We start from the raw sequence: 72,089 nt of genomic DNA, 5'->3' as shown, positions 1-72,089 counted from the left end.
AGCGTGATAAGGTAATATCTTGTTAATTCTTAGCAACAGTAACAATGAACCTAAATGCTACGTCCACCAAGAAATACCAAGCACTTTAAATCAAAAGAACAAGCACTCAATTAACGCAAGTAATCCTAGTTCTAGCACAAGCAATGGTTACCCCTTCACGGTAACCCCAAAACCTAACATTCACCCCACACGATGATCTTGCTATTGCTGAATTTAAATGGATTAAGCCAATTTACCAGAGCGGACCTATCTGAGTCCGTAGAGTGGAGAAAAACGAGCTTGCTGTTCAATTTCAGTCGGCGTCGCACCGGGGCAAAATTGGCCAACTTTTTCTGTGTAACCTGAAACACAAAACAAAGTATATCAGCGCGATCAGGAGATCGAAACAAGCAAGTTACCTGAAGACAGCTTCGTCGGACTGTCGCCCACGCGCCGCCTCACCGGGGGCGCCTCGACCTGCTGGTAATGGGTATGGCCTCCGTTTGTCCAACCGAGCTTTGGTTTGTGAGTAATTGAATAATTTCAGATTCGGGTTCTATGTTGAATGTCCGAAAATCAGCCGATTTTGAGCCCTTTTTTGCTACCCAAGCTCTGATACCAGATGTTAGGATCTTCCTCTAGCTACTCAAGGTGATTTCCGGGCTCAATTAACCATTAAACATCGAATTCAACACCAAGAAATTGGAGAAGGACCGACCGCCGGGTTGCTTGTCTTCCTATGGTTGCTATTGCTCTTTTGCTTGTTGTTTCTTCCACTCACTTAGGATGGATACCACACAGGTAAGAGTCACAAAGCCTCAAGCAATAGGCAGAGAAAATCAATCAACAGGATGCACAAGAAAGAAGAAGGAAAACTGCCTCTCTCTCTCGGGTTCTCTCACGCGCGGCATATTGGAGAAGAAGAGAATTACCAATATATATATTAGTCCAATGACCACTTAAGGTAAGTTATAATATGGTAAGTAGGCTCGACTAGGGTTAAGTCCCAATAGCACATCAACAAGCCACAAAGGTTATTAGCCATCCAATAGGTAAAGCAACGCTAGGTCGGTTCATCCATTATTGGGTGTTGATTTATCGTTCAGTCATTCATGTCAACTGATAAAATTGGTTTTCATCATCGCCCGGGAGGTCGTTTGACAACATGATGTCTAACAGAAAAGTTCGACTTTAATTAAATTTTGCCTGCTCTGGACAAAATTCCTGACTCCGCCCCTGCTTAAAAAGGGAAATCATCGACTGGGATAGAGTGGAAAACAATGTAGCTTCTTCAAGTACTTGTTTAGGTACTTTGTTTAAGAATTTGGAAGATAGGAAAATAATTTCTTTATGTTTAAGAAAATGTGAAGTTGAACATGTGAAATGACTTGCACATTTGTCATTATCCTAAACATCCTAGCTACTAAGAACTTGAAAAATTAAATTTTAAGTGACTGTTTTCCATCGAAATGAAGCTGATTCAAATTTATGAGTTAGTTTCTTATAGATATACGTATTCCTAAAGTAATTTTTAATTTTCATTAGTTAAATTTTTAACTACCAAATTTTTGCTACTGACCAAAAAAATAAATAAATAAATATATATATATATATATATATATATATATATATATATATGTGTGTGTGTGTGTGTGTGTGTGTGTTTTAGTTTGTTGATAAATTTTTATTTTCTTTACTAATTTATTGTGTATGTGTATGTGTACATATATGTGTGAACAAACACTGTTTACTGTTTTGACATATTGTTTTTGTCAAAGGCCACGTCTATTTGTGGTTTGCAATATTATTTTAGAATAACATATGTATAGGCAGGCACTCATTTTTTTTTATTAAAAAAATAAAAAAAAATGTACTTATGTTATTTCAATAGTGAAACTTGAGTGTAATTGGAGTTGTCTATGAATTGCATTTTTTGTATGAATGGTACTTCATATTCCGATGGCTGAAGACTATTCAACCTCTACAACAAAGAGATCCAACATAATTGTGCAGAAATAGTGCAAACAGGGTTGCTAACTCAGTCTTGAAAAAGCCTTTAATATTTAGTACTCCACGATCTGATTCTCATGAAATTTGGATAACTAGTTCAAAAAATATTTTTCTGAAATCGAACCTATTAGATAATGATCCAATTGTTCATTCACGAGAAACTGCTATCTCAACGGTGCCCAATTTTGGTGACATTTTTACAAGAAGGTAAAATATATAGTTGTTCGTCATATCTGCAATCTAATTGTTTAAAACTTGTGATCTAACATTTTCTATTTTAGCAAATAAATTTTCTACCCCATAAATATGGAGAATTCTATTCAAGTGTTGTAGAGCATACAAGAGATTCAAGACAAAGATTTACTGGGAAAACTTTTGCCATAAATGCTAGCCAGAATGGCTTAAGAACGTGGGGGCATTCATAAGGTAATTCTTCGAGTTATAAGAATGCCAAGATGACGAAAAGCAATTGAGTATTGCTTGGACATGCACCATGTTGTCTTGGAAGTCCAAAGAAAATTAACTTACGTATCTTTTAAAGGAGAAATATTTCGGTAGGGCAGTCTCCCCGCCACGTGGTGCAACCACCCAACGTCGAGGCACCACCTGGCGGGTGCCACACACCGTGGGAGTGTGTGGTGGGCCACCCACCGAGGTGGCCCTCCCTTATGGGACGGTCACACCACGTGTTTCTCCTTTCAGATACATTATAATGACTTGTATCACACTTAAAATTTAGTTCTAAATGTTGCTCCTTTTTTTAACTAACTCTTGTATTGTTTCTTTATTTTTATTGGTACTGCATTATAATTTCTTCACCAAGTGGATAATGACAGAGTGCCACTAATTTAGTTGATTTAGTATGGTGTCTCCCATGTGATTGAATTTTGGATGCCAGTTGCAATTATTTTGAGGTTTTATTTCTATATTTATTTTTCAATATTTCCAAGTTCTTTTAAATTTTATTGTTCGTTGCCGATAATCTCATCTGTCTATAACAAATAGATCCCAGAGAACCGTGCACAAATTGTGCAAGCATTACAGGCAGCGCAGTCATGAATAAACCTTAATATTTAATTCCCCCAAGCCCTATCCTCGCAAAATTCGGATATCGAGTTCAAAACATATTATTCTTAAATCCAACCTACTAGATGGAGATCCAACAGTTCATTTGTGATGAGCAGCTATCTCAACAACGTCGAACTTTGGTCAGATTTTTATCTTCATCATTAGTTTTATATAGTATTCCAAGAATATTATTCTTGGGATAGTTACGTTAGAGCAATTTCAAAATTTAATTTGTCAAGACTTGCATAGTTGTTATTCTTATTCATTCGGAAATATTAGATTTAATCTCTCTTAATTCAAATGTTGTGGGTATCGGTCATTTATCAGTGTATGATAATTTATATTTGCTTAATTTGGTTGCTTCTTAATGAAACCTTACATATGAATTCATGAGGTATTGAATGTAAATTAATCAATGAATTCCGCTTTGTTATGGTACAAGCATTTAGATAGATCATATGAATTGAACGGGAGGGGACAAGTCCTCTCCTCTTCCTTTTTGGAGAAGGCTGCAATCACAAGCAAATTATTTAATGAGTGGGAACCCAAAAACACATGTACTACGATAAGCAAGTCGTTCAGGAGATAATCAAAAAATGGGTCCAATCTAGAAAAATAATCTCAACAAAAAAACGAAGCTAGAACTAATCAAGATCAGTTTGAAGCTAGGAATCTATTGACAAAGTTCATGTCAAGAAGATCTTTATAGAAGGGCTGTTTTGTTGATGCATTCATCTTGAGAAAGTCCCATTTTTTTTAGTTCTCCAACTTCAGATGAGTTTGAGGCCTTCAATGCCTTTTTTGAATACCATTTTTGTTGGTTGCACCCCTATCTGTAACTTTAAAAGGCGAGGGTGGCGGCTTTCTTGTGGTAATAATTGTGAACTCATTCCATTTCTTTTTTGAGGATTCGTTCCCTAATCTTGCGACTAAGCTTGATTTTGAAAGTGGAATTTACTGCACTATTCCACCCAGACAAGAAGAGTTTGATTTTTTCCTACTTTTTAACCATACATTCTCTATTTGACACTTTATTTTTATCGATTAATGACCGTCAAATGGGGGCTTAATCTAGAAAAAAGTCATTACCCCCTTAATATATTAATAAATAATTAAGGCTTGCTTAAAACTGACAGAATTGAATTGCCCGATCCTATCTTTCTTTGAAGTCAATTTGTAACGGAAAGACTTGCCAAAAAGAGTGTGAAGAAGTTTTTTTCATTTGATTGAAAGGATTCTTACATAATCATATCTCATCATATTTTGCATGTAAATCATTATGCAAACCTTTATATATACATGTATCACAACAGATTATTTAATTATTTAAGTAGAAAATACTTCCAAATTTTATATATGGAAGAAATCATAAATTTTCTCTTGAGTGATGAGATTATTTAAAGTCCTTGCCTAATTTAAAAATATCATTGTTTTCATGAGATTTTTTTAGAAAGAGTTTCTCATGAGATTTAAATAACATTTTTTGTTCAGAAAGTTACTTATTATGAAAATAAGCAATTTATTTTTAACTTCTATTGATAATTATGTACCTTAGAACTTATTTACTTACAAGTAACTTTTAAAACTTAACCAAACATGCTATAGGTGCAAAAATGTGATTGCATTTTTAACATGCTTCATATGTCAAATCAAGCCCATGTTTGAGCCTCATTATCTACAACTCATTTTTCCTAAAATTAATTTTTATTTATACGTTCTAATAAAAACATTTTGCACATAAACTAAGTCCTTGTTTGAGCCCCATTCTTCAGGAAAAAAAATGTATTTTTCTACTGTGTTTTGACATTATTTCTATCACACATTCTTTAATAAAATAATATTACACGCAAATCCAAAATTTTCCCTTATTTTTTAACCACACATTTTCCATCAAGACATTATTCAAAAATTCATGTTTCCCCAAAAATGGGGCTCAAACAAGGGCTAAAATTTTTCTTTATTTTTTAACCACATATTCTCTAAAAAAATATTTTTTTACAAAATATATTCTAAAACAATGGACTCAAACCGAGGCTCAATATGATTTGAACTTGAAATCCTTAAATGTTACTTTATTTGCAACAAAAATATAGATTTTACAGTAGGTAGAAGTCTTATTGCAACTTGCTATAAAAATTTGAGGACATTCATAAGTCTAATATACAAATTTTAATAGAAATCATTTAAATGTCACTGTTTATAATTTAACCCATTGAAGCTATATTTTCAGTCAAATTACCTAGTCTAAAAACACTACTGATAAAATGAAGAGATATATTTATGTATTCTTATACTTTCAATACACCCTCTATTCTGTAGTCATATTCATTCTTTGATCAAAGACTCGTAATCAAGTGATGGTAAAACTTGCCATTTCCAAGAGCTGACAATTAGCAAATGAAAATGAAGGATTCAACAGAATTACTTTAATTACATACCAAACAATTCCAAAGACAATATCCAGTCTTCCCCAATAATCATTCCATATCAACAATTCAAAGCATCAGCTTCATTTGTTCAGCCGGAAACAATTGAAGCTTGATTCTATATTTGTTCTCAAAAGCAGACAGAAAAGACATCATTTTTACATTAAGAAAGCACTCACTGCAAATGACACTATCCCATTGCATACTTCTGAGTCCAGCTCCGTGCAGTTTGCTCGTACTTGGCCTTGTCTGTCTTGTACATGTGAGCAATTTCTGGCACGAGGGGGTCATCTGGGTTTGGATCCGTCAGAAGCGAACAAATCGAAAGCAACACCTACAAGAACCACAGAACTTAGAAAAAGGACAAAATAAAATTTTGCACAGTAGAAAATCTGTTTTCAGTTTCTATGAAATTCCACTAGAATTGGGGAGTTCAAACCGTTGGACTGTAGAGCCTAATCGTATCGACTTTCCTTTTTTTTTTTCCTTTTTTTTTTTTTATGTGTGGGTGGGTTTTTTGGGGTTGGGGGGACACAAAGCAGGTGTGTCAATAGCTTCTAATACAACATAGTAACTGAAGTACCGAAATAAAATAAACACATACAAACCTCAAATGGCAAAAAGACAATAATATCTGCTCCAATGTTAATCTAAAATCTATAGCTTGTCCATTAGATAACAAGGAAGATAAAAAAATGAAGAAAAGAAAAATAACCTTCGAAATTGTTAAGGCAGGGCTCCACTGCTCCTTCAAGATGTCAAGGCAAATACTGCCATTGCTGTTTATATTTGGGTGAAAAACTTTAGTCCGGAATGCAACCTGAAAATTTTCCAGCAAAAAAACGCAGTAATAAGTTAGACAGCATCATGAGCATAAAAAATGTACAATAATCTTTGATAATTGCACTGCAACTTCAGTAATCCCCAAGTACGTATCATACACTAAGTAAACGGTTTCAGGAAAATTTTAACTCGTCACATCGGTAATCACCCAAATCTGAACCCTTAAATCTGATTCTGAAGTTGTCATACCATGTTGACCAGAAGTTGACATTGATTTACTGCTGCACCTCATAGATGGATTTCTAGCTCGACGAAAAATAAAATAAAAAAAGAGCTGTGAAATGTGATTACATCAATTTCCAGTGTTTTGAATTGCATTGGGCATAGCATAGCATAGCAAAAATAATATCCATGTATAAACTATGTATCCTCTACTTGAACAAGTATCCGAGCCCAACAGATTTGCTCATTTACTGAGCTGCTGAAGCAAGAAATGCCAATGATTTCTCTCACTGTTTATTCCAAAGACAGATCCTTAATGCTGCTTCTTTTATCCCCATAAAATTGAGAAGGATATCTTTGGCTAACAAATGCTCAAGAAGACATTTTAGCTCAAACCAATAACCCAACCAACCCATACCTGCAGATCTAGACTTCTGCACTCTTACTGTTTAAAAATATTTGACAGGAGTTCATGTATATCCAAGGGTGTAGCTAAGGGGGTCAGATCTGGGCTATATCCAAGACCTACCCCAGCACAGTTTTGAGATGGATAGCAAAAGAGAAAAAATATTATGTTCAAATTTAGTTCAAAAATCTACTTTAGCTCAGTGAACTTGAGTCCAGCGCAAGCCCATTGTGTAATTATCGAAATTCAATGAAAAGACTGCACAATTTTACATGTTCATTTCATTCACATTTGACAAAGTTTAAAAGTTCACTTATAATTAGAAAAGCATATTTATAATAAATAAACTCTATTAGTTAAACCTAAAAATGAATTACTAATTTTAACTGCAAGGGATGCACATGTTTGGCTAAGCTTAAAAGTATTTAAATTTTTGTTTCTATGTGTGTTTCCATTTATTACTTATTCTTATTTATAAGTAAAAATTTACTTATTTTGACCACGAAATAATTATTATTATCAAATAAGTAACTTGCTCATATTTAATTATGTCGATAAAAAGAATATTCGTTAAAAACTTATTTACTTATAGATTATTGTGATTAAGCCCTTGTTTGATAAAAATTAAAATCTAAATTTTAATATAAGCCAAAGTCAATGATTAATATTAACTACATATTTCATGAGATCCACAACATTTCCGCAACACATTTCATCAACTTTTATCAAAATTTATTAAAAATCTAATTTTAATCTCCACCAAACTGGGACTAATGATATGTTATTGAAGTGAGCCAAACAAGGATGTAAAATAAATCCAATTTCTTCGGCACTCTATATTTTTTGTCGATTTTCCCCCTTTCAAGTGAATTAGAATGTGCAGATAATGAAAGAGTGTTGTCAACATCAGATTTTATTTTGAGAACAGTGATGTACAATCATGTAGCCCCTGTTTGGTACAAATTAAAATTCAGATTTAATCCAAGTCAAAATTAATCAAATTTTGATTTTAATCTTCATCAAACAGGGGCTTACAACTTGAATTTGCAGGTGAAATTTCTTGAGTTAGAGCAGTAATTATTTCTTGTATCAAGATAACTTTTGGTTTACAATTTATTCCTAGTGCCAACAAAAGAAAAATTGCATGCAGGAAAGATAAAATAAAATTGATGATAAACAATATGGGCAACCAAAAATAAAACACATATGAAAGAAGTGCCAACAGAGCACATGTCAAACCCATTGTTGATAGAAAAAATCCCGACAAATTTGACTTGACAACAACACCGCAACTCATAAAAAAAACTCTACAATAGACAAACTCAATTAATTTCAAAATAATAAAACAAATGACTGACCTGCTTATCCAACAAATTATGTTTCAAATAAATAATCCAAAAAACAAAAACAAAAACAAAAATGTATGTCACAGAGGAAAAAAATCTGGAAGGCACTTTTTTCATAAAATATAAGAGGAAATAAACTATTCCAAAGATTATTTGACTTAACACATACCTTTGGAGGTTTGAATGGGTAATCAGGGGGAAAATGAATGGTAACCAAAAATACTCCCCCTGCATAAGGACTATCTTGAGGTCCCATTAACGTTGCTTGCCAGTGAAACATGTCCTCACCAACAGGGCCTGCAAATATAAACATCAGAAAAGAGTATTACATTTTCATCTTACAGTGAGAAAGAACATACTAAGTAGATAATACAAAAATGGCATAGCATAGAATACAAGTGATAATGCCAACTCATAGTTGCCATAGATAAGAAACTGCAAGATTATGAGTTCTAATGATCTACCAGTTCAGGTGGCAATAAAAATTATAGCAATGATGCAAAATATGAAGTTAGCAGACGTAATTAGTTCATTTTCAGGGAAAACCATGAAAATAATACAGAATTCTCTTCTAATTTTTCCATAAATTCAACAGAGAAAAGAATTGAGAGCTTTCTTTCCTTTGAATTTAATGATTCCCTACTGGGTTTTTACTTGGGGGCATATATTAAAACTAGGCCAATTGAAGTAAAACTAGAAAGAACAATAACGTTGCCAAAAGAAGAGTATTTACATTGTGAAACTAATATGAAAGTAAATGACTTCAATCCATGGCTTATATCACAGGTTACAACACAGGGAAGATAACAACAATGTCATTAAAACAAGGTTAACTAAATTAATTTAGCCTCCATTTAGGAACAATTTATAAACAATTTAATATATAAATAGATAAAAATGAGGGGTGAATAAATAGATAGTTCTTGTGGATCCATTGGAACTAGGACTTGATTTAGCAGCTCTTTTCATAAGACATGCAAATAAAAAACATCCCCGGATATGTTCATGACCCGGGAGTACCCTTAAAAAAGAGGAGCCAATTTTTTTTCTCCTGTAAGATGCTGTATTTATTTTACAGAACGGTGAGCTACTGTAAGTTTTTCCTATCATGGAGGTAAATAAATGATCGACACTTGCACATCAGAATATATCAACGCAAAGCATAGATCCTCAAAGGCGACTTTGATAAGCTTAACCGGTCTTTCCCATCAGACTTCTGATAAAAGGCCCAGAAAATCTACGACTATCCCACCAACACTTTACATAATGCAGAGTTTTTCATCCATTTTCTTCAGCGTTCAGCATAGAAAGCGCACATACAAACAAAGCTTTTTACACGCAACATGGTCAAAATTACAAAAGTGCAGATGCCCACGTGTTAGAATATTGGTATAAATATCCAATCATCACAGATCAAACCTCAAAACAACCCATTAGCACGTAAAATCAAAGATAAAAACATATACACCTAAAAACAATATATACAAAAGCCAAAAAATTAAAGGGTCAAAAGGGGTACCGGCACTGCAAGAAGTAGGGGGATCTTTCTGGAGATCCTTGAGCTCTTTCAAGATCCGTTTCGAAGCCATCAAAACAAATCACCCCAAAGAGCAGATCTGTCAATTTTTTTCAAATAAAATGAACACGAAAGGATACCCGAAACAGATTATTAAAAAAGTGAGACAACAATAAATGCGTGTGTCTATATAAAAAACGTACATCCTGACGAGAGATTTGAACGAGAAAGTCTTTGCTGATCTTCTTCCTTGTGGTTGAGCTGCTGCTACTGCCGCTGCTGTTTCTTGACGTTATTTGACGACTTTGGGGACCCCAAGGAAAATGAGAACATAGTGGGACATTTTGGAGTTATACCACCAAATTTTGACCATGTCACACCTTACACATTAAACTTTCAAACTTCTCATTAGTCGTTGAATTTTAATCAGTTATTGCCCATTACTCACCGGCTAAAATCTATTAATTGACATATCCACATGACCGACGAAAAGTCAAGCAGACTGTTAACCCCCATTTGAGCTCAATTAATTCTAGATTATAATGAGATGAATAGTATTTTTTTTAAAAATGAATAGGAATGTGTGCGGATCGGTTCAGTTCGGTTTAAAGAGAACCGAATCGAACCAAAATTTTCGGGTATTTAATAAATGGAATCGTAGGGTCCAAATGTAATTATGCAACCGTTCGAGTTCGGTTCTGTACTATATTTAAATTTTTTAACATTTATAACAATATTATATAAATACAACTAATAACACATTCAATGGTTTTGAAATGTCAGAGACTAGTAGATTACCTTGTTCAAATAATCGTTACGGTCAAAATTTCGATTGGCGGAGGTCATAGCTTCGATTGGAGGTCACAGAGTCGGTCGACGATTGTATAGGTTTTGAAATATCTGCGAGAGTCGAGACAGCGTTACGCACTTTAGTGTAGATGTTTAGGGTTATTTAGTGGATTGGATCTTGTTGGGATAAGAAATAAGACAATAAAATAGGTAATTTGGCCAAAAATTAAAAAATTAGAAATGAAACGAATTATTGGGCCAAAAATTTGGATTTAAAAACTGTTAATTTGTTTATAAAAAATTAAAATTAAAATAATTTGATTTATTCAATATAAAAAAAAATTAGAAAGATTCGGTTTTTCGTTTCTTGGTCTAGAATCGAGAATCGGATCGTACCCGTCGATTCTCAATTCAGATACCCGTTCGGATATTTAATTTGACAAGAACCGTTGGGTTCGGTTCGATTCGGTTCGATCGGTTCGGGAGATTTGCCCAGCCCATTTTAAATGAGTAGTTGAAAAGTTTTTGATTTATGTGTAATATTATTTTATTGAAAATTATGTAATTAAAAATAAGAGAGAAAAAATTTTAATTTAATGTAATGAAAAATAATGAGCATCAAATGGGGCAAGTCCTTCTGAGTGTTAAATGTTTTGCCAAATCAACATTTACATCAACCAAATACAAACACGATATTGCCAATTTAATGAACAACTTTTACAAAATTAAAACCCAACTTTTATTCTCTCCATAAACGAACCAGATTGCTGAGAAGTAAAGAAGGAAAATCCCTAAATCGAATTAAACTCTACATTTGAAACCTTAAGCCCCAAATCAAAACAATATATTACCCAATAATGCGTTGACAACTAAACGAGCAAAATCAAATCGTTTCGAAGTAGCACCCACTTCATTGCAGTACTTCAATGGCGGACTCATTGGTGTGCTCATGGATGGATAACACGAAGGTAATACCCTTTTTTATTTTTTGTAGGTGTATGAAGAAAAAGTGCTGAAGATTCCCATATCAGGAAGTTTCCTAGTTGCTTCTACAAGTATTTTCATTTTTGCCATTTGCACCTAAACCATCTTCATCTTGTTCCCAATTTGTTGATCCTTTTTTTCTTATCATTCTGTCTCGAATCATATGTTTCTTTAATTAATTAGATACAATTGTAATGCTTATCCTGACTGAACTTGTTTTTCCATTCTTATTTCTGAGGTGACATAAATACATGAAATGATTTCCTTGCAGTGTGTAGTATAGTGATATTAGTTACAGTGTTAAAGGAAAATATGTAAAAACAATGCTAAAGTGTCAATCTCATATATTGGCTTAATGCTGGTTGAGATCTTGAACATTTGAATGTATTGTTTTGTAATGTGGTTTAATTGTATTACAGATTGTAAGCAAGATCCGGATATCAAAGAATCCAACCACAATTTTTGGTTCAAAGGAGATGACATCGAATATGATAGAAATGTAAGTGATGCCGTGATGGGATTGAAATTGGATCGGATGACTGTCAAGATGAAGTTCAGGATGAACAGGAAGAGAATAAATGATATCAAATTGGATGAATTGGAACTTCCGTCGTCAGATAAACTGCTCTCCAATGTTCGTTCGAAGAGGATGGCAGATATCATTTTCCTGAATTCTCCTTTGATCGAGACATGATGAATCTATAGTTCGGTTTGTAAAATATTCAGTTTCACATCAGAGTTCCAAGAGGTAGTGAAAAATTACGGAGCATTGAATGGGTATAATGTAAAGTTTGAGGCAAACAATGAGAGAAAAGTGCAACGAGTTTGCAAACTGGACAGCAAATGGAGAGTATGAGAATCGAAAGTGGATGCATCTAAAAGGTTTCTGGTAAAATCTTGCATTTCGGAACATACTTATAGTCGAGGACTAAATGCAACTACATTTTTTTAACACATCGGTATATTGAGCAATTTAAGGCAGATATAAATGAAAGGCCAAGCTTATTTTGGCAACAGTAAAAATGGATCCCTGCATAGATATTAGCATAAATGTAGCATGAAAGATGTGGGGATATGCTGAAGAAATGTTAGTAGAGACTTTGCGAGAGCAGTTTAGGCAGCTGCGATCTTATACAGCCAAGGTACTACGTACAAATATTAGCTCGACAGTCATTAGTGCATTACAGAAGCAAATTTTTTCAGAGGATTCACATATGCTTTATTTGTTGTAAGAAAGGTTTTTGGGATGCTTGTAGGACAGTGAAAGGTGTTGACAGGGTATCACTTAAGGAGTTGTTTCAAAGGGATAATGTTAAATGCAATTGGTCTTAACCATAATGACCACATATATCCCATTGCATATGCAGTCATTCAAAAAGAAAATGCTGCAGCTTGGCGACGGTTCTTGACCTATCTTTCAAAAAAGATCAGGATTGGAGATGAGAGAGGTTGGACTCTGATGACAGACAAGTAAAAGGGTCTACAAAATGTGATAGACGAGTTGTTCTCTAAGGCCGAGCATAGATTTTGTGTAGAATATATGTACATGAACTTCTTTAAGTTGCTATTGTTAGGCATAGAATTATGCTCTTCCTCTTGTATAAATTAACCATTGTACACATCAATTCAAATTATATAATATATAGTATTCTTCTCGAATTCTCTTTTCCTTCTTTACGTTTTTCACATTTCCTACCATAAAAATTTTTTTAAATGGCATCAGAGCTTTGAAATCTCAATAGCCCACTCAACTCTAAACCTCCAATCTTTTCAGTTTCCATGGCAAAGAATGATAAAACTTCAGAGGCTACTAAGATTTCTACACACGTACGACGATCCAAGCGATCCCTTTTATCTACACCATTTTGATCAATCAAGTTTGGTTCTCGTGACTCAAGTTTCCTTGCTTATGGCTCTCATCACCAAGAACAAGGATAGTTTTGTGGACGGGTCCATCATGAAACCATCAGAAACACCCACCAGAGAACACAAACAATGGACTCACTCAATCTCCTTGTCAATGGATGGATCCTTGACACAAATTTCGCCAAAAATTACTCAAAGAGTGATGTACAATTACAGTGCCTTCAAGATCTAGCGGGAATTGGAAGAACGTTTCCATCATGCGAATAATGTGTACCTTCTTCATGTTGAACAAGATATTCATGAACGCATTCAAGGAGATATGAACATTGGTGACTACTGCACAAAACTAAGAAGGTTGTGGGATGCCCGTGATGCTCTATGTCCGCTTCCACCTTGTAATGGTGACATGGCAAAGAAATTGTAGGAATACCAACAAACATAACGTACTATTCGATTCCTCGTAAGACTCAACCTCTTTTATGTTGGAGCTCGAGGGCAGATATCACTCATTGATCCTCTTTACAGCCTGTGAACAAGGTACTTTTCCTTATTATTCAAGATAAAAAACAACGATACATCTCTTCACAGGTGATTGCAAAAACACTTGATAGCCGCCTTTATTGTAAAAAAAAAATGGACCACCAAATTCCAATAGAAACTATTCACCAACAAATTCACTCCTCAAATGTGATCGTTGAAACCTTGTTGGGCATACCATTGAAAACTGTCATCAACATCTTCAATTATGATCATTGTGGCTACAAGGGTTATACCATCGACGTCTGCCGCAAACTCAAGCAAGCAAATGTTTAAGGAGATAAAAGAGGTCCCTCAAACTCTTTTTCTAGAACTCATCAATGTGGATTTCAAATCTAACAAAGCTTAAATGACCCCTTCCTCCTACAATCTCACTGCTGATTAATATTGTTAGTGTTGCCAATCAAGTGTTAACAGTGAGCAGTCTTTCAGGTATTTATCTTAGCTCTTCCATTGTGGTAAAGGTATTCAATGAATCTTTGACGCATAAGCCACTGATCACATGGTTTGTTCATCTCAATTTTTCACCACTAGCATACCTGTGACCAATGGTCATGTCCATTTCCCCAAATCATGCCCTTGTTCAAGTAACACATATATGGACAATCCATTTTTCCTATAAATTGGTTCTTTATATTGTGCTTTGTGTTCCTTCCTTTAAACTCAATTTAATATCTGTAGCCAAATTGATTCTAACCTCTTCATGTTGTGTAATTTTTATCAGCATCCTTTAGTTTGTGCAAGACCAACATTCAAGAAAGACGATTGGGATGGAAATTGAGAAAACTGAACTCTTCTACTTGGATACTTTTTTTTTTTTTTTTTTGACAAGGGAACCCGCAGCCGCTACCCGAAGATGCGCACTAGGTAAACCCCGCCTTGTGATCCTAGCCGGCAAAGGACCACAAGGAGGTAAACCAGCCTAGGTTACCCATAGCTGACCGGCTCAAACCAAGAAGGCCAATAGGCAGCTCCAACGGGAATCGAACTAGCAACCTCACGATTGCTAGTCCAACTGCCCGACCAACTTGGCTGGGGTTGCCCCCTCTTCTACTTGGATACTTCGAAGTATGTTAGGTGTCGTGTCTTCGTTGTGACTGCCACTTACACCAAACCTCATCTTTGGCACTACTGTCGATTTTTATATCGACAAGTGCACAAATCGTAACGAGTAATAAAGTGGATTTATGAGTTCGGATATCGTTCTCATGAGAACTAATATCTCAAAATTGATTCAATTATACCAAACTTCAATTTGATCGAAAACAAATAAAGTAGTTATTTTTTCTTTTTATGATTTTCTATATTAAATATACTAAAAAAAGTAAATATGATTTTTTAATATGATGGTTAAAGTGTTAGGATTCATGAGTTCACCATATTTATCCCCTAAATCTCAATCACCAAGTTTTATACAATTTATTATGTTTATCCAATCGAGTTCTTCAAATGTATTCAATTTACATTTCTCGATTTCTCATTGAGTCTATTTAACTAATTCAATTTTATGTCTCTATATTAATAAATATTAGTTAAACGCACTTAAGTTCCGCGTTTTATATTAATTACCAACTTTTATTGCGTGGTCTAACCGAATAATATGCATATCTATGTAATTATTGATGACAAAATCATTGAAATAATAGCCAATTAATCCAAGCATTAAGATTGAAAGTAAAAAACAATTCACAAAATCAATTGGAGATTTATAACCTTTTAGGTTCAAAATTAGGTTACAACCATTCATCTTAACTAAATATTTAATTATGTATCATAGGAAAACAAAAATATAAGAAGAAATTAAAGTATATCACCGGGTATTAAGAAAAAGGGAGATAAAGATAAAGATCTTACACCAAGAATCCATCACTTCTCATGAAATCCTTGAAATCATAGCTCCTTAATTGATTTCTTGATTTTTCCCTTCTTTTGGCTTGAATAATGTATGTACAATGAACCTCCATGCCTTGGCTTGCATTTATGGGTCTAATGAAATCCTACTGACCCCTTTAAATTGTTAGACTAGGGTATATATTTATAGAACAAAATTTAGGTAAAATCCTTGTTCAATTTGATTTCTACATAAAAGTTCAAATTAGTTTCTATCAAAGAGTTTAAAAAATAAAAGGAAACAATTTTTATTTTTTTATTTTTCATTTAACTCCATTTCTCATATGACTTTAGTCCATTTTATTCTGCAAGTAAGTCCTCTTCATTTCAAAGTCATAATAGTTGACCCGAGACAAATTTTGAAGTTTGCATTTTAGTCTTTTAACTTTTCAATTGTTGAATTTAACTTCCAAAACTTATGAATTTTTACTGAATGCTCCAGTATTATTTCTAATTGATCTTTTACAATCTGGTTAATCTTTAGTTGCTTCAAATCAACTCCAAATAAGCTCTAAATAACCTATTTTCACACAAATTGTATCCAAGTTGGGATTTTTCCTACAATTAACATAATTTATACAAATTAAGTAGATAATTGCTCAATTTATATATAATTAAATAAGAATAGAAGCTCAAATAAGAATAAAATGCATTTATCAAATGCCCTCAAGCTTAAACCCTTTTTTCGTCCCGAACAAGGCATTTAATAAACACACAAACAAACAATGATATAAATGCATTAGATAAATTTGCCGAACTCGCATCAATTTTTGAAATCGTTTGATACTTCACAAAAAGTTCATAAGTAATGCAACTAAAATTAATTCTTTACTTACTCCATGCTTGATCAATGTGTGTGTGCACATAGTCAATCAAATTACCGTAAATTTTAAAATTAATAGTCAAATATTTTCTATTTCTCTTGGGATGTACACCCCATACTTGTTTTTCAATCACACAACACTCTTTTCCTTTCCCGTTCAAATTTAGTTGGATTTCACTAATTAAAATCACTATTTCAATATTCCATGATTCTCCTTAAGTTTGAATGTTTCAACCTTCGAACTTCAACTAGGATAATAACTCTTACCAAAAATCTAAATTTCAAATTAAGTATACAAGACTTAGCCAGACACGAACAGTGCTTATAGTTGTTTTCTCATTGCCTCAGCACACTTTGGTGTTTTTTTCATTGTATCCCTTCTTTTGCTTGGGAATCTTTTCTTTGATTTTCGAAGGTAGTTTTCACTCTACATTGCAGACGGCCTTATTTCCTGGTAGATTGTCTCCAAAACATTGGTGATAAATAGGGTCATATTACTTAATACTAGCTTTACACAACAATGTAGGTAACTTTTTCCTACGTGCCACAGCTAGTACAATGCCAATTTTTTGAATAAGTAATTGAAATCAAATCTATAGTAAATGGTTACCACCTAGTCCCTATTTGTTAGCCAAAAAAATTCAATACAATTATTCAACTTGCACAAAATCAGCATATAGCTAAATAGCTCCCAACAACGGATCAACCACCCTCAAACTATTCTTTTCAAGCAATTAAGTAGTTGTGTTTTTAATCATGATCTTGGTCTATGAAAACCTAAGTTCATCCAACATATACTATCAATATAACCAATCCAAAATACATGATAATAATCATGACTATTGTGCTTAATGTACGACCTAAAATGAACAAATATTGAATTTGCAAAAATAAATGCATCACATATTCACAATTTATGAAACATAAACAATTTTAAATAATTTTGATTAGTCGACAAGACTATCCAACTCACGCAAACACATAAAATAAGAAAAAAATTCAACTTTTTCACTTTTTTTTTTTTCAAAAATATCACACAAATAGGCAAATAAAACTAACTAATTAATCTACATCCCCAAACTTAAAATACACAGTCCTCAGTGTGTGTACAAAAGAGGCTTAAAGAAGAGTTAGCAATACTCACCATGTATATGTTATTTATTGTTTAGCACTTGGTCTTTGATCTTCCTTCAACATCCTTTGCTTGCTCCTTTTGTGACATATGTCCATTATGCTTGAAAACAAGAAAAATTAATTATCAATAAATTCACTTGCTAGTTTATGCTAATTTAATTAGGAATGATGATTGTAAGGTAGTTTTGGCCAAAAAAAAATTAATAAAAATAAGATTTAAAAAAAATAAAGAGAAGAAAGAAGGAAAAAGAAAAAGAAAAAAATATTATTATCATTATTATTATTTAAGGAAAAGAGAAAAAAATTCAAGTAAAAAAATAAAAATAATGGAAAGAAAGAAAGAAAAGAAAAAGAAGGGAAAAAATTATATATGTAATGAGGAGTGGGGTGGGGTGGCACAGGGCGCTTGGGTTGTGACCTCCCGCGCCCACTATCTAAAGTTTCCTTTTATTTTTTTCCCTTCAAATGTGTCAAATGAAAAACCTAAAAATAATGAAAAAAACTTAAAACTAAAAATTTTTCATCTAAAAAATATTCAAACGTGCTTATATACTAAATGCAACCGTAATAACCAAAATTAAAGAGTTAAGGATTAGACAAATGGGTTACTTCCCACTAGTTCTTGATTTATAGTCTCGAACTCGACTTTGGACAATGATTTTTCATAAAATTTTGAATAGAGCTTAGGAGGTCTTGCTTAACTTGCATAGATTCTCCTTCCACCACGTTTCATACGTTGCCCTCTTGAGTATGGTATGACTTACCTAAATTACCTAATTCGAATTCAACTACGAATACTTCGATCTTCTCATCTTCTTTACTCATAAAATCAATGAAGTTGAAGGTTTGCATGCTAATTCCATCTTGTTTGAATACCACTAATTCGTTTAGCTCCTTCTTGATTAATTCATTTGTTTCTACATGTTCTTCTCTTGGGTATACTAATGAAGAAATCATCCATAATTATGTTACTTGACTCATTAGAAATTATTTGATTTTCAATCCTTTTATATTTTTGTATGATAATGTCTCTCATAAATATTTCACCTTAACCCTCTTGTTTTTCATATGGATCATCGAAAATAGTTTTCCTCATTCCCTCTAGAGTTGCCAATAACAAGCAATTTTTTGTATAATGTAATGCAACACAATATTCTCATGTCGGTCTAATATCTTCATAACCAATAGATTTGATATTTAATTCCTTTGGGAGACCATCTAAATCAAATACAATAAGTTGACTATTTCATCACTTTTTAAGTTATTGTTTGAATAGAAATTCTCCAAGGAGCATGTCACCATTATCGAAGTTAGGATCAATTATTGTAAGTTTTTTACCTCTTCATTCTTTTCGTTTCTCGAAATATAATTTGGAACGATTTCTATTAATGCACAAAATTTATCGTACAAATTTCTTGGCACATCCAATGAGACTTTCTTGTTCTCTCATCTTCTAATCTTAGAGTCCTCAAATTTCAACCACTACATCAATGATGACAAGCGAAAAGAAGAAGCTAACCATGACTCATATTGAAGAGACACTTGTTGAATTGTTCCATCCGACCAAAGCCCAAACAAAAATTGGGAAAACTCAACAAAGATAAAATGAAAATTGCTCTCAAAAAAGCCAAACTCTAGTTCAACATAAAATACTAAGAGTTCGACGAAAAGCACTCGTTCTAACTCCATGTCTAGTGGCAGATCCTTGTCTAGATCATCTCATATCACTTTTGTGCAAAAGTTGGAAGATGATACTTTATCTGAAGAATTACTCGAGCTAGTGATGGTTACAGAAGCGACATTAGGCTTAGATGACCAAATCCAATAAATGGCTTTAGCCATTGAAAAACTAATAAAATCACTGAAGACAAAGATGTATAAATTGTCACACTCATGCACAGACTAGAGTTGCAAAATTCGTTGGTTGAAGAAATAAAGAAAATTGAGGATCTTTCAAAGCTAAAGATCTAGAAGTCCAAGACCACCAATAGAAGCAAGATATGTATGATCGGACAGGTGTTCAAAATGTGTTGCATGACACCACTCAACTCTCCGTTGGCTCTCTATCCAACCAACTTGAAAATATAATTGTGGACACCATTCGTGCCCAGTGTAGTGATTCATTTCTATCTTCATTGGTGTATGCTAGGCCCTATAGTTGTCAAATCATGAAATAAAGATGTCACTTGATTATCAACCTCTAAAATTCCAATTTTTGATGCAAAGGGAAACCCAAAGCAATATGTTGCTTATTTTATTGTAACAGTGCAGGAACTTACAATGACACTCTAGTAAAGCAGTTTGTACACCCTCTCAAAGATACTGCATTTAAATGGTATATAAATTTACCAGTTGGGTCAATTGATAGTTGGGATTAGCTTGAGCGATAAGTCCTAACATGCTTATATAGCACTAGGTGCATTGTCAACCTTCTAGAGCTTGCTGAAAGAAAGCAAAGCAACGAAGATCCCATTGTAGAGTACATCAAACGTTGGAGGAACCTCATGTTTAATTGCAAAGAACGAATCAGCGAAGCATCTTCCATCGATATGTGTGTATATAAGATATGCATTGGAGATTACTCTATAATTTCCAAGCAAATATACCCCACTCCTTTGATGGGTTGGCAACACGTGCTCATAACCCAGAACTCCAAATTGCAAGGCATATGAGTTACTTACCAAATGATTCACGTGACAAGAAAGACCCTAAGAAAGAAATAAAGAAGTAGTCAAGGTAGGGAATTCCAAAGAAGCTATGACTATCTCCACTTCCAGGTAAAGATAGTCTTTCAAAGGTCGAGTTCAAGCCAAAAACCAAAACCAGAGTTTAGATATAACAAAGGACAAGTCCAAAGCAGAAGTCATGTGACTCAGAAAGAATTTAAAGAGAATGAGTATCCATTCTCAGATTCTGAAGTTTCTAAGTATCGCAAATTTCATAGTATCGCAAAAAATAACTTTGAACAAAAAATAATCGAACTTTCTACACCAAAGAGACCTGAGAAAGTTGATAAGATTGATCATCCTAAGTATTGCAATTTCATAGTATCATCAATCACACAGTAGAAAAATATTTTGTCTTGAAAGATCTTATCATTCGCTTGGACAAAGAAAATAAAATCAAACCTTGAAAATGGAGAAAATCCAAAAGTAGCCTACTTGATGGTTACATTTGGATCGTTTGATCCAATTCTCATTACAAATAAAGAACAGACATTTTTCTCGTACATACAATGTCAGTAAATCCTCGGTTGAGAAGTTTGGACCTCAACTTCCAGAAGGAGCCATCCCAATGAAATTTGAGGTAGACGAGAAAATCACCATCAATTATGTCTATCTTGGATAGACCACGTGCACCCAATCGTCCAATCTTCTATGAAATTATGACAGATGACTTGGATGTTTAGGATTATGATTCAGAGTCTGAAGAAGAGATCAATAATGGTTGGTCCACCTTCATAATCAAAAAGGAGAAATACCGAATGTCAGACGAAATAGGTAAAATATCACATTCTATACCTTTTGCAGAACCAAAATTGGAGACATTGGGTATGGAAGTCCAACCCAATAAAGAGTAACACTAGAAGAAAATCAGAGCCATGGACTTTTGTAAAAAGACATCATCGAAAAGCTCCACGATTCCCAAGTTCTATTATTTATATCGAGAAGTAGAGATAAGTAGGAGACAAAGAAACAACCAAATGAGAAGGTCTAAAGTCAAATCAAGAATATCTACTAAATCAATTGAAGCGAAACTGGCTTCACGCGCTCCTTCTGGATTATCAACCTTGGTGATTATTTTCCCAAGTGTTTTTTTGATAATGAATGTTTTATCTCCAATGTTATCAATGTAGAGAAGAAAAATGAAATGAATAACTTATCAGATAGAGTTCGAAGTAGAATACAACTATCTCATGACTAAAAAATATTTATTCGAATAGGAGTTTAACAGAGTCTCTTAGTCTTCCTTTCGATGATCGAATGGTTTTGGTTACGACATTGATCGATCAGGAAGAATACGAAGGCAAAGTCTTAGAACATATCAGATCCACAATCCGACAAGACTGTGTGGCCATGATCACATTTAAAAATGAAGATTTACAACTGGGTTCTCGTTTACATATTAGATCATTGTATGTTAGTAGTTGTATTCGAGAATGCAGGATAAATAGCATAATGATAGATTGTAGATCTGTTGTAAACATTATGCTGATAAAAACGATAAAGAAAATCAAAATTAATGTTGGTGATCTATCTAGAAGCAAGATCATGATTCAAGGATTCAACTAGAAAGGTACTGCCATTGACATTATTTGTCTGAAGCTGCAAATAGTGAAGTTAATTTTTTTAGCTCACTTCCATATCATTGATGCTAAAACGTCCTATGAGTTACCCTTTAAATGTGTTTAGCTGCATGAAATTGGAGTGGTACCTTTGACTTGGCGGCAATGCTTCAAATATAGTCGAGATGGAGAAATCACGTATGTGTTAGCTGAGTCCAAACAATTCTTCGAAGAAGGATCTAATTTTGCTGATGCCAAATTTTATATGAAAGATGAAGAATATAATTCTGCGGAATTGACCATATTCGGATTCAAAATTAAAAGAGATGTAGACGATGATAATACATACATCTGGTGTTGCTCCACCACATCAACTTATCAAAGGTAAATCAAACTTACATCTGAAGGATTCTCTAGAGGTAAAAAAATCTCAAATAGAACCAACTAATGTTGAGGTATTGAGAAAAGAGTTAACCCTTTCAATACCCAGTATTCCAAAATTATTTCTGCCCTACCAATTCATTGCAGCCTTAGGAGAATATAAATCTACATCGAAAACTTCGACATCTATTCTAAATATATCAAAGCTCTCATTTCTAGCTCGTCCAAACAAGACATGTCGAGTACTAAAGGAGCCAATGAATTAAAACAGACTTTCAAAGGATGTTATAATCCTTAAGTCAAAAAGTTGCTCGAGAACGCCGGGTTTGGAAAAGGAGAGCCTCACAAATTGGGGATCTTGATGCTGTCCTTTTAGGTGGACGTATCTTTTCTGATTCTGATAGATCCCTCATGTTGCATCACACCTAAGTATGGTTTAGAATATGGTCCAAATCCTCCGAGAAAGATAAAAGGTAAGAAAGTTTCCTCAAACCCAATCATAGTTCAAATATATGAAGTTACAAAAGAGAAATCAAAAGAGTAGAAACCTTCAATGTTCTATCGAATTGAAAATGAGAATGCTAGAGTTTTGGTATTTAAAAGGCTAAAAGGGAAACCATCCACAATAGTTTACATAAAAGGTAAAGATTCTGTCTTCCAAAGATTAAGCGAAAAACCTTCTTCATCTACTCAAATTTATAGGACAGTGCGAGTTCCTCCAAAGTCATCTCGAAGACAATTTGCATTCTCTCAACTTGGAATTAAAATTTCTAATCCAAGTCCGAAACCTCAACGATCAAGAAGAAAATGAAAACATCAAAAATTTTACCCATTCCTAAAATTAATGAAGATAAAGAAGAAGTCTACGTCAATAACATAACTTTTGATTGCCCAAATATTTCTCCACCTTCCTTGGATGTATTCTCCTTGTGCAAAAAAAAAAAAAAAAATAATAATAATAATAATAATAATAATAATAATAATAAATAAATAAATAAATAAAAGTAGTTTTATGGTGCAATTGTAATTGATGTTTAGGTTTAGATAACTAGTGGATTTTAATTACTTATTATAAGCTTGATTGTGGAAGCACTCATCAATGGAGAATCATGACAAGGCTAGATGTTAAGATTGTCGGTTAACCAAACTAAAATAAAGTATTAAAAGAAAAGAGTGATTGAGAGCAACCTTAGATCTACACCTTGAGAAATAAAGAAATATATATTTTAGTGTGTGAATTTCACTTGTGAAAAAGGTAATATTTGACCACTAAAGATCGGATTCGAACTAATTTGAAATTTTTTCCATCTTGACAACTTTTTCCTAATTTAGATTATGATTGAAAGTGACTATACACACACATCGATCGAACATTGGATAAACTTAAATTATTTTTGCTAGTTGGCAAACTATCTAATTTATTGATCATTATCACATTTACTTGATTGTGGTGTAGATAATCTTGCTCAGGATGAGTAAAAACTTAAGATTCGGAATATTTAATAAGTGTATTTTTGCACACTTATTTAATATCTAAATGTGCTTATTATTGATGAAAAGAGTGAGTATCAACTTACAATTGGTATTTTTGGGTTTTTAGGTCATAAACCGCAAATGGAAAGAGAATAAGGCAAAATGGAGTGAAAATATATATTTAAAAAAAACGTAGATATGATGTTGTGGACCAAAATGCATAAGTGTAGAAAGTTGAAAGATATTTGATGAAATTTATATAGGGCGTAACTGAAAGAAAAGTCAAATTTTGAGGATCAAATTGTAAAAAATCATAGTTGAGAGACCTAGCATGCAAAAATCGAAGGACCTAAGTTGCAAATTATTGAAAAAGGGGATACCGCCTAGGCTTCATTGTAGCAACACCTGGGAGCCCAATAGGGCCGGACCTGTGCTTCGTGGGGCCTGAGGCGAGTTTCAAAATTTGGGCCCCCAGTTCACAGCAAACGATGCATTTTATTTATTTATTTTTTAAATAAGAGTTTTGAGGAACTAAATTTTTAACATAAAATCAATAATAAAGCAATAAATAGATATTTATTCAAAATAAGCTACAGGAATCCAAAGCAATCCATAAATGATATCCTAACAAAAGTCACGGAACAGAGGTAAAATGTAAATGATGACATCTGTACTTTCTTAACTCTTAAAATAACAACAATTACATCCAATCCAAAAATCCAATTGCAAAATCCTAGAATAATAGAAATATATCAAATTCCAAAATGAGAAGTACAACAAGATAAAGATGAAGAACAAAGCATATCCAATCCATAACAACAATTACATGATACATCCAATCCAAAAATCCAATTGCAAAATCCAAGAATAATAGAAATATATCCAATTCCAAAATCCTAGAATAAAGTCGAGAAAAGAGAAAAAATGAAGATGAAGGACAGAGCACATCCAATTCCAATAATCAGTTGTTGAATCCCGAAATAACAACAATTACATCCAATTCCAAAAATCCAATTGCAAAATCCTGGAATAATAGACATATATCCAATTCCAAAATCCTATAATAAAGTCAAGAGAAAAGAGAAAAACTGAAATACTAGTATATGTGATTCAAATCTCTCACTTTTGACAAGCCCAGAAAATGAAATCAATACATTCCACAAAACCACGTCTCTCAGAGACAATTCCTCGAACGCCTTACTCAAACTCTGCACATATCCCAAACCTGAAACCCCTATACATGTCCATAACAGAATTACAAACATAACAATCAAATAACACCCACTTTTATAACAATTAACAAACCCATGAATCCTTTGCCTCTCCCCTCGATCCAGCTCCCCCAACCCTTTAACAGCCTTAAACACGAAAGGGTATGTGTAATTATCAGGCCACAACCTAGTGAACCCACGCACGCGCAATTCATCAAAGAAGAAAATTGCTCTCTTATAATCTCATTACAACCCTTTTTCACATAACATTATAAATGAATAAGTAATGTCAATATGTGGTATTGTGCTTGCTGCAAGAAAGTGAACGACGGGGGAAAATTTAGAATTTAATATTTACAGCCTGTTTGATACTCATTCTTGCCAAATTTTTTCGGATTAAGCTATGCGTACACATGGTTTCTTACAGGGGTCTTACAGAATTTCAAAAAGATGACACGTGTCATCGTGTGGTGGAAGGAAAAAGGAAAGGTGCTGGCGGAAAAGGAAAAGACCAATAAATTCATTATAATTTCTCATGTGTTTGTCTTAATTTTCGGACTCATTATGGGATATCATATGACGTCGAAATATCACAATCTTAATATCATTTTGAAGTACTCATCGCTTAGTATTTTACGTCGTTAACGGTGCGCAAAATGGACAACCGTAGTAAATGTTACGACGCGTCAAAGTAGTCGTTCCAAACTACAATTTCTAGATTTTCGATAAGATGCCAACTTTAAAAATTCGTTGATAATTGTACGCTGATCGAATACTTAAATCTTCTATATCATCTTGAAGCTCATTTCGAGAACTATATCGTAGACATATCGAATGATCGAAACGAATATCGAAAATGGGTAAACGTAAGTCAAACGTATGTGTCAAAAAGAACGTATAACTCGTCTTTTTTTTAAAAAAGAAATCAATTATTTTATTAATGTTTATTAATTTTGTGCGACAAATTTTTCGATATAATTTACATCATTTTATTAGAAGATTTTATACGTGGTATGTGTCAAAAAATTTTATTTTTTGGATGTACAAATTCCTGATAAAATTTTGAGGAAATTTCATTAGGTAACAAAAATTGAGTTTGCTTTATCAAAATTGTCACCTTTTAAATTTGCTATCAAAAATATCAATTTATGACAGTTTTGCCCCTCTAAAATATTAGAATACCAAACATGTGTTAATTGTATTGTGTCAGTATCTCAAATGGCGGCAGACGAGACCAAAATGCAAACCTAATTTCTCCAATTTTAACTTCTCCATTTCCCTCTCGTCTCTGCGTTTCACACTCCGACGCCCGCCGCTCTGTCTCAGTCGCCGGCTCTTTTATTGTCTAGCCAAATCGCAGTCATCGATCGTCGGGGAGATCGGTTGTCGTTGTTGCGTTGAGGTACCGGCTTTGAAGATTTTGGAAATCTGCGTTTCGGTTATATCTTGCCGCCGACGGTCACCCACAACCTCTTCGGTCTCTGGCACTGGCCCACTGCACCATGTTTGTGACAACAAACTCCGTGAGTCCGTGAATCGTGAGCCTCCTGCCTCTCTCTCTGTCTCTCTATTTTCTGCAAAAATGGTTAAGTTCGTGAGCTCCTTCCTCGCATGTGAAGTTGTTTATTCTCTTTTAGTTTCGTGCTTCCTATGGTATTGTCATTATTAATTGTGAATACTGTCATTTCGTTTCTGTATTATTATCTTGTTTAAGTGGATGCTTCTGTAGTTGTTAGGAGAGTGCTTCTTCTGGAGATAAGTGCGTTTCTGTACAAACTTTGTGCTAACATTAGTATAGTGTTTATTCAGTCCAGCCTGCTTGTAGCATTTTACCATTCTCATTGTGATTTTACTTGGATATGGCTTTGCTGTTATTGAGAAAAAATGAAGATGAATGTTTAAGGAGAAAAACTGGATTGCTGGGCTTATGTATTCTGTGGTTATTGTTTGTCTAACATTTGTCTACTTAAAGTCATTATAATTAGAGTAGTAATACTCTCAACGTACTTTGTCATAATGCTATGGTGGTTGAAATTTTTTAATTTAGTGTTATTGTCAAATCTGGACATTTCTACATACTGTTGTACAAATGAACAGCTTGATTCGAACATTTTAACTGATATTCTTTTTATTCAATCCAGCTAGGAGGGAGTATTAGAACAAAATAATAGTGCGTTTCTATTGCTTTCATGTTATCACACTTACAGTATGGCACATTAATACAACATGCAAATCTTCAGGATTTGTTGCTTTCTTCATGGAAAAGTTCTTAACTTACATGCTGAGAACCATAACGTTATGTCTTCTAACAATTTATTTAAGCAAATGTGTTGAAGGCTAGCTGCTTGGGGAATAATTCTGAGCTTCCTTTGAAACTATATTCAACAGGGTGTTTAAGTTTTTCTCTTAGAATGATAAAATTAGTCTACTGCACTACAGAATGAAGAAATATTGACTACATTGCACATTTGAAAAACTAATAAGGCCTCTAGATTGGTTATATGCATGTAGACCTTAGGTTCATTCTTGTAGAGATATAGTAGCCTCACATCTATTTATGAAGCTCTTGTTTGGTAGGGATTAAAATCAGATTTTTAATAGATTTTAATAAAAGTTGATAAAATGTGTGGTTGAAAAGTTGTGGGTCCTACAAAATGTATGGTTAATATTAGTTGTTGATTTTGACTTAGATTAAAAATCTGAATTTTAATTTCTACCAAATAGGGACTAAATATGACATTAGCTTATGATGTGAGTCAATATGTTTTTGCGTTAATATGACTGTGGTTTCTGTAGAATGTTCTATTTTGTTGTCCCAGATGATTTATATTATTACTTAATGTCTTAATAGTTATTTCCTAATTGAACTTTATCTTCTCAGGTTGTATTGGACTTGTCTGTCCTTGCTTCCTATTTGCGAAAAATGCTGAGTTTTTGGGGTTTGGAACTCTATTTGGGTCATGCATGACACGTCGATATTAGAAATATTTTGCTTACTACAGTTTTCTCGTCAATTGCTAGTCTTAGTCAGAGTAGGTGTTTTGGATTAGCATATTTGCACGTTGTTGTCTTCAATTGATATTGTCTTCAATTGCTATTGTCTAAGTCAGAGCTGGTGTTTTGTAGTCTGGATATGGCCGTTGAGGTGTACTTATCGTATTTGCACATCGAGAACTGTATCATGCACTACTTCGAAAATGTACACAATGTTTTACACTATCACTCTCCATGCACTAACATGAAGTGTTAAATGACTTACCACCGAAATGTCGCTCCCGACAATTCACAACAGAAATTCTCGACAGATGAACTGTCGTTCCCGACAGTTAGGCTCAGTAATTCTCGACAGATGAGCCTCTCCACCGATGAACTGTCGGGAATGAGAGTTCATTTCTTCCGTAGTTATGCAAGTTGAATTTTGGTTCCGACAGTGCACGTAAGTTTCACATTAAAAATACTGTTTTGCTATGATGTCACGATTTTGTTCATTGATCCGTCGTTGCAACATTGTACGTGTGTTTCGCATTACTATTACTCAAACGTATGATCTCACGATTTGTATAGTGGTGCCAACATTGCATGTGTGCTTTTGCATTAACATAATTGCAATGTTATGATCCGGACATTTGTTGATTGATTATTCAATGCACCTTGTTCGTTGAAATGTGGTTCTATTATTTCCCTGTAGTGTGCCTTCAAATACTACCATCTGACGTATTAAATTTATGTTCAACTGCAGGAGGGTGAATGGATTTTGAATATCTGGTTCCAAAGAATGCACGGCTGAGGGCCCACATCTCACAGCGAACAATCTACGGTACGTGAAGACAGTCCTGGAGCATTTTGATGAGCGGCAGCGTACGAACTTCCGTAACTCATGCCTAGGGTTCTTATCCGAGGTTCGAGATCTCCAATTCTCAGCCCAACTAATCCAGCAACTTGTTTTCCGCTGCATACGAACTAAAAAGGCCAGGAAATATGGTTTAAAGTGCAAGGCCACTTAGCCAGGTTTGGTCTGCAAGAGTATGCTCTTGTCACGGGTTTAATGTGTGGTCCTCTTCCAGATGACGCCGCGATGGATCGAGTTCTACAAAAGAAGAGGTTGAAGGATAAATACTTCAAATCAACGGAGAGGATTTCGTGTGGCGAACTTGAGAAAGCATTTCTCCGACCGTCGACTCCCCGAGCTGATCGGTACAAGCTCGGGCTTGCTCTAATCATCGAAGGAGTGTTCAATGCTTCGGATAGCCATGTCGGTATTGAACTTCTGACGCTGTCGATCGTGGACGATCTGGACATGTTCTATTCCTACCCTTGGGGTAGAGTATCGTACATTCGTCTAATAAGGGGCTTCCGACGCAGATTGGGACGAAAATTTGTAGATGCCACAAATAAGAAGGAGAAGGCGGTTACTTATACAGTTCACGGCTTCCCCATTGCCATGCAGGTACTACACACAAATTTTGTACTACGTATTCATTATTTCATCAGAAATGTATTGTCATTGGTTCCTTTAATGTTCAACTCACAGTTACTATCTGCTGTAACAGATCTGGGCATTCGAGGCAATACTAAAAATTGGGGATAGGTTTGCTCGGCGATTGGGTCATCAATCCCCACGGCTTTTGAGTTGGACGTGTACCAAACAGCCGCAACACTGGACGTATGACGCATTTTTCAAGAACATTAAGGTATTGGATTGCGTTTCATGCATACGATCTGCATGTGCCATTACTCGTTACATTTTTGGTGACATTAATTTATTTTATGCTGCAGCTGCACGTGTCCGTGACGCTTCATCCCACCGAAGCCGAGTTTGGACAACCATGTATCTCCACCCTCATGCCGTTTGAAGACCGTACTATACCTGTGCTGGACGAGGTTGCAAGGGACATTATCCCTGCACAGCTTCACCCAGATCCTTTGCCCAGTGGGGGGAATGTTGGAAACTCAAGGGGGGAGTGCACAATGGTTTTCAGTGGAAGAGGCTCCGAGTACGATGATGAGTCGGGGGACAGTGAGGACGAGGGAGCCCGTGAGGCGACCGAAGGTGATAAGAGTGGAGACAGCAATGGAGAGGCCTCGAACGAGGGGGACAGTGGGGACAGTGAGGATGACCACACTCGTACACCGCAGACTGGGACATTCCTTTCCCCCATGCACAGACATACTTCCCCATTCATGCACCCTCCACATCTCATGTACGACAAGGTCAAACCTCTGGTGCGAGCCTCACAAGAGATGAGGTGGAGGAACTATTGCTCGATCAAAGAACGCTCATCGAAATTTGGCTGCGCACAGTGAAGCTTGAGATCATGCAACACGTGACCGATGAATTTGTGAAGGTCAGGGACTTTATTTCTACCCTCGTCCCCCCAGCTCCCTCTAGAAGTACTCCACCTACGGCTCAGGCGGCAAAGGAGCCCATAGTTTTGGCTATTTCAGTGCATGGTATGTGTCTTGCATTTAAATTGTTATCTACTATATGTTACTTATGTTTGCTGACGTTGAGTACACATGGGATTTGTGACTTAGACGGAAATGGAGGCGACACCGACCCTATCCCGGAATGTGCGGACCCACAAGGTATGTGCATCAATTACTATGGATACATTTTCATGTCTTCTTTACTATTTGATACTAGAAAATACGTAACCCCCTTACATTTTTGCAATTGTTATTTTGTAGTGCATGGAAGAGGCTTCTCCCCGTTGTCGGTTGATCATGACGAAGATATGGACAACGAAATGCAAGAGCAAAACGGTGCGTGTCTTAAGTTCCGCATAATATTTGATTTCGTACATAGGTCTCACCTCATTCGAAAGTGTGTATACTGTAAACCCTGAACGACACGCTATTTCTAATATTAGGTATGTTGGTACTCATGCGTAGGTGGAGACGGCATGGAATCTGAACCAGCACTGAACGGTGACGACGGCGACGTAGCTTCCGGTGGTTTGAGGAAACGTGAGGACGACGGTGTTGCGTCCCCTACTGGCGTAGCGGAGGCGGACAGTACGTACACTACGGTGGTTTACTTCTACTTCACTAGTTAGAGTAACGCGTAATATTTGGATCATTTACTTACGTATGACCTCATGCACTAATATGTATTCTCGACTGTTTGAAGTATACAGTGTTACTAATATTTCGTTGCATGTTAATTTCATACTAGGTGGACACAGCATGGATTCCGAACCAGAAAAGAACAGTCAGGATGACGAAGTGTCTTCCGGTGGTTCGGGGAACCTCTTGGACAAAGGTGTTGCGTCCACTAGTAGCGTAGCGGAGGTGGATGGTAAGTACATTGCGGTGGAGAACTTATGATGTCACCCTAACCCAAATTCGTGATGCAAATGGATGAAGTACTAATTAAAGTGGAACTGTATTGTAGGCGGTGCGACAAACATACCGGGGGAGGCCAGCCTACCCGTGCAATGCAATGACCCACCTACCACAAAGAGGCGACGATCAACACGTATCCGACGTCCTGCTATATCTACAAAGACTCCGTACACCAAGGGGAGGGCGAAGAGAGTGAAGAAATGAGGTATTTTTGGCGTAATTTGACATTATTTCAAGTTTGTGTGGAGTTCGTCTTTGCGTAGTCGTACATTTACGTTATTCTAAAGGAGCATGTTGAATATTATACGAATATTCTCTGAACTGTTCATATCACATGCAATTGAAACATAATATTGTCGAATTTTGTCACGTTCAGTCGAATATCTGTAAAGGAGCATTTCGAAGGGGTTTGGGTCCATTTTTGCAATTAAATCGGTTGGGTTCGGTTATATTTACCCCATTTTCTGTCCGGTTAGGTTGGGTTATGGGTTATCCCTTTAACCCAACCCAAAGCCGACCAACCCAACCCGTATACAAAAGTTAATTTTAAAAATGTGTAGAAATTATAAAACGAGTATAAGGTCCCTCCCTTTTCCCTGACCCTTCCCATTCCCGTTTTCCATTTCCCCCTCAGAGAAAACCTAGTCTTCTCCAATCCATCACGAAGCCGGTAGTCGCCCTTTATATTGTTGATTCTAACCCTGAGTATTTATCACTCTTTCGGTGTTTTGATATTTGATATTGTGGGGAGAAAATGCTGAAAATCTCAGCTTTCTGCGAATGAAGGTGAGACATTTTGTTCTGCCTCTGTCGCTGCCGGTATCCGACTTCAATCCCCCAACGTCCTATGCTACCATGTAGATGAGTATTTTTCTTTAACCTAGATTCACTTTCTTTATCCTTAATATCTGATATAGTTGAAGTTTTTTAAGAATTGATTATTCTTTGTTTCTTTACTATGTTTGGGCTTTTATTGGTATTCGTAGTTCCATTTCAATTGTATGGTTCTTGGAAGACAATTTTCTAAGTATTCGTATTTGTATATGAGAATCACTGGATTGGATGTTGTGATGTTGATTGCTTCTGAATTGGGTTGGATGACCGAACGAGATGAGTTTCGTGGGATAATGTTGCATTGAAGTGACAATAAGTTGATTGGGAATGTATCTATATATTTCATGAGGCTTGTCAAATTTAGCACTCCAATTTTGAGTAACAAAGGTTAGAAGTTTAAATTTTAGCTTCCACTCTTTGCTTTGGATTATGGATTTCATTATACTTCAGCATTGCAGTCTTGTGGAGTACTTTCTAGTTTGCTGATGTTTTTTCTTCTTTATGTATATAAGAGCACCATCATGTCGTTATTTGTTCAGTTCAGTGTTCTTGTCGGAAGTGCTATATATTTGAGTTTACCAAATTAACTTCCATGATAACTTTGATCTCATTATATCGTTTTTGGTTATTGACGTGCAGAAGACAGTGGATGAAGATGCCTTAACCCCTTCCACGGTGACTGCATCTCAACTTGGAGTTCACGTAGGGTTCTTGAAAGGGGTGAACGTTGTATGAACAAATTTTATGTTATTGGTTGCGATGATTTTTGTATAAATAGGTCCAAATTGACTTACACTTTTGCTTGCCTAGCTCGTTCATGTCATTGTTGTTGGTTGCAATGAATGTTATATAAACCCGATATGCAGGCGCACATGGATAATCCTAGATTTTTGTACATTATGTTTGAATGTGTTGTATTAGAAGTACTTGTACGAAATTGCCATTTGTTGCTCTTTATGCATGCGTGTGTGACTATAACTTATGTATTCCAGAATTTCCACTAACTCGAGAGTATGCAGTGTAGTTCGATTCGTCATCTAAAAGACAGTAATTTCAGAATCTCGTGAATACATTACGATTCTCGTTTTTCAACTAAGTAAAAAAAAAGTACCAACATAGCAAATTCAAATTTACAGTCTTTCATGTAATGTTATAATACATGCAGCTACATGGAAAAAACGATGCACATACCTGTTACGTTGAAAAGTTTTTTCTCAATTTTTGGAAGGAGCACCACATTCAAATACTGAAAATGGAATTGAAAATCGTGCTTAGCTCATTTTTAGTCATTGCCAAAATAATTCAATAGTCATAACTCACATTAGTACTAATCTTCCAACCCCAGCCACCATTTCAGGACATATACTATGGATTTAAGTATGATTAGACCATCAACCATCACATAGTTTTCTATCAAATTTTAATTGTATGGGGGTTGGTGGTTGGGGCACTAAATGAGCTTCAGTGTATCTCTCCAAAAAATCTACTATAGATAGCATGGTAAGTCCACATTATCATTGACACCTGCAATATTCACATTTGAAAATTCATGTTGCAGTCTCTACGTTTACTCCTCAACAGGTTCAATACATATTTTCATATCAGAACAATGACGTCATCGACAGGGAGCAATGAATCATTCAAGCATGAGGAGCCGCTACCAACACCTGGTTCGTCCCCACTATGTCCCATCGTCATTGCTTCGGACGATGACGAAGTGAGTTATGAACGTGGTACGAGAGCCACATCCGTTGTTCCTTTTCCGAACCTCGACGATGTTGCAAGTGAAGCTTCCCAAAGTTCAAAGACCGTGCTCGATTGGGTCGTCCCATTGATGGTTCCGGTGGAAGTTGAGTCTGACGATGACTCGTGGTTGGCTCATGTTCCATCTCCCGAGATCATTGTGATCAGCTCCGATGACTCCGAACAAGATGGTTCGAGTGTGGACAATCAATAAGGTGGCGAATATGGGTATGTGGAGCGTATGAAATAATGTATAGTTTGTATTTTGTCAGGGATGGATCTCGTAACATAGTTCGGCAATGGTGAGCAAAAGCACCTCCATTGTCTACGTACTGTTTTCTTCATATTTTGGTAGATTTTGGTATTGGACCTACTATGGACGAGGACAGAAACAATTTGTCGGGAACGGCATGTATACTGTCGGGAACGATAGATTAACTGTCGGGATGTAAGAGCATAGGTTCATTTGTGTAAGTATGAAACTTGTGTTTCCTTGTATGGATCCCTTGTTTACTGAAAATTGACGTACCCTGGAATGAACAAGTTCACTGTTTTGACAACGTAGGTTCGTCGGGATTTCGTGGTTCGGGCTTAATACATGAACTTGGAAGCATCGAAAAATAAGTTATTTTTAAAATTCCTTGTAAGTGGAGTTAGGTGTGTATACATACGTGGTGTCTTATAAATAAGTCCGTATGGAAAAACTCCTAATCAGGTCAGCCCTAAATCGTCCTTGAAACATACCATTTTTGTTTGTTACTAAATTAGAAGACAATGTCTGCTGTTAAGAAACGATAATGGAATGTAAAAGAAATGTTATGATTCAAAATATCTGTGTAAGTAGAGACTTGAATGGGTAACAGTGTAGTCATGCAGGCATAAATATTTCGGACCAGTCAGATTATATACTCTGTAACCATCTGTCGGGAATGACAGTTTAACTGTCGAGATGTTCTAAAGGGATATCAATTACAATATCTTCTAACTAGTTGCGATCATGAGAAACACTAATGTCAGCAAACAAATGACAATGATAAAAAAATGAGAACATTTACATTCTTTCATTACAAACGACATGGGGTGCCAGTTCACATACAACTTCAACCACTTTCGAACAAAAACCTATTTATTACAAACGCTTATTTAAACGGTCGGTGGTATAATGGGGTTGGAACATGTGCTCCGATTATGACCTAGTCCACCATAGCGAGTGCATTTCCTCAGTCGTGTGGCGGACTCGAATCTGGATCGGTGACGTCTTGTGGGTGGTCTACCCGGAGGACGATGTACATTGGGTGGCCTAATAGGAGTACCTGTAATTTCGTTTGGCACTATCCAGTCCACTTCACGCATAACGGGATATATAGCTTTGCTATAGGCACCTCTCCAGTATTCCGATGTGTAATACGGTGAGCATAAGTCGTACAATGACATACCTCGCAAGTAGGCAGCTCGAGTGGCATGAACGCATGGCATACAATTAATTTGAAACTCACGACAAGTACAGCTGTTATGAGAGAAGTCGACGATGTCCGTGTCGTTGGACATTCCAACCTGTGTTAACTGTTCTGTCAAGCAATGAGCTCGAAGCCTTGTACCTGCTTCAAACGTTGTCCGCAACTCGTTCTCCATCCTGAACGACAACACGCCAGTACATGTGGTTGCACAGGTTCGACATTCGTGAAACCACTTCTGCATAGTTTATCGAATGTGTTCAACCAAGCACGTGATCGGTAATGAACGGGCATGTCTCAACATTGAGTTCAAAGATTCGGCATTGTTATTTGTCAAAATGTTGTACCTTTGACCAACAAACAGTGCTCGTGACCAAAACGAGAAACTTGCTCGCTCTAAGTACCCGTACGCTCTTGCACTTACCCTACGGATCTGTCCTATAAGTTTTTCAAACTCTTCGACCCGAGAAGTTCGTGCGGCTCGTTTGAATAGAAATATTACACTTGCGTTATTGTACCGTTGGACTAAGTTCTTTTCTAGATGCCAGATACAGTATCCATGACGGGACTGAGGAAATAGGTGAGCAATGGCATTGGAAATGCTATTCCTCCGGTCGGAAACAAAAACCAATTTAGCAGAGTCGCCTATAAGCTCTTTCAAGTTGGACATAAACCACATCCACGATCTACTTGTTTCAACATCAACGATCCCCCATGCCAAGGGATATATCTGTTTGTTGGCATCTTGGCCGGTTGCCAGCAAAAGTGTACCTTTGTATGGACCTTTCAAGTGACTACCGTCAACACAAATAACGGACCTCAAGTAGCGCATGTAGCCACGAACCCTTGCACCGAAAGTTAGGAAGAAGTAATGAAACCTGTTATGGGATCAACTTCGATGTGGGTTACTGTCTCCGGGTTACGCTCTCCTAGAACGTGACAATAGGAAGGTAATTTATGAAAACTATCCCCCGGTGTACCATGTAGCATATGTAAAGCGGCAACTTTCGCCCTATGTGCTTTTTAGTAAGTTATTTTGACATCAAGCTCGCGTTCTATGTCACGTGCAATAGCGGTAGGATCGTACAACCGGTATGGATTATCCAATTTTCTCAAAATGTGCTCGGCAATTACAGGCAATTACAGAAGTAGTGGCATGTCGATGTGCATTACGACGGATATCTACCGAACATGTGTGCACATGGTTGAATTTTCGGATCATGAATATAGACGTCTGTTTCACACTCGAAGCATGTAACATCCACTTGCAATGTAAGTACACGAATTTTCGAGTACAGCTCTTTCTTGCTCAAGAATATTTGCCGTTCAACAAGATCGGATGTATCCACAGCTGTAATCCATTGGTATGTACCCGAACGAATAAGTTGTGATGACATTTGGGCGTCAACGTCTGCAATATTAGCAGCATCTGTACCATTGAATGGGTCGTCCAACATATCGTCTACAGGTGCAGCCCCATCATCAAAATTCCCCGTTTCGACTGCATTATTCACTGGGGAACTAGGCTCATGATTCATGTCATCGTGTTCTAAGTTCTGGTGAACATCCGTTGCGGCAAACAAATGGTCACGCAAATTCGTATCCCTCCCCATGTCAACAGTTCGCATATTTGTCTCCACAATATTAACGCACAGAGCAGTTTCTGTATGAACAGATATGTACCACATGAGGTCTTCATCTTCACGTATTTCAGCTGGCGGTATATTCATGTTCGGGACTTTAAACTTCAATTCCATTTCGGTGTGCGGATCGATAATGTCAAGTTTCTCATTCAACCGTAACAGAAGTCCGGCTAGGGTAACATTTCTCGGCACTAAAATGGACGTGGTTTTGTCCCCTGTCCACTTCCATTCGTCATCCGCGTGAATAAACCTTCCCCCGTGCGACACGATGAATCTCAAATGGGTGTTCATACCTAAAATAAAGGGATTACAACTATAAGAATTATGAACAGTCAATATGTCGATATGTAATAGCATCGAAGGGACACTTTCGAATATTTAAACCGATGCAATAGGAGAATGTGAAATGCAGAGTGTCAACAGTTTTCAACTGTCGATTTTGACAGTTTAAAACTCTATCCCAACAGTTTATCTGTCGATCTCGACAGATTGACATGTATAACCGTCGAGATCGACAGATAAACTATCGAGACCGACGACAAGTTTAACGCCTGTTTGTTTGTTACTTTCTCCGAAATATTAATGGTTACAATCAATTCTCAACTACAACAATTATTTCATTGCTCTACAGATCTCCATAAACAAATGACTGCTTCATTAAATATGGAATAGTTGACATGTCCCTAAATATTGTTGGTATATTTTCCATTTAAAATGATTTGAAAAAGAAAAAACAATAAAAGAAAAAACAATACCATCATCATTAATAGTGGTTTTAAATGCTTTCTTCACTTTGATGATCTTGTTGCTTTTAATATGTGAAAAATAATAAGCTATTACATAAAAATATAAATAATTTGTAATAACTAACATCTCCAAATGGATGATGAATTGAATAGCAATTTATTGTTGATGAAGGAATAAAGAAGATGAAAGAAAATAGAGGGTTTTTTCAAGAAGTGATGTATTTGATGTGAACTAGGATTGTTTTGCTTTTTTTATCTTATTTTTGCTTCTTTTAAATTTTTTTTTACGTCTTTTCTCTTTTTTTTTAGTCAATTCATATTATACAATATAATATACATTTACCAAATCATTATAATATACATATTAAATAATGAAATCATTACAATTGATTGGATTGGAGGCTACCATTAATGAGTATTTAATGCTCCTAAAAAGGGGAGATTAAGGGTAATTTGGACATTTTCCATCAAAAAAGTGACATTTTTGATAAAATTTAATGCACATCAAAAGTTTTATAGTAATTTTCAAAAAAGTGTCATTTTTGATAATTCCCCCTAAAATTTTTATTACTTTATATGGATTTCAGCCAATTCTCATTTTGCTACAATAATAATCTGAAGACTGCTCGACACATGCAGCCAAGTGTCAGAAAACGAACAGAGACTATCATCCCGTTGAAATTTCTGGACCAGTTTGCCCTCAGCAAAACAATACAATTCCAAAGTGAAGGGCAGGGTATGAAAGTAATAAAATTATGATGGGAGGACAAAAATGGAATGCCAAAAAATCAAAATTTCAAATGTCATGAGGATTAAATGCAACCTCAGGTTTTGTCAGGTTGGTCTCTTACTTTTTGGACAGGGGGCCCACAGTGGTTGACTAAAGGTTGGAAAAAATAGGAAAAAATGAGAATAAAATGGATACCAATCGTTGCACTGATTTCTCGAGCTTCTAGGAGGTTTTGAAAGATAAATGGGCTACTGGGGCTGGGCTTTATTGAAAAAAAAAAAATGAAAGGGGAAAATTTTGGGCCTCCTAAAAAGCTGGGCCTGAGGCTTGTCCTTTCACAGATTCGGCACCTCTTATCGACACCCCGTTTCGGCCTAGGTCCATTTCAATGTTTTTCCAAAATTTGAGAACTTGGGCAACAATTTTCCAAAGATTTTGAGGGTTTTTAAAGATAAACACAGCCATTACTCACTCTTCTTCTTCCCTTCCCTTTCCTTTCCTTTTCATTTTCTTCTCTCTCTTTTCCTTTCTTTTTTTCTTTTGATTTCATTGTTATTTTTGGTTAAAATACATCCAAGGAAGGCGAAAAAATATTTGGGAAAGTCAAGACCAAACTTCAAAAAAGGGTTCTATTTATAATCTTGTATTTTCTCCATTAAATTTAATCTAGCCTTAATTAATTTCAATATTTTCTTTTTAATATTAAAATGTTTATTTTCATGTGTTTTTACTATTGTTATGATTGCATTTTCATTTATATGGCCAATGAATAATTTGTTTAGTAATTTGTACTCGTTCGAAAGAAGATTGTGTATTTTAGATCAAATAGTAGAAACCCTAAGTTTATGTAAGGGATAAAGATATACTCCTAACTTTAGATGATCCATTGAGCTATTTTCACAAAAATTTAATGCGGTTGTTTGGTTTTAGTCGACATAGAGATATAGTAAGTTAAACCAATCAATTATAATTAATTTCACTCGAGGGGTAATAAACTAAAATTGGAAGATCGGGTCCAACATTGTAAATGAGTAATTAGTTAATTGGCTTGTGAAGAAATTAATTAGGCGATAGGTAGGCGAAACCATAATTCCCAACCACTTTTTCCTCCAAAATTTCCAAGTATTCATGTTTTCTTATTTTTGTTTATTTTTATTTAATTTTCCTTATTTTCCAAAACCATATCTTTATTGTGTGTTTGTTTTTATTGTTAAAATTAAATTGATTTAAGTTGTATAATTTAAAGTAAACATTGCTCGAGGGATCGACAACTCAGACTCAAAAAGTTCACTTTATTATTTGAACGCGACCTTTGACTTGCGGTTTGCACTTTCTTAGCAAACATGTCCCAACTCCCAACCGTGTCTAGTTCATAACTCAAGCTGCATGTATTTTCGAATTTATGTATTTAATGTTAACATGCAGTGATACTATATTTATCATGGCATCAAGTAAATAAGTGAACCTCCGACATGTTTCACTGCACATAATAATCCATTCCAAGAACTTGTCTTTTACTTCCAAGAAATCAAAAATCATTTTGCCGAAGGATTATTATGTCACCGTAGTTGAAATCCAACAAAATGATGAGTTCATAGAATTGGATAGTATCTACTGATTTCAACATCTGTACTTCTTGTCTTACTCTCTTATTTGGATTCATTGCTACATGCAATGAGGAGGAAAATAAAATGTTTTAGAGATTAGATCAAATGATGAGAGATTGAGGCGTTTCCTTCTCCTGTCTTGCATCGATCGACGTGTCTTCTGCTTGACTGATACAGCGTAATTCGCATCTGCAACGGGACTAGCCATGTGTAGCATTTGCGTAATGCATTTGCTAACTCAACTACTATATGAAGAGGAAGCTGGCAATTCAGTTTTCTTCATGAGCTTTCTATAATTAATATCAGAATAAGTACTTGAGACAGTTGACTGTTTGAGATTGAGTGTCGATTCTGCCATCATGAGGCAATTCTTGATGTTTTCGTTGCTTATGATGGCGATAATCATGCCCAAGAGTGATGCAAAGTGTGCTTTCCAAGCCATCTTCAATTTCGGGGACTCAAATTCGGATACAGGCGCCTTCTATGCAGCTTTCCCGTCTCAGCCATCGCCTAATGGCATGACCTATTTTAAAAGGCCGACTGGTCGAGCCACAGACGGGAGGCTCTACATCGATTTTCTCGGTAACTTTTTTATTATTTCACAATTTCAATGTTTAACCTCTGCTCTTCTGATTGATTAATGATATTGACATCATATACTTTTCAATCTGTATGCAGCACAAGCTTTGGGATTGCCATTTATAAGCCCTTATTTACAATCCATTGGATCTGATTATAGTCATGGTGCCAATTTTGCTACATTGGCTTCCACGGTCCTCCAGCCAAATACTTCCTTGTTTGTCAATGGAGTTAGCCCTTTCTATTTAGGTGTTCAGCTCAACCAAATGAAGCTTTTCAAAGCCAAAGTCGATGAAGCCGGAGGTAATAACATGTTTCTGAACAATTTTGGCATGTTTGGTAAAGGCGATTGGATAATATTACATGTCAAGTCTTGTCCAATTCTGCACACTGAGCATCAACTTTGAGTCATGGTACTGACAAGGTGCAAACATCGAGTCAATCAGTCTAATTCACACCGGTTTTTTATTTTGATCATCAGGGAAATACAATCTTCCTTCATCTGATATATTTGGGAAGGCGCTTTACACACTCAACATTGGCCAAAATGACATCACCGGCTACCTAGATTCAGCCGGTCCAGGTGGGGTGAAGGAGAATTCGCCTCAAGTCATTTCTCAAATCACGAGCACCATCAAGGTACAACCACTAACAGATTCATGCTGTCTTATTAACACAATAGTGTGTAACAATTTTTTTTAAACCAACCATTATTCACTTCTTGAACAAACAGGAATTATACTCGTTAGGTGGACGAACATTTCTAGTGTTGAATCTTGCTCCAGTAGGCTGTTATCCAAGGTTCTTGGCTGAGCAGTCTCAGGGCGGCAGTGACGTAGATGCATCTGGATGCAAGGTTTCTTACAACAATGCTGTCAATGAATACAACAATATGTTGAAATATGCACTTCAACAAACCCGAAAGGATCTTTCTGGTGCTAATGTGATATATGTGAACACTAATGCAGCGCTGCTCGATCTTTACCAGATTCCGAAATCCCATGGTAAGCTCATTAGTCAAAATTTCAAGATCAACCGATAAACCATATTAAGAATTTGTTAGTTAAAGAGGTAACTACGAAAATCAGAAAAATAAGTAACTTAGTAGCACAGTACCATTTCTTTTATGCCATGTTCTCATTTCCTAATGTTCTGCAGGGTTGCAGCACGGAATAACAGCATGCTGTGGACAAGGAGGTGGATCCTACAATTTCAACCCTCAAGTTTTCTGCGGTTCGAGCAAGGAGATCAACGGACACACAGTTACAGCCACTGCCTGCAGTGATCCTCAAAATTATGTAAGCTGGGATGGCGTACATTGGACAGAAGCTGCTAACAAGCTTATGACATATGCCATTCTTAGTGGCTCGTATAATGATCCTCCTTTTTCTCTTCATCACTACTGTGATATTCAACCAATCGGTTGAAGAAATTATACATAGACTCTTGTTGTAATGCATGATCTGTGATGATCATTGCTTTGATCAATGAAATGAATAAAAGTTGAACTTTTCACGTAATTGCAAACCATTGTTTTTTGTTTTACCAATATTAGGAGAAGCAAGAGAGTTTTGAAGCACGAATCCAGACAAAGAACAATATGGATATAACTTGAAACGAGTATTTCTAGAATGCAAATATTGATCAATGTGGACTATAAATACTGCTTTGGTTCATATCAAAGAAACATAGGATAATCGAGGTTCTTCAAACAGTTTCTCGCAGCATTTCAAGGCATGAAAGAAGTATGACATCAAGTATCCTAGCAACTAATCCAATTATTGCGTTTGATATACTCGACTCATCGGTTTAAAGGGAAAAAAGAAGTTAATGTTTTGTTCATTAATGTTGCATACTGTGCTTTCTAATACCACGTACCAAACATTCAAGCCTTTAAATTTTGTGCAATTACTATGAACCAATGGGAATAATGGGCTTGACCCAAGTTGGTGGTAGGAGTGGGCACGATCTAGTTTGATTCCATTCTAGAAGAAATGAATCGAACTGAATACCAACGAGAAACATAAAAAATGAATCATTGGTTCCATATCTAACTATAGAATCGAATTGAGAATTGAACCACCCTGTTTTAGTTCAGTTCGGTCCGATTCCTTACACTTAAAAATTATAAAAATAACATATGAAACTGCGTATTAGATTGAAAATAAATAAAAATAGAATATAAAATCATTTATTATTCTTATAATATTATAATACAAAACATCGATTAAACAAAAAATACACTCGAAAACTCAAAATCAACTCATAAAAGAGAAAAAAAATTGATAAACTAAAAAACACAACATAAACAGTAAAATCTGGATATAAAATTAATTTTCAAAAAATCCATACAACAATATGTATTAAGAATACATGTAATATTTATAACATTACTATCTTTTGTAGTCATCAATAATTTTGATTATTGATAGCTGATCACTTTGAAAATAACGAGAAATTTGATTTCTTATGAAATATTGAACTAAAACTATATTTTCATTCCTGCTGAGTTACATTAAAGCTACGAATTTGTAAAGTATTTATAAAATTACTTGAATTTGAATTTTGATTACTTATTAAGCCCTTGTTTGACCCCATTTTTATTTAAAATAAATCTTGTAACATTGATTTTTTGAAAAAAAATGTGTGATTAAAAAAAAGGAAAAGAAATTTTTTTGAATATACGTGCAAATTATTTAATTTGTCAAATATGTGATTGAAAATGAGTATATAAAAAAAAGAATTATTGGATAATGGAGAACAAACAAAGGCTAAGTTTCCGTTTAAAAAGACCAAGAAGTGTATGAAAAATGAATTTTTGACATTAGATAATTATGGGGTCTAATCTTCAAAGAGTTAGTGCATCTTGGTGCAATACACTAACAAAAAGAGAAATCAGAAGAATAATTCTCGATCCATATTTTCAAAATTGACCCGTTTAGTAGAGGAACTGGATTCGAACAGGATAATTCTATTTGATTTTGGTGCAATTCCAACGATTTTAGGGGAAAAAAAAATCCACCCCTAGTTGGTGGTGTAATTTTCACATTGTATTAGGAGTAAGACTTTTTGAGTTAATTAGATGGTTAATCACCAATATTTACCTTTGGTTAATAGTTGCTCAATCGAAAATAAAAAGTTATTGGTTGCTTACTCACTTTTACATAAAGTTACCCATCCTACATCTATCTAAATTTCGTTCATCCACATGACAAAAAATTTTACGTGATAATTAACAATGATAAAATTTTAAAGTTTATTAAATTAGTAATCACTAACATTTACCTTTGATTATTGCTTGCTTATTCAAAATCAAACTTTATTTTTGGTTATTGTTTGGTCACTCAAAAATTAAATGCTACCGATTTCTCATTCATAATTACACGATGCTACTCATTCATCATCCATATCAATTATGTTTTTATCCCATGCAACTTGTTTATATAATTCTCTTCATTTTTTGATCAATTTTTGCAAATTGCGTGACCTCTCTGCATCCACTCTCTAAATCTCCATCCACCAAGTATGGATTTTTTTTTTTTTTTTTTTGCCATGTAGATGAAAGTAACATTTTGTTTTTGATTGACCAAGTATTAACTAGATTTATTGAAATCTATTAAAATCTAGGTGCCCTAATAACTTGTACATTTTTAGGAGTTTCATAAATTGGAAAGATTTTAATAGTTTTTAGTGATTTCGATCTCATAAATATAAATACCAAATTCTTTAGAAATTTCAAATGATTATAAAGTAATATGTTTTATACTTCTGACAAAAAATAAAAGAAATTAATTAAATTTGATGAGTAAGAATTTAAAAATAAAAAGTAAATATTAATAAAATATCTCATTTTAGATTATAGAACTAAAATTCAAAGTGGGAGAGAAAAGAAAATGAAGAATTGAGTTCTCGTTTATGTTGAAATTTGAAATCGAGTTTTTATTCTACCTATCTAAAAATGAAAAATGAAATAATCCATTATATTTTTGAAACTCTATTCACCAGCCAAGCATATCTTTAATCATAAAATATTTGGTACATATTTTACATGTAATTTTCAACACATTAATGAAAATGAATTGAACATAGATTTTTAATTCGTTGGTATTTATTTGCTTGATTTTGTATATTGCCATTTTGTTCAGTTTTTCAAATTGAACTGATTTTTAATTTTTTAATATTTACTCACTTGATTTTATAAATTTTTATTTTATTTTATTTTAAATGATAAGGTTATGAATTTTTTGTAATAAGTATAAAGTTATGAATTTTATTTCTAAATAAAAAGTTCGAATTTTTATTTCGAGACATCTATGAAAAAGTTCTGGACATGTTCGATAGTGATTATGAGAATTGATTTTTTTGATCGTTAAAAAGAAAAGTGGATCTATTTGTAAGTGAAAAAGTCAAAAATGACAATTGAAATAGTAAAATAACGATCAAAAAATTAATTTTTTGTAGTAAAAATTTGCTACCAAACGGTATATAATTTCATCATAAAGTAAAAAACACATTACAATCCAACATATCCATTAAATCTGTAAGGAATTTTGAACAAAATTCTATTCAAGTCCAGACAATATATGAGAATCCATTAATCTTTAGAAATCTATTAAACTCCGAGTTGTTCACTGTTTGGTTGTTGACGTGTATCATATTACGAGATTAATCCAACATTTGTCTGTTACTCGAGAAAAATAATCTTGTATCTCTTCTGCTATAAAAGTCCAAACAAACCCTACAGAAAACATAAACTCTCTTTGAGCTTACTGCAATTGTGCAATTGAAGCAGCACAAAGAGAGTGAAGAATGAGTAAATTCTGCATATCACCAAAGCTATGTTTGATGATTTGCATTGTGTTAATGGCACTTTTAGTGCCTATGAGTGATGCAAAAAAATGTCCTTTTGAAGCTATTTTCAACTTTGGAGACTCAAATACTGATACGGGAGGCTTTTGGGCTGCTTTTCCTGCAGAGAGGCTTCCCTATGGCATGACCTACTTCAAAAGGCCTTCTGGAAGAGCAACTGATGGAAGGGTCATTATTGATTTCTTAGGTAATTCTCCCCAACAATTTTCTTATGTTTTCGTGTTAAAATCTGTGATTATGATGGATTTTTTGTCGTATAAATCTGATTTTCGATTCACTCGTGGGATCTGTGCGACTGAGGGAAGCACTGATGACTCTTTTTTGAGCTTAGATCGCCGTTATAAGTTGCCATAATTGAGTGTCAAGATGGAAGTTGATGAATTATGGGTAGAAACTAAGATTTAAGAATTTGAATATGTTTTAGTCCTAGAATGATGGTAATGTTGTTGAGTAGATTCATGTTAAACTGTGATTTAGTCCTCGTTTGGCCCCCATTTTTTGGAAATGAAAATGGATGAAATGGTGTTTTTTTGAAAAATGAGTGGTTGAAAAAGAATGAAAAGTTTTCGATTTACGTGTAATATTATTTTATGGAAGACTGTATGATTGAAAATAAGAGAGAGAAAAATGAAATGTAATTTAACTTTGGCTTATGATGCATGCTTTTGTATAAATTTGACTTTTAATTCACCCGTGGGACGTGGGGGGTCAAGCCATCACGGGCTGTTGATGGTACTCGGGTTGCCATAACGAGCTCATGTTTGATAACCATTATTTCAAAACTCTTTACTCTATATATTCATTTTCAATCATACATTCATACAATAATAAAACATTTTACACGTAAATCCAAAACTTTTTCCGATTTTTCAATCACACATTCTTAAAAACTTTACCATTCAAAACTTTATTTTTGCCAAATAATGGCCATCAAACATGTGCTAAGTTGCTACATCTGAGCGTCGAGATGGGAGTCGATGAATTATGAGTAAAAACTCGAAAATTTAATAATTTCTGTTTGTTGTAGTTCGAAAACTCGAAAATACTTTTCCTTACCGCTTATTTTAAAGATTCAATCAAATACAGCGTACTAAACATACCTCAATTGCAGCAACTGAAGTTGGTCTGTGACCCCCCACCACCCAAAGGCAGTGCTATATGTAGGTTTGGTGGTTAACTGATATTGACACACTGTGTTAAAAGGACAAAATATTTAGCTGTAAAGAATGGGTTTCTTGTGTCCGTTTCTTGTCCACACTCGTCCATGCGTTATCCATTTCGAGAATCTTTCATCACACCAATATCTCACTCTTACACTGTCTTGAAATGGGCCACCCCAAAGGAATTTTTTTTTTTTTTTTTTTAAATCGGCAAACACTCGGAAAAGACAAATGGCTGAGGATTAAAGGGTGAAATTGGGGTTGAACCAGAGGTCGAATTCAAACACGTTCTGAATTTTTCTAGGTCGAACAATCAATCTAATCCGATTCTTATAAGATTAATTTTCTATATTAATGTGATGACTTGTGTATGATGAGAAATCGGACTAGAAAATCTTTTATTGTATGATTAAAACTTCTGGATTAGAGACCATACACATTAAATTTGTCATTTATTTCTCAAATCTAATCGTGTCTAACTTGAATTGCTCTCGCATTTTTCGTGGATGGCTATAATTTTATGACTGTGATGTTTATTATTTTGCGAGATTACGATGGACCAGCAAATCTTTTGTCGGCATGTTACATGAAGGCTGATAAATTTCGTCATTTATTTCTTTTCTTTATTATTTCTTTCTAATTATACATATTCAATCGGAATACCAAACACGTCCTTAAAGCACAATAATATTGTGATATAAATTTGTTTTCTTTTTCTTTAGTTTTAAATTTTAGATGAAGTGGTCGACAAATATGAAAGTAGGTAAGAAAATAGTCTGAATTCATGTATATGAATTCAGCTTCCCCAGGATGGGTGTATTGAGCTCTCGTGAATAACTTATATGAGTTTCAAATAAGATAATTGTTCATATCTTGTACACTTTATGAAGCTAGACGACTGATAAAACAATGGACAAACAATGAAGAGTCTCTTATTTAATCTTCTCAACTCGTGTTTCCATGCCATTTGACTTATCGAATATTTCTACAATGCCAATGGACTGAGATTGACACGTGTTAACGCAGCTCAAGGTTTGGGGCAGCCATTTGTGAGCCCATATCTGCAATCAATTGGATCGGATTACAGACATGGTGCAAATTTTGCAACATTGGCATCCACAGTGCTCCTGCCAAACACATCCTTATTTGTTACTGGGGTTAGCCCATTTTCACTGGCCATCCAGCTTAACCAAATGAAACAATTCAAAGTCAAAGTTGATGAGCTTCACTCTTCAGGTATACAAATTTGCAATAATTCTTATTTTGTGTTTGGAATTTTAAATTTATGCGATAAGGGATGTGGGAAAGAAGAAAAGAACAAAACCCGAACGCTGTCGAGACTCTGATTAGGCTTGTTTTCTCTGTTCGAGCCATCTATTTTATTTAAAATAATATTATTTGCAGTCATTCACTGTCACAATTGCCTTACGTAGCGTAGCGGTTGGTAATTTGATATATAAGTCAACAAAAATTACCATATTTATTTATTAAATTATACATCGCTATGTAGAATGTCATGTCAAACGACTATCACAGTCAACGACTATGAAGAACATTACTCTTTTATTTAAAAGTCCGCTACAAGAAATATAATTATCGGTACCACTCACGTTAATTTCATGAGCCTCTTATTCTTTCTCTTTTCTAGTCATTAGAGGCCAATATCTTGGGGCGAGCACTATAAAGGTCGAATACATTGATCATACGCATGTTTTCCATGTTTTTTTTATGAATGTTCAAATCAATTGGAAATTTAATGGAATTTTTTTTGCAGGAACCAACCTTCCTCCACCAAACATTTTCGGAAAATCCCTCTACACATTCTATATAGGCCAAAATGACTTCACTGGAAACTTGGCATCCATCGGTATAAGGGGAGTGAAGCAGTATCTGCCTCAAGTGATTTCCCAAATTGTTAGCACCATCAAGGTAATCGTAAATCTCATTTCCACCAAGTCCGAGTTACATACTTTGGTTCCTAACCAAACCAAAATGCTACAAATATTTAAGGTTTTCAGTTCAAATACCAAGAAAAATCGGTCGGGAACCTCCCACGCTAACTTCCCTGACATTTTCACCATATCTTAAACAGTCTGTGATGTTGTTCACTAATGGATTTTTCAGGAGATTTATGCATTAGGGGGGAGAACATTTTTGGTTCTGAATCTTGCACCAATAGGTTGCTACCCTGCATTTCTGGTAGAGCTCCCTCATGGGGCTTCTGATATTGACTCATTTGGGTGCATGATTTCTTACAACAATGCTGTTGTAGAATACAACAGTATGCTAGAAAAAGCTATGAAACAGATCAGAAAAGAACTCCCAAAAGCTGAAGTTATCTATGTTGACATTCACACTGTGATGCTGGAACTATTCCAACACCCCACTTCTCATGGTATGACCCTTCGACCCTTTTAGACACATTTAGTACATAACACTGAACGGGAAAGATCAGAATATGCCATATGGCATGTCCATGTCCAATACATGTCAGACATTACACTCCATCCCTAGGACATGTATCCCGTGCTTCACAGTTTTTTGCATGACCAAAGAGATCATATTAGGTTACAAAGTCAGGTATATATGCAGGGATGAAATATGGAACCAAAGCATGCTGTGGACAAGGAGGTGGTGCCTACAATTTCAACCCTCAAGTTTTCTGTGGAAACAGCAAAGTGATCGATGGACGCACACTCAGTGCCACAGCTTGCAGTGATCCACACAATTACGTAAGCTGGGATGGAATCCATGCCACAGAAGCTGCAAACAAGCTTGTGGCATATGCCATTCTCAATGGCTCTTATTCTCATCCTGCTTTTTCACTTTACAAGTACTGTGATATTCACTCATTTACTTGACATATTTCTTATTACTGTCTAATGTAATAAACAATAATAAAACACAGATGAATCCGAACGAGGTTAGTCAATAAATGCTCAAGATCGAGTTTTCTAGTTTCTCGAATGCTCATCCTATATTCATAAGCATACACAAGAAATTGATGTTTTAACCAAATGATCAACATCAATCTACTTAATTTCTTAACTGCCCATTTTAGAATCAGTTACACAATAAATTGCTTATACTATCATTGAATTTATTTAAGCTTACTGTATAGAATTCTACAGAACTTGATCTATGTTATGATGAAATTTAACAAGAGAAAGAAGCAGCTAAAACAATTACACATGTCAATAGATCAGATAACTGCATTGATTATGTTAAGTTGAAACAACTGAGATCCGTGCATATTACTGAAGTACAAATGCAGTAAATGAGAAGCAACCACAAAAACCCCCCAACAAACTCAAGTTTTGTTGACACTACCGTGGCACTTGACCCTCAATCACCATCAACAGTTACTACAGCATGCATGTATACAGTACACTTCAAAGCAATTGTGTTGATAGTATAAGGTTCAGCAGGTACATTTCATGACTCACTAAGGTCAGGTCAACAACATGTATAGCTAATGTCAGCTGGGGCAAGATGCAATATTCCAATATGATTAGCAACAAAATCTTGCACTAAATTGAAGGCAGAAACTGTTTTCATACACAATCAGAATATGCAAGACAATTATGAAATTTTCATATTTCTAACATTTCAAAAATCAAAGCATGTGATTAAAGAAACATGAAGGTAGTTTACTATTATTTCATCCATGTTGGTACAAATATAAAAGGTCATATAATAATCATAGAATGCACCATTTTGTAAATCACCAGACTTCCACAGACAATGTACCAAGTTTCAGAGTCTCTAGATTTTGTCAATGTCCTCGTCCTCAAATTCAATGTAATCATCTCCGGCACCATCATCCTCCTCATCAAGACCACCAGCAATACCTTCATTCAGCCTCGTGCTCTCCGGCAGTTCACCATAAGCCTTCAATAATCTTGCTTCATCCGGCATGTACTTGAGGATTACATCAGCCTTATCATCCTATTAGCATCAAAGATAGTAATATTTAGAAGATAAACATCACCACAAAAAACGATCAGTTTTTTTTTTTTTTTTTTCCCCGAACTCGGTTTACAACAACAGATGTCTAGGGGGGGTTTGGAATGAACACCTTCCAGTTGATATATATTGATTCATTACTACCTACTTGATTAAAAAATATAAAACCACCATTCTCCACTGCAAAAATGGATAGAACTGAGAGGCGAACACATTGAAATGGAAAAAATCTGATAGCACATATATACACACACACACACTAGGGAAAAAATGAAAACATAGAAACACGTAAAAGTAAAGTTGAAAATAAGCCTAAATCTCAAAAAACAAATAGAAAAACAAAATTCTGTGCAAAAACTAACAATAACAACAACAACAACAACAACCAACATGCGTTTGTTTTGTTTGTATATCTTCGAAAGATCAACAATTTTTTGTTAATTAATACATAAAATAGACAAAAACGAATCAACAGGAACACAAAAAAAAAATGAAAGAAACCAAAAATCTCAGAAGGATAAGAAAGACTTATACTTGGTAATCACGAAGTCCGACGAGGATGATATCACCAGCAGCGATCCAGACTTTTTTATGCATCTTTCCACGGATATGGCAGAGGCGCTTCGTGCCGTCTATACACATGGCTTCGCATCGGCCATTTCCGAGCATACGAAGCACCTGTGCGTACTCCTGGCCATCCTCTTTGAATACGAGTTCACGCTTCTCATCATCCGCCTCGTTCTTTCCCCTCTTCCGATTCTTCCCTCCCTTACCCTTGTTCTTAGGCATCTCGCAGAAACCCTAGATCGCACGTCTCGATTATTTCAGTATTCTTATCTCAATATCGAGATTTTGAGTTCCTTTCTGAGCTTTGAATAACACCATGTTTGGCTAACCTTATAAAAGGACCACGAGCAATAAATACTTTTTTCAGATATTATTCTTCACTTCTAAGCCCCCGTTTGATCCCATTAATTTTTATTAAATTATATTTCATTTTTCTTTATCCTATTTTCAACCTCACAATCTTTCATAAAATAATATTACACATAAATTAAATTTTTTTCTTTTTTTTCAACCACTCATTTTACAAAAAATACTATTCCACACATTAATTTTTCCTCGTAATGGAGGCCAAACAGGGGCTAAATAATTAAAATTACAATTTTTTTTATAGGTAAACCTAACTCAGGAAAAAAATATATATAAATCCATTTTCAACTATATGAAATTCACATTTTGCATCAATTTTTAATAACTTAATTATGAGTAAAACATGGATGTCGTGAATTGCCTCATTTTTGTAAAATTCTTGCATTTTATGAAACTTTGCAACTTTCAAATATTATTTTCAATTAATTTATTCGTTTAAGCACAACACAAGTTTCATTCTTAAGAGAGTATAGTCACAAGAGTTGTAACATAGAAGGAAAAAAACATGAAGGGCTCTTTTTTCCTGGATATTTGCCGTATTTTGCCCCATTTCTCAAAATTTATTTTCAATCACACATCATGAATCCACAATTTTTATCATCTTATCAATACAAAAATTGATACTCACCATCATGTCAAAAAGACTTTACAAGAAAAAAGAAGGCATATAGTTGATGTTCAACATCAAACTATGAATATTTATATGCTAGAGCACCGCACAAGCAAGAGTGAGCTTGGCAAAGGAACGTAGAAACTATATACTTTTTATGCTCTCAACTTCCTCTTTATGGCACTCCCCAACTCATCATCATTATACAAAAGGAGGGGTTTGATTGTCACATGTTTGTACAAAACCAGCAAGTTTACGGGACCATTAATAAGTAATAGAAATTAAAGAGTTTCGAGTTTATCGTTCACATGAGAAATAAAATCTAATATTTAGTTCAATAGCTTTTACCATATATCGTAACACAACAGAGATTGTGTTTGTTATTTACGCTAATACTAATTAAAAAAGTAATTAAAAGTGATTTTATAGCTATGAAACGAATGTATTGAATTTCTGAATCCTCCTACTAGTGCTACTTTCAATTCTCGATCCATAAAGAGTGATAAGTATTTTCTAGTGTTAATGATAATCGATAATTCAATTTTAATGAATATTCTTTCTTAAAATATATTAAACATATGTTTAACACAACTCGATCATATTCATAATCTGAATTTATATGAAAAACATATATTAATTCATAGGATTCATTATATAAATGTCCTGTTTTAAATATAAAGTGTTTTACGTATTGTGAGTCTCCCATCATTACAAATAGGCAACGAGTTACATAATTGGTAGCTAAACAATTAAATAACACAATATAAATGCATAAATAATAAAAAAAACTTAAGACATTATTAAATTAACGAGTCATGAATTGAATTTAATAACTAATAAGGTTTATCATCCATCCAATACAAACGAAATCTAACTAAACATATTTCTAATAATAAAACAAGAAGAAGAATGCAAGAACATCTCCTGGAATTTATAAAAACAAGAAAGAGATATAACTGTCTAATTCTTATTCTTAATTATCAACCCCAAGATTTGATTCTTTAAGACCTTGATGTTTCTCGATTCAATCTCTTGCCAAATTTGTTCTCATCTCCAATTTATGTTGAATTTGCCGCTTGTTCTTGAATGATTTTATGATATGGATTTGATTTAAGAGGTGAGAGAAAGCTCTTCAATGGTTGCCTATGTCTTGTATTTTATATAATGAAATTAGGTTAAGATTCACCTCCATTTTACATTTCAAAAGAGTTTCAATCGAATATGGAAAGTTGTTTTCACACCTGCACGATTTTGTCTCTGCACAGTTTTAGATATTTTAGTCATAACTTTCTCTCTCGATATTTGATTGAGATGATTCAAAGTGCGTTGGAAATACAAATTACCACTATTCTTCTAGAAATAGAGTTTTTCCAATCCGAATGTTTATTGTTCCAGAAATGGATCTCAAACTCTCGTTAAAAATATGAATATGCTTTTTGCGGTTAGAAATTGATTTATGAAAATCATTTGATTATATTTCATTCAATTTTTACTTCTTATTCCATCCAATTGATCTTACCAATCTCTAATTATCGAATTGAAGTCCGTCACAACTTCTGAGTATTTGCACTTCAGTACTTGAACTTTTGATTTACTTTATTTTAGCTCTTTTTTGTTCTTTCTTTCAATTCTTCGTCCAAACACGATAAAAGCAATAAATAACAAATTAAATGCTAATCCGTCCAAAGAATAACAAAATATCATCATTTAGGACCCCCAATAATTGTAAAAATACACTTATCAAACCCTCAAACTTGAATCTTTGTTTATTCTCTAGCAAAACTAAAACCCAACTATAGAACAAACTCACAAATATGCAAAAATATTTAGCTAGCTAACTTGACATTTTATTTTATAATTGAAATCATGACATTAAATCTAAACATGGTTTCAAGATCACAATATAGAAATCAATGTCTGCTTTTTCAATGCAAAGTCGACACGTGTGTGAGACAAATCAAGCATATCACGATGAAATCACAAGTTGGTCCACTTTTCAACCCTCAATATTCAAATATGTTCTTATCATCATTCGTGAGATTCGTACACCTCCAAATTTGTTATTTTGCTTTCTTCGAGTGTGTAGTCTAAAGTTGAATTTTATATTATCCTCACCTCTCTAGTTTAGATAAATCTCATAAATTGTAATTCAACATGTCAATAAATAATGATTCTTTGTCAAATTTGATTGTTTCAATCTCTAGGGCTTAACTAAGCTAATAATCCATTATCAAAAGTCAAATTTCTCTGAATGAAGTGTTTGAGATTTAACCAAGACATTTGGCGCGTCCTCTATTTCATCCACCTGCTTTTTATGATTTCAATATTCTTTTCTCAATTTTTTTTTCAACACTTTTTTTAATTGTTTGCAACATTTTCTCCATTAATTTTGAATGACCCATGTAACCAATTTAGGCCAATGACTCCCAAGTCATTTAACTTTAAGACAATAAGTTTTAACATCCTCACAAGCTCTCAAGTCACAAAGGCAGCAAAGAGAAATTTTCAAATAAAATGCTTTTTCTTACTCCTTGATTAGTGAAATGTTCTTCATTAAGTACCATCCAAGTAAATCGACCTCTAACTTAAGACTTTCGCCAAACTTTATCATATTGACCTTAGACAATCCACACAAGATTTTTAATTTCACATATGGAATCCCCATTTATCTCAGCATTTTCATACAATAGTGAAATTTCTCATACTATTCTAAATTTGATCTAAGGATGTATAATATAGTGATTTTGGGTTTAGTATCTATAGTCCACTATTTCAACCTATGCAATTATAAAACCAACTTATCCCTACACAATGCTTAAATTAGTACATGTGCTCAACATATATCAAATTTTGCATTAAAAAAAAGCAAAAATTAACCTAAGTATGAATCTATTTACCATTCATAGATTAATTCATAGTTCAATATATTCATCATTGTCAACTAGGCAAACTAATTCACGCAAGTACAAAAAAAGAAAATATTTTTGAAATTTTTGAAATTTTTCAATCTTTTTACTGTATTTTTCTAATATCTAAAGCGATAAAATGCAAACATAGAAAACTCATGTTTTTCACCCCCAAATTCAAACTAAGCATTGTCCTTAATGTCTTAAATTGTAAGTCCATATATAAAGGGTGGGGAAGAAAATGAAGAAAATATTCTCCTGATAAAATCAAATGGCTAGCTTGTCCTATTGCTCTTGTTGTCTCCTTGGTCAACGCTGGTTTAGGTGCTCCGTAATGTCATGTTCCTATATAATATGGTTAGATAAAGATCAAATACCTGAAACAAGTGTTACTTAGCTCAAATATCTAATAAACCAACTAATATATTGAGAACCTAAAGGGAAACGAGGTGTGAATGATGAGTCTATAAAATTAAATAAAAACTAATCTACATTATCTTAAACTATTCTAAATTTAAAAAGCTGAATAAATAAAAGGGATAGAAGTATTGAGTTGTCTCCTAATAAGCGCTTGTTTAAAATCCCTAGCTCGACTTCTGATGTTTTTAGGCTCTTCATCGTGGTTTGAAAAGGAAATTTTTAGTCCCACATTTCAAATACTAGTTGCACTTCTTCGGTTCATCCTCGACTCTCTACACAATCATCCTCGACTCTCTACCAACAATTCTACCTTCATCTAGCATGCCTTTATAGCCCTCCCAATGGTCCACTCGTTGGCAATCCTCAAAATAAAAAAAATTCTTGAGTGGATTTTCCATGTTGAAGTTTTACTGCTTATCTTTAACCATCAGAACCATCTCATTCATATCAAAATCTAGCAAGGCCGACTTGTAGATAGGAATGGCCTTCCTAGGATTATTGGCATCTGATATGCCTATTTAATGTCCAGAATTACGAAGTCAACTAAAAAAAATGAACTCCCCTGCCTTGATAAGCATGTCTTCAACTATTCCATGGGGGTGTTTCAGTGATCTATCCACCAGTTAAAGGATGATAGAGTTCACCTTACAATCTCCCAATCCTAATTTTCTATAAAGAGACAAAGGAATTAGATTTATGCTTGTTCTTGAATCAATCAAACAATTTTTATTATGTAAATTTCCTATGGAGCAAGGCAAAGTAAAATTCCCTGGATCTTTTAGTTTGGGAGGGATCTTGTTCTGGATAATTATGCTGTGCTCTCCAGATAGTGCTTTCGTTTCGTGCTTAGGCAGCTTCCTATTTTTGGTCAACATTCCCTTAAAAAACTTGGAGTAGTTTGGGATTCGAAATATCGCTTTCAATGAAAGGGATGTTGACGTTCTACTTCTTTAAAATATCCAAGTACTTGATGAACTACTTTTCCAGCTTGATGTTTTGTAGCCTTTAAAGAAAATGGATTAAAGGTATAAGTGAAGTGCTAGAAATTGTTGTCTTAACTTATGGACTGTCTGAAGGATTTAGTTGATCCTTTTCTATTGATTCTTCAGATAGGTCCCCTTGCTCATCACCCTTGATAGGTACCTATATGGTCTTCGTCTCTTTTCCCTTTGTAGTGATTTTTTGCAACTGAACACCACCCTTAGTAATAATGGCCTGAGCTTGCTGCACCCTTGGTTGCTTTTGCAGTCTCTAGGGAAATGAAATGGATGGCATATAAGCACTAACGTAAGTAGCGGGAGTGAATGATGGAAGCTCAATAGTTGCAACATTTACCGCCTCAATTGCTAATGCTTGTTCTCATCAGTTCTTCTCTGTGTTACTTGGCAAGATACCCTGTGGTCTATTAACCAATGTTGCTGAGATTTGTCCCACTTGATTATTTAAGTTATTTATAAAGGCCTATTGATTCTCTATTGTTGTTTCAATTTTGGTGATGTAATTGACAAATCGATCCTCCAAGGATTGCCTATTTTCTTGTTGTTGCCTAATCATTGGTAAATTGCCCCTCATCTGATTTGCTTAATTTGAATTATCCACCCACACATAGTTAGGATGTTTGTTCAAACCCAAATGGAAGTTGTATAGGTAAGATCCATTTTGCCTCTGATAGTCTGCACATAACTGACATTTGCTGGCTGATCCATGTCAGTGGAAGCTAAAGGACAACTTATAATGGTGTGATATGCCCTACAACATACGTTAATTGGAGCTGGTTGCTGTACCATGTGTACAGATTGAGTTAAAGTGTCAAGCTTCTTCATTATTACTTCTATCTGTGTTGTTAACATTATCTCTGCATTTACATTATGCATCCAAGCTCCCTTCCTCAGAGCCTTCCCATCTATTCGCCAATTTGCTTCATTCTCAAAAGTCTTCTCAAATAGATTATGTGCTTCATCTACCTCAATCGTCAAAATTGATCAGCCCGTTAAAGCATCTACAATATTACGAAATTCTAAGCGCAATTCCATTGCAGAAGAGATATATTTGCGCTAGTTTAGGAACGTCAAGATTTGAACACTTCCTAAATGCGCTTTTGAACTTGTCCCATGCTTTCGAATATGTTTTAAAGTCCTTTTGTCCAAAACGATATATTTCATTTCTAATTTGATGGACTCAAGATAGCTGGAAGAATTTCATGTTAAATTTCTGTACCATGTCATTCCATGCTATAATGCTCACGAAAAGTATTGAATACATCCCTGCTTTTGCACCATCCTTCAAAGTGTGGGGGAATAGATGTATTCGAAATGCATCTTTGATATTTTTTCGTAGCTAATTATTTCACATAGCATGAGAAAAGCTTATATGTGTTCATGTGGATTCTCCATGGCTTTCCGCAAAACCTGATGTCTTGATAATTCTGAAAGAGGTTTATGACATCTTGCTAGAAGTGGAAGTTGGCTTGTCCAAAGGGCTATAGATAATCGCCAACTGCACTGGTGAATGTTTAGGATTCACATAATCCCCTACTAATATGAGTTGAACCGGAGGTGGTTGTTGAGCTGAAAGTATTGCTTTCCTGAAGTGCATCCTAAATCTGATTCTGATTCATGGCCATTGCCTTGGCTTTCTATGTTCTCTTTAACGTTGCTTGAAGGTCCTTTCAATCTCGATATCTATAGGGAGGATCTCGATCTCGTCAGGATCTTGTATAAACTGGTGGAAACTTACGAAAAGTGAAACAAGAATAAATCGGGTATTTCAATTAAAACCTAAAGAGAACAAAAAGTGCCAAAAAAAATTGCACTTTTTATAAATTATTAAACTAAATTTATAATCGTTGTTCCCCGAAAACGACGCAAAAAACTTGCTTAGACAAAACCTGCAAGTGTGCGTGACAAGTAATACAATTCAGTGAGTTTCAAATTTATCATTCTCATAAAGAATAAAGTTTAATATCTAATTTAATAGTTTTTACCAAATTCGATTTATCGTAACGCAAAAATAATTGAGTTTGTAGTTTATACTAATTCTAACTAAGAAAAAAAATTAAAAGTGGTTTTATCAATATGTGACAAATGCATTGGATTTCTGAATCCCCCTATTAGTGTTATTTTCAATTCTCGACCCACAAAAAAATAGTAAGTATTTTCTAATATTAATGAAATCGATGATATGATTTTATTCAGTATTCTTTTCCAAGATATATTAAACATATGTTTAACATGATTCGGTCTTGATCCTAATCCAAATTCATTGAAAAATATGCATTAATTCACAGGATTTATCACGCTAGATTGCACAAGCCATGAATATTATTCATAATATCTATTATTCATGTGTTAAATATATAGTGTTCTACCTATTGTGAGCCTTCCATCACTACATATAGGCAACAAGTTATCTAATTGGTAGCTAGTCAATTAAATAACACGTTATGAATGCATAAATAATCAAAAACCCAAAAAATTACTAAATTAACGAGTCATAAATTGAATTTAACCATTAATAGGGTTCATCATCCTCCAATAAAAAGAAAATCTAACTAAACATGTTTCTAATTATAAAACAACAATAAGAATGAAAGAACATCACCTGAAATTTATAAATACAAGAAATAGATGTCACCATCTAATTCTTGTTCTTGATTATCAACCTCAAGATTTGAGTCAAGCCGTTGATGTTTCTTGATTCAATCCCTTGCCAGATTTGTTCTCATTTCCAACTTATATTGAATTTGCCCCTTGATCTTGAATGATTTTATGATATGAATATAATTTGAGAGGTGAGAGAGATCTCCTCAACGGCTGCACATGTCTTGTATTATATGATGAAATTAGGTCCAGATTCACGTCCAAATTACCTTCCAAAAGAGTTTTAATCAAATAAGGAAAGTTGTATTGGTGCGTATGGTTGTCTCTGCATAGCCTTTGGTATTTTTGTCACAACTTTTCCTCGTGACATTATATTGAAGTGATTCAAAATATACTGGAAAAATAAATCAAAGGATCACAATTCTTGTAGAAATGGAATTTTTCAAATTTGAATGTTTACTATTCCAAAAATGGGTCACAAACTCTAGTTGAAAATCTAAAATGTGCCTTTACAGTTGGAAATTGATTTGTAAAGATCCTTTAATTATATTCCATTCCCTTTTGACTTCTTATTGAATTCAATAGATCCTAGCAATTTCCAATTATCAATTTGAAGTTCATCATAAGATTTGAATATTTGCACTTTAGTCTCCGAACTTTGGATTTATTTTATTTTAGCCATTGTCCGATCTTCCTTCAATTTTTCGTCGAAACATGAGTTTTTCATAATGAAAGCAATAAAAAAAATTAGGCATTAATCCATCCAAAAAATAACACAATATCATCATTTAGGACCTCAAATAAAAATAGAAACTACACTTATCATTGCATCACATACAACGAAGCTTTAAGAATCGACCATGTTGCTACCATGTAACAAGCAAAATTCAAACCCGCATTACCCATCATTATCATAAGTGGCCTATCCAAGGCTAATAGGTAGTCAAAGTAATGCATTTCCACCGAACTCCCATGTAGAGGCCAAAGACAATACGATATGCTACATCACTAATCCGAAGAGAATAGATTTCAGAAGCATGAAGGTACTTCCACTAGAAGTTCCTATGTACGAGATCTTCTATAATTGATTGATATGACATCTCTACAGCAGACTTCATATCAAGTCAACTTGTTCGTCTACTCTTCATAGGTAATACATAAGCTATAAGGTCGCTACTTTCAAAATCATGTAATGCCCTAAAATTTAGGACTGGATGAATAATGCCTACGACAAGGTGCATTGACAATCAAGATGAAACTACATGCTCTTCATCCAACGGTAACTATTTCACCTCTTATACTATAAAGCTCATACTCAGTATCACTTTAAGATAATACAATTTTATGCTTTTAATAGTACTACTGTTCTCATTGTTCTATCATAAACCCCCAGTACTCCTATATTAACATAGCTCGCATCTTCAGTTCATCCTACACTTAAATATAACTATACAAGTTGACTGACGTAACCATTGGAATATTCACGATCACCTCCCTCACATCTGAAAAAGGCCATGTACATGTAATAGTTTACCCAAGTGTGCAGAAATCGTATGCATAGACATAAGTGAAATCGAAATCCACTGGTCATGTTATCTTCGTAGAAACTAAAGTCAACAATGATATTACTCAAGAAGCTAGATATGCTAAGCAATTGCAATAATCAGATGCTTTTTAGTACACACAATACCAGCAAGCCAGTTAATGGTGGGGTGCTTCAAACCTACACACCCAACCTACATCCGTGATCCTTTGCTAGGACCCAGTCTGCTTACATATAGTAAAAACCAAAGACAAAAAAGTCTTACCCACCCAAGAACAGATAGTTTTGGAGAATAAAAAGGAGCCATTAAAGTATTGAAGGAAATCAGTGTCTTCATCTTGAATTCATCACAAAACCACATTGAAACTGAAAAGTCGAAAAACTCGTTAATTTTTAGGAACTACAGTGTACAACTGATCAAGAACTCAGTAATTTTCAATGAGCAGATGAAATATGGAAGAAATGTTAAAGCAGGAACTATCAAATACTTGAAAGCACGAAAAATACAGTTGGAGAAAACCTTTGAAAAGAGCAGAAAATACTGAAATTCTCTATTTTTTATCAACTAGCATTGTATTTTTTAATATAAAGAATATTTGATTATATATTTTTGCAGCCTCACCAGCTATTACTTCCTTAGAAAGACATAGAAACCATTGTAATTGAACCAATAGTTGAAGTAGAAAACATAGATATAAAACGCAAAAACTGCAAACCAGTAGCATCATATCAAGAGCTTGCTGATTTTCTACATGCCTTTATGGGTATTCCACAATCGTAGAATTTCTTGGGAATCTTACAAAGTCCATTTTATCCTTTTTTTTCTGTAATAGATGATCAGAACTGCATATAAATGGGACAATATAGCAATATGGAGCAATTTCTAGCCTTGGTTCAAAGCAAAAATCAGTAAAAAGTTGAAGAGGAAACCCCTTTGACACGAGGCATTTCTGCGACCACTTCCATTGCCTCTGGTTAACGTCATAAACAAGAAGGGCAGGTGCTCAATAGCTTTGGATGTATATGAGATCATCTGTTCCGCTGCTTGCGAAAACATTATCAAACTCCCCAAAACCTTGATAAAGCGTATGCGGCATTCGGCTATCTCTTGCCACTCCATCCCATTCAGACTCCAAATCCCGATTCCCTTAATTATGTTAGGTTGACCCTGTTTCCCAATTCTTCCAACCATTATAAGCTTTTCCTTCAGGTTCATCAGACGACCACATGTAAGAGAACATGGCACCGGGATGAAACTTTTCACTAATAAACTATGTGGCATTAGGCTTGTGAGGTTATACATGATGAGTCGATGGTGATTATGAGTGCCACCACCCCCAGTAGAGTAAATCATGAAGTACAAAACCCCATCACAAATCACGCTCTCATCACCAGCTCACCATCCTGTTAAAAAAATCTCTGTTAAAGTGGTCACCCAAGACATTGTTTTTGACTCGTACACATGAATTGAGAGATCCCACTAAAAAAGTCACCTGGAACTTGCTTAGGTTTTACAATGAAGGCATTATAATTGTGACATAATTTGTTCATCGAGATTGCCAATGCACTGTAATCTGAAAATTTCGAACCCGGGTGCTCGTCGAGCCCTTGAAGCATTTCGTTATCCGGTTACAAAAATACAACCTGCTCCTACTATCACTGTCTATGAAACAAACTAACCCACATGACGAAGCAATAAACCAACTGGGTACCTCAATGCATGGAAGATCAATACCATATCATTTTCGAAGGACAAGATCATATGCATAACCAACAGCTCATCCGAGCTAGTGAACATGATGTACCAAGGCTTCTGTGATGGGAGACTAAAAAAATTCCGCAGGGACCTTTCAGAAGATACTATGGCGTGCCATCTTTTACACACATAGCCAGCCTTAAAAATGCTAGCAACTGGGAGACAAGCTAATATTCGCTCCAAGAGGTCATTGGGTAATATTAAATCTACAGAAACTGCATCTGCAACTTCTTCACTACTTTCATCATTGAGCTCTAAGAATGGATCAAACTCCACACTGTTATTTTCAAAGTTATCAATGCAATGATTGAACCATGAAGTTTTCCCTTCCATGGTGAAGAAAATTTGCAAAAACCTGGACTGAAATTATCAAACGCAAATTACATGAAGGTTTAAACACAGTTTTCAGCCTTGATTGAAAGGCACCTCAAAGGAATTAAATCAAATTCAATTTTGTAGAAGTAACAAATGCAGAAAGTTGCGAGACAAACTATAATTCATGGATGATGCATTTTACGAAATCAACAACAGATGCTGCAAGACAATATAAATATGTAAACAAATTTCGGTCCATTTTCCTTGATAGGTTCAGGCATTGTTATAATAGGCCTCCATTTTTTGCTTCTTTCTTTCTTCCTATACAAAGCTATATGATAGCACCCAATTTTTTCAATTTAGCGGTTCGATTTATGATTTATCATTCATTCTGGAGAATCTGAAATTCAGTGTATGTTTGGTAGGGAATAAAATTAGATTTTTTAGTGGATTGTAATAGAAGTTTTTGAAATGTGCGGTTGAAAAGTTGTAGGATTCATGAAAGATGTGGTTAATATTGATTGTTTGACTTTGACTTAGATTAAAATCAAATTTTAAACTCTCCCAAACAAGCTCTCAATTGTAGTAGTAGGAGGACAACACTACAGGATAGCACTCTCTCTTTGGGCCAATTAGCTCCCTGGTCAAGTTTGGGGAAAATTGTTAGAGGGATATAAAGATTCAAGCCTCTTTATACGATTAGTTTGTTCTTTGTCGAAGAAGTAAGCTTAACACAGTCGAAGGCATTTGAGCCGCTTCTAAGCGAAGATTATGGCAAGGGCCTATATTTAAATGAGATCATACGAACATTAATCATTGATAGAGCTGCCTATCTCCCATGCAAATTAAGAAATTATTAATGTGGCTGATGCAGAATTTATGGTGAGTGGAGTAATATAAATTATAATATTTTTTGAGACATTTAGAAGAACGAAATCAATATTTTTCATTAGATATAAATAAAAAACCTTGTCATGCATCGCTAATATCTGCATACTTTAAGTCCTCAAAGAATGAAAGATCAAATTAAAAATGTAAAATTAACAATGAAGTGCAGAGACTCTTGAAAAGTGAAATACTCTTTATTTTAAAGAGTCAAACCTTAAAATTTAATCCAAGAGACTCTATATTTTGGCTTTTTAAACTAGAGAGTGAGTTTGACTCTCTACATTTGGAGAGCCAAATACACTTTATTTATACTTCATCAAGGTTGCATTTAATAATGTTGGAAGTTTCAATACTTCACTATTTAAATTATTAATATTATTTAAAATACTTTAGCTAATGACATCTAAAGATACATATATTAATTAAAAAAATTAGGCAAAAACAATAAATGAATGTTGGGAAAAGTAAAATAAAGAGCAAAAATAAGAGTTTTTTGGGTAATAAATTTAATTATGCTCTCTATTACGACCAAAATTCTCTTCAAAACAAAGAGCCTCTTCGAGATGCTCTTAATCAAAAATCTAATTGTGTAGAAACACTAGTAACTCTATAGGTTTGAAGGCAGATCATTTAAGAAAGCACATCTGGAAAGTAGCTTAATTTAAAGGAACTAGAAACCGGAAAGTATATGCACCTAAAATAAACTAAACACCAACGATGATAATGAGAACCAAAGATAGAATAAATCTTGATACCTCAAGTAAGGATCAACATTAAAAATATACATCTATAATATGCTGTTAAAAGTGTTGGGCTGCTTCACTATTTCCTAATTTGGGCCCCTTATTAAATTGAACAAACAAGGAGCCCAAACTTAACATTTTCTTGCGTTTTTGGTTTCACGATTTATCTGTCTCTTATGGTTGGGTGTGTGCCATAGATAAGGTCGGTCCAACTGTTGATACTTACTTGACCCTTGGTCGTCTGGCTTTTGGCATACTCTCGTTGATTTTCTCTAGAACTTTCAGTCTTTCTCTCTGTGTGGGAGTTCTTTCGTCTCTCTCCTTTCTCTGAAAATGTAATACGAAATCTGTGTGATTTTGAAAGTCCTTTGAGTAAGGATTGTAAAGCTGAGTGATCTGTGTGATACTATTGAAAGGAAATCTGTGTGAAATAGAGGCTAGAAAAAGATGAAGAAATCCCTGATTTCTTCTAATATCCTGTACTGATTCTTTGTGAAATTAGTGGAAACTCGAGCATATCTCTTGATTGAGACTTAACGGGTGATTAGGTTCTTGGACTGAACATCCGGGCTCCATTTTGGAGCAAAACATATATTGTGTTCCTATTTCTGTTTACGCTATTTTATTTATGAAATTATTTTTGATTCGAGAATAAACCATTTAACTTCAAGATTATATCAACTCTGGGACCAACAAGTGGTATTAGAGCAATTTTTTAAAATTTTTGTGTTTTGTAAAATCTTTTCTCGTTCTGAACTTGCAAGATCTGAAGTGTTCTCATATATTTGTAAAGAAAACTCTCTGGAATTTTTTCTGTCTTACTTGATTCACCTTTCAATTGGTAACTGACTGGTCATATCTGAAATCTTCTTGAAGATCTAGCAAGATCTAGTTACTGCTTTGTTAACCTTTGAATAATCTTGATAAATATGATATAACTCGACACTAACTCGCTTTGATCTGTTGTTTATGTACTCTGTTCTTGGGAAATTGGTGCTGCTCATACTGAGTTGGGTGAGCTAAGTTGACTCAACCCGAGTTTCACTGAGTTCATATTGAGTCACTGCAACTCGGAGGATTCTTGTGTCTAACTCGGAGTTCTGGTTCAATTTCTTGCTACTTACTGATTAATCTCTTATTCTAAACTTAATATTTCAGATTGTGGTAACCTCTAAACCTAAAATTTATTTCGTTAGTCAGTATATTAAATAATTTCTTAGACCCAGTCATTAAGGTGAGTAATCTGCCTCTACTCACCTTTGTCCAAGATCTCCTGCGAGGATCTGGGAATCTGAGGGGGCAGTGGAAACCAGGATTACCACTCCTTAGGCTGTTAAACAAGTGCACATTAATCATGTTATTAATTATTGATCATTGTATTCAAAACTTGTATTACAATACTCTGTGTGCTGCATTGTTATAGTTTTGTAAATAATCTGTCAGTATGTCTTCTACTCAAAAATTTGATGTTAAAATTTGGAATGGCACTGGAGACTCTGGCACCAGAAAATGAGAGCTCTGTTGGTGCAATAGAGATGTGTTGGTGCACTTGATGGCACCTGGACTGTTGACATCAGTGCCTATAGAAGACTAGAACTAACTAAAATTGCCTGGAGCACTATTTTTCTGCACCTATCTGATAGTGTAATAAGAAAAACAGGTGAAACTACTACTGCTGATGCATTGTGGACAAAATTAGAAACTCTATACTTAACCAAAACAATGCCAAATAAGTGATATCTCTTAAGACAGTTCTATAACTTTAGGTTTGATCCCTCTAGCAGTTTAGAAGACAACATTGACAAATATGCAAAACTAACTCAAGATTTAGCAAACTGTGATGAAGAACTTTCTTATCAACAACAGGTTGTTGGCCTATTAGATTCTCTAAGTGAGAAATATAGGGATGTTAGAAATGCCATAGAATATGGGAGAGAGGATCTTACTATTGACATAATAACCACTGCCTTAAGGAATAAAGATCTTGAACTACAACTTGACTTTAATCACATTAAAGGTGGTGAGCACCTACATATTAAAGAAAAACCTCCTCGGGGTAAAAAGATAAATCAGTGCAATTTTACCTCCTCAAAAAGGGAAAAATATGTGAATAAAAAATTTAAGGATAAAAGCATGAATAAAGTGAAAAACAAGAATCAAGTTAGGAAGTGCTATTACTGTGGGAAGACGGGACATCTAATAAAAGACTATTTTAAGAAAATGTCTGACTCAAAAGAAAAGAATAATGCCAATGGGTCTGCAGCAATTGCTGCACCCATGACCCTGATATACAGGGGGTTGTCCTGGTAAATACTACCAGAAGGGATCCAAAAGAATGGATTCTTGATTCTGGTTGTACCTTCCACATGTGCTCCATTAGAGATTGGTTTTCTGAATTTGTTGAACTTGATGGGGGGGGGGAAGATTCAAATGGGAAATGACATGAGTTGTCAAATTAAAGGAATAGGGAAACTGAAATTACTGTTGAGCAACAATTGCATTCTTGAACTGACAAATACTAGATTTGTTCCTGAACTCAAAAGAAATCTAATCTCTTTGGGAGAATTAGATGATAACTATAACATCATAATCTACAAAGGTTTCTTAAGACTTAACCTTGATAACAAAAATATTATTTCCTCTCCTAAGATAAATGTATCTATACCATTAGTGCTGAACCTTGAGTAGGTCACAGTGCTACTGCTTTGAACACTTCCTTAAACAAATCCTTAATCTGGCACAGAAGGCTTGGTCACATTTTTGAAAAGGGATTAATTTCCTTAAACAAACTTGGATGCCTTGGGAATGATAACATTGAAAAGTTAGATTTCTATGAAGACTGCATAATTGGAAAACAAACAAAAATGCCCTTCAAATCTGGACTTCACAAATCCACCTCCATCTTAGACTATTTACATGCTGATCTTTGGGGACCAGCCACTGTAAATACTCTAAGTGGATATAGATTTTATCTACTAATAGTAGATGATTTTTCAAGAAAAATATGGACCTTTCTTCTAAAACAAAAATCTGACACCTTTCAAAATTTTAAACATTGGAAATTGATGACTGAAAATCAAACAAAAAAGAAAATCAAAGCTCTTAGAACAGATAATGGATTTGAGTTCTGCAACTCTGAATTTAATTCTTTTTGTATAGAATTTGGAATCTTAAGACACAAAACTGTAACTTACACTTGTCAGCAAAATGGAGTTGCTGAAAGGATGAATAGAACTCTATTGGAAAGAGTTAGGTGTATGCTTCACAGTTCTGGTCTTCCAAAACTTTATTGGGGAGAAGCCCTAAAAACTGCAACTTATTTGATAAATAGAAGTCCATCTAGTGCTGTTGATTTCAATATTCCTGAAAATTTGTGGTCAGGAAAATTGCCAGATTATAGTAAACTCAAGGTGTTTGGTTGTGCTGCCTATTCACATCAAAATGAAGGAAAATTAGAACCTAAATCCTTAAAATGTATTTTTCTGGGTTATGGGGAGGAAACCAAGGGTTATAGACTTTGGGTTAAAGAGCAACATGGTTACAAGGTTATATTAAGCGGGAATGTCATCTTCAATGAAAATATATTTCCTTGTAATAGTTCATTAATTCCTAAATCAAGAGAATCTTCACTTGTGAGAGAAAACTTAGTGGAAGATCAAACTGGAACTGATATAGATCAACATGATTTGATTGAGGTGGAGTCTACTCAATCTAGTAATGATAATAATCATAATGATTCAGAATTTGAGACTAAATCATTAAACCCATCACTTGTTGATTATCAACTTACAAGGGATAGAGAAAGAAGGAACATAATACCTTCTACCAGATTCAGTAATAATGACTTTGTCACCATGTTTTCTGTTTTAGACTCCTTAAATTCTGAACCCGAAAATTTTGAAGAAGCAACAAAATGTCCTGACTCTAAGCTTTGGAAGGAAGCTATGAATGAGGAAATTGATTCTTTAATAAAAAATAAAACCTGGGTTCTTGTCAACAAACCTAAAGATAAAAGGGTAGTTGACTGTAAATGGATTTTTAAATAAAACAAGGAGACTCTAAAACGGAAAATAAAAGATATAAGGCCAGGTTAGTGGCTAAAGGTTTTATCCAAAAGGAGGGAATAGATTTTAATGAGATCTTTTCACCAGTTGCCAAATATACCTGAATCAGAATTTTATTGGCTTTAACTGCCCACTTTGACTGGGAACTGGAACAACTTGATATTAAAACAACTTTTCTAAATGGTAACCTTGATGAAGTCATATACATGAATCAACCTAAGGGCTATGAAGTAAAGTCCAAAACTGAAAAGGTTTGTTTGTTAAAAAAGTCCCTATATGGGTTGAAACAGGCTCCCAGACTGTGGTACCTAAAATTTAATTCATATGATCAGACCATGGGTTTTGAGAAAAGTAGCTATGACTCCTGTTTGTTTCTCAAAGGGCCAGGAGGACCTGAATCTATATATCTGTTATTGTATGTAGGTGATATGTTACTTGCATGTCATGATAAATCTGAAATTGAATTTGTTAAATCAAAGCTAAAATCTGAATTTGAAATGAAAGATTTAGGTCCAGCCAAAAGAATTCTTGGTATGGAAATAGAAAGGGATAGATCTAGTTGTACCCAAATTTTAAAACAATCTGCATATATACAGAAAATACTTGAAAAATTTTCTATGTCTAATTGCAAATTTGTCTCCTTACCTATTGCAAATCATTTTAAACTTTCTAGTGATCAATCACCTAAGTCTAATGATGAATTGAAAAGAATGGAAAATATTCCCTATGCTAATGCTGTAGGATCCATTATGTACCTCATGGTTTGTACTAGACCTGACTTAGCTCATGGTATTAGCATCCTACATAGGTTTATGGCTAATCCTGGGGAAACTCACTGGTTAGCTATAAAGTGGATGATGAGATACTTGAAATGCTCAATTGACTTGGGACTAAAGTTTAAAAGAAGTAATGAAGGCATAATTTTAAAGGGGTACGCTGATTCAAATTTTGTTGGTGATGTTGATAAAAGAAGGTTTACATCCTCTTATATTTTTACTTTGTGTAACGCTTGTATTAGTTGGAAATCTCAACTGCAAAAATTAGTTGCATTGTCCTCAACAGAGGCTGAGTATATTGCTGTATGTGATGCTGTGAAAGAGAGCATATGGTTAAGAGGACTGTTAAATGAAATTGGTTTTGTAAATGAATTTGTTAGCATTCATACTGATAATCAAAGTGCAATTCAGTTAAGTAAAAACCCTGTTTATCATGATAGGACAAAGCATGTTGATATAAAATTTCATTTTGTTAGGAATATGGTTGAAAAAGGGTTAATCAGTCTAATTAAAATTCCTACAGAATATAATCCCTCTGACTTTGGAACAAAAATTTTGACACTTAACAAATTTAAGAAGTGTTTGAAAATTCTGAATATAACATAAATTAAATTAGGTAACATTCAGTAACTCATTTGCTGAGAATAATACTAACTTAAAATTTTTCTTTTTCAGGTACTGTAGAGCTAAATGAAATCAAGAAATGTTTGAATCCACTAGTTGAAACAAAGAAATAGTTTAGCAAGGTGGAGAATGTTAAAAGTGTTGGGCTGCCTCACTATTTCCTACTTTGGGCCCCTTATTAAATTGAACAAACAAGGAGCTCAAACTTAACATTTTCTCGCGTTTTTGGTTTCACGATTTATCTGCCTCTTATGGTTGGGTGTGTGCCGTACACGTGGCACACTCCCAACCATTAGATAAGGTCGGTCCAACTGTTGATACTGACTTGACCCTTGGTCGTCTGGCTTTTGGCATTGTGACACCCCGAAGCCTAAGATCGGGGTGTCACAGCGTGGTATCAGAGCAGTTGTGCTTTTCTGTAGACTTTATTTTTATTTTTTAATTTTTTTAAGAAAATTACTGTCCTTCATCATCGAGCAAGCTAGCAACTGACTTTCAACCGACGATCAAGGTAAATTTTTTTTAAAGTTTATGAGTTATCTTATGCAATGAGCAATATCTATGGATGGATATATGAATTTTTTGGAATCAAGGCATGATTGAGATTATGAAATCATTAACACTTATATGTAATTATTTATTAGAGCCTTGTAGAGTAACATAATCAATTTTTGTCCTAGTTATGGCACGATTGGTAAGGACCCCCACAAGGACAGAAGCTTGTGGTTTTGCGAAGAAGCGGGACATACTATTGGCATTTTACTATAATTATTGTATGCATCCACTCCATAGCCTCGAACAACATCTTGATCTCCTAGACTGCATTATTGAGATGTTATGGGAGATACACCATAGCTTAAGTGATAAGGTGAAGATACAGAGGTTATATGAAACTGTTCCAGAACCTTGGGCCTCAGTCATAAATGAGATCGTACTATGGTCTGACGATGACCTTTCATATGAGGACCTTACATATTTAATTCGAGAAAGTTATGAAACTAGCCGCGATTTACAGCGAAACCTTAAGAAGACTATAACCTTATCCATGAATGCTAGCTTACGAGTGACCAATTCTAGGCTAGATAAGGGACCGTTGGCTAAGTGCTTTTCGAGAGTTCTAGAAGAAAGTTTTCGTGTACCATTACCAGATAGTTCGAAGCAAAGCATGTTAGAGGAAGACCCAGATGAAGACCCCGAGGAGGATCCAGAAGAAATAGAAGATTAGACACCATCTTATCTAGCTATCTTTGTTTTTGGAATAGAATAGGATGTAATATGTACATCTACTTTTGAATGTATGTACCGTACCTTAATATGATTTTTGTTTGTGAAAAATAATAATGTATATATATGAAGAAAAGTTGTCTTAACCTTTGGATTTTTCTAAAGTTAGTATTACGTTTTGAAATACTTCTAATTGGAGGAATATCTTTCATTCAAAGGAAATGCCTCCAAAGCGCAACCATGGCAGTGCATCGAATTCCAATATGAACTCAGGCGGCGGCAATACTAATGCTAGTTCTAGTGGTGGCGAAATTAATGTAGCAGACTTTGCACGAGAACTGTTTGCTGTAATGCGGGAGTTGGGACAACAACAACAAGCACAACCTGTGACTGGGCAACGAACACTAAATCAACAAGTACCAATTGATCATCAGGAGCCCAACCAACCAGATATTCAACCTCAAATAATACCTAACCCGAGGGATCGAACTGCAATGATAGAGCAGTTTCGTAAAATGAACCCTCCATCATTCGAGGGGAGTATGGATCCCTTGGCAGTTGAAGATTGGTTACGAAAACTAGAACGTATCTTTAAATTTATAAGATGTGAAGATGTTGAAAAGGTAACATTTTCAGTGTTTATGCTGAAGAAGGGGGCTAGCCATTGGTGGGACATGACTACCAGGTCATTAACACCTGCTGAAGAACATGCTATAACTTGGAAGAGGTTTAAGGAACTTGTAGAAGAAAATTTTTTCCCAACAGCTGTAAAAGATCAAAAGGAGATGGAAATCCTCAGACTCCAACAGGGAACCATGACCCTCGTGGAATATGAACGCAAATTTGAGGAATTATCAAGGTTTGCTCCACATCTAGTGGATAC

At 34.7% G+C, this 72,089-nt stretch overlaps 5 protein-coding genes and 1 pseudogene across 5 annotated transcripts; 3 read left to right on the top strand and 3 right to left on the bottom strand.

The window, feature by feature from the left end:
* Positions 1-5,430: 5,430 nt before the first annotated feature.
* Positions 5,431-10,072, bottom strand: LOC111410382 (ubiquitin-conjugating enzyme E2 28-like). The gene is made up of 5 exons (XM_023040687.1): positions 9,960-10,072; positions 9,760-9,856; positions 8,410-8,537; positions 6,199-6,303; positions 5,431-5,817 (listed from the first exon to the last, which is right to left on the bottom strand). Exons 2-5 carry the CDS (start codon positions 9,827-9,829, stop codon positions 5,674-5,676), a joined length of 447 nt encoding a protein of 148 aa, XP_022896455.1. The 5' UTR covers positions 9,830-9,856; positions 9,960-10,072; the 3' UTR covers positions 5,431-5,673.
* Positions 10,073-28,876: 18,804 nt separating this feature from the next.
* Positions 28,877-30,433, top strand: LOC111411343. The gene is made up of 4 exons (XM_023041883.1): positions 28,877-28,946; positions 29,098-29,576; positions 29,680-29,820; positions 29,906-30,433. Exons 1-4 carry the CDS (start codon positions 28,877-28,879, stop codon positions 30,431-30,433), a joined length of 1,218 nt encoding a protein of 405 aa, XP_022897651.1.
* A 10,071-nt stretch (positions 30,434-40,504) lies between these two features.
* On the top strand, positions 40,505-42,337 carry LOC111411022 (GDSL esterase/lipase At4g01130-like). Its single transcript, XM_023041598.1, has 5 exons — positions 40,505-40,813; positions 40,910-41,113; positions 41,292-41,449; positions 41,544-41,814; positions 41,969-42,337. The coding sequence occupies exons 1-5, from the start codon at positions 40,591-40,593 to the stop codon at positions 42,235-42,237; spliced, it is 1,125 nt and encodes a 374-aa protein (XP_022897366.1). The 5' UTR covers positions 40,505-40,590; the 3' UTR covers positions 42,238-42,337.
* A 3,122-nt stretch (positions 42,338-45,459) lies between these two features.
* On the top strand, positions 45,460-49,799 carry LOC111410380 (GDSL esterase/lipase At4g01130-like). Its single transcript, XM_023040685.1, has 5 exons — positions 45,460-45,866; positions 47,866-48,075; positions 48,614-48,768; positions 48,964-49,234; positions 49,432-49,799. Exons 1-5 carry the CDS (start codon positions 45,620-45,622, stop codon positions 49,698-49,700), a joined length of 1,152 nt encoding a protein of 383 aa, XP_022896453.1. The 5' UTR covers positions 45,460-45,619; the 3' UTR covers positions 49,701-49,799.
* A 551-nt stretch (positions 49,800-50,350) lies between these two features.
* Positions 50,351-51,721, bottom strand: LOC111410381 (eukaryotic translation initiation factor 1A). The gene is made up of 2 exons (XM_023040686.1): positions 51,340-51,721; positions 50,351-50,787 (listed from the first exon to the last, which is right to left on the bottom strand). The coding sequence occupies exons 1-2, from the start codon at positions 51,592-51,594 to the stop codon at positions 50,605-50,607; spliced, it is 438 nt and encodes a 145-aa protein (XP_022896454.1). The 5' UTR covers positions 51,595-51,721; the 3' UTR covers positions 50,351-50,604.
* A 5,096-nt stretch (positions 51,722-56,817) lies between these two features.
* LOC111411342 lies at positions 56,818-62,905 on the bottom strand (annotated as a pseudogene).
* Between the last annotated feature and the right edge of the window lie 9,184 nt (positions 62,906-72,089).

The sequence above is a fragment of the Olea europaea genome, chromosome 15 (genome assembly GCF_002742605.1).
Source record: "Olea europaea var. sylvestris chromosome 15, O_europaea_v1, whole genome shotgun sequence".
NCBI classification, from domain to species: domain Eukaryota; kingdom Viridiplantae; phylum Streptophyta; class Magnoliopsida; order Lamiales; family Oleaceae; genus Olea; species Olea europaea.
Note: the sequence above shows the minus strand (reverse complement) of the source record. Positions and strands in the feature narration are given on the sequence as shown.

Coding starts and splice junctions, on each gene's coding strand:
- LOC111410382 (XM_023040687.1), bottom strand. CDS start 9,829: ATGGCTTCGAAACGGATCTTGAAAGAGCTCAAGGATCTCCAGAAAGAT. Junction 8,538..9,759: donor CCCTACTTCTTGCAGTGCCG/GTACCCCTTTTG, acceptor TTATATTTGCAG/GCCCTGTTGGTGAGGACATG. Junction 6,304..8,409: donor ACCCATTCAAACCTCCAAAG/GTATGTGTTAAG, acceptor GAAAATTTTCAG/GTTGCATTCCGGACTAAAGT.
- LOC111411343 (XM_023041883.1), top strand. CDS start 28,877: ATGGATTTTGAATATCTGGTTCCAAAGAATGCACGGCTGAGGGCCCAC. Junction 29,577..29,679: donor GCTTCCCCATTGCCATGCAG/GTACTACACACA, acceptor CTGCTGTAACAG/ATCTGGGCATTCGAGGCAAT. Junction 29,821..29,905: donor CATTTTTCAAGAACATTAAG/GTATTGGATTGC, acceptor TTTATGCTGCAG/CTGCACGTGTCCGTGACGCT.
- LOC111411022 (XM_023041598.1), top strand. CDS start 40,591: ATGAGGCAATTCTTGATGTTTTCGTTGCTTATGATGGCGATAATCATG. Junction 41,114..41,291: donor CAAAGTCGATGAAGCCGGAG/GTAATAACATGT, acceptor TTTGATCATCAG/GGAAATACAATCTTCCTTCA. Junction 41,815..41,968: donor CCAGATTCCGAAATCCCATG/GTAAGCTCATTA, acceptor AATGTTCTGCAG/GGTTGCAGCACGGAATAACA.
- LOC111410380 (XM_023040685.1), top strand. CDS start 45,620: ATGAGTAAATTCTGCATATCACCAAAGCTATGTTTGATGATTTGCATT. Junction 45,867..47,865: donor GGTCATTATTGATTTCTTAG/GTAATTCTCCCC, acceptor GTGTTAACGCAG/CTCAAGGTTTGGGGCAGCCA. Junction 48,076..48,613: donor TGATGAGCTTCACTCTTCAG/GTATACAAATTT, acceptor TTTTTTTTGCAG/GAACCAACCTTCCTCCACCA.
- LOC111410381 (XM_023040686.1), bottom strand. CDS start 51,594: ATGCCTAAGAACAAGGGTAAGGGAGGGAAGAATCGGAAGAGGGGAAAG. Junction 50,788..51,339: donor TCGGACTTCGTGATTACCAA/GTATAAGTCTTT, acceptor TGATGCTAATAG/GATGATAAGGCTGATGTAAT.